The following is a 69336-nucleotide window of genomic DNA, read 5'->3' on the forward strand; positions in this document are numbered from 1 at the left end:
GAGAAAGGAACCAGTGACTGTAACTGACAATGCCTGCCGATGCTCTCGTTTTCTGTCTCTTTGTCCTTACAAGCTCTGTCCTAGAGAGACTTCAGAGACTGCGTTTTCCAGATGACCCGCTCCCTTTCCAGGCGCGTCTGTTCGTCTAGACGCTGCTTCACGGGACTTTCCTGCTCATTGTCTCTGACTTCCAGGACCTCTCTGACGTTCTTTGCTCCTTTCCCACAGCAGCCTGTTCTTCTCTGGGGCCTGTGATCTTTTTGAACTTCCCCATTTCCTGCGTTATCTCTGTTTCCTCTTTACAATCTTGGTGTTTCATGTTGTTGCTTTTCCTTGATTATCCGGAGGTTCTCAGTCGTGTGTTTATATTTATAAATAAAGGACCAGATTGATCAGAATTGTCACCAACAGTGCAACCCACGCATGACGAGTGTGGCTTCCACGTGGGGTCTTTTCTGTCCCCCCAGGGTCGTGAGCTGGCCCCCGGCTGCCCACAGGGCCCGGACCGTGGCCGACACTCACTGTGTGCTGTTGTCCTGTCACCATGTGTACAGCAGGGGCCTGTGGACATGCACTGTGACCTTGCTCCTCTGTGCTCGGCTCCAGCCTGGAGCACGGCTGCCGCACGGTGGGCCACAGCCCCCTTCTTCTAGCCCTGCAGCCCGATGTCCAAATCTCACCAGACTCGGCTAACGAACACGTGGAGGACAAAGGGCTCTCACCCGGGACCTCAGGGAAGCCCTGCTGGAGGAAGTGACTCAGCCCTAAAGTTTCAACAAGTGAAACCTAGGTAAAGGGAGGGGGAAGACTGTTCCAGGTGGGGAACAGCAAGTCAGGATGCTCTGAGGCCAGAGAAGAGCTTGACTTGAGGAGCTGCCAGGGAGGTGGAGGGGTCAGCGGGCACCAGGCTGGGCAGGGCAGGGTGGCCCTTGGTCTCTCTCCAGACAACGGGGAGGCACAGAGGGGTCTTAAGCAGGGTGGTGTCGGGGTAGAGTTGGCATTAAGAAGACCCCTCTGGCTGTCTGTGCAGCAGGAGGGCAGGTGTGGATGGGGGCATCCTGGGGAGAGAAAAATGGGGATGGACCAGGGAGGTGGCAGTGGGAGCCGGGCCAGGTGGCATGAGCGCAGAGTGGTGCAGAGAGCCCAGGACGCGGTCCTGACCCTATGGGGAGAGCTGACCAGCCTGTGAGAGGAGGGCTGCGGGGGGTCTGTTGGCCCCCAGCTGGCAAACCTGGGGGGGTGGGGGTTTGCTTCCCGTGCCTCCCCTCCTCCCAGGCATTGGGGGTGATGGCCAGGGGAAGAGGGGTGGATGGCGGGATGGGGCGGGCACACGAGCGCAGGGACCCTGCCGGCCCGGGTGTGGTGAGGCTGCATCAGTGGGCGTGGGGGGCTGAGGTTCGGGCCCCCCAATCCAGTAATCCAGGATCGCGTGCTCGCTGGAGGTCGTGCCGGCACTGGCCACGCGAGGGCGCCCGAGCTCCACTCACGGTTCTGAGCCTCCGGGACCCCCTCCCCGGGGGGCTTCTAGTTGGAAAACCGGGTCCTCTGTGTGTGTGGAGTGTGTGTGTGTGTGTGTGTGTGTGTGTGTGTGTGTCCAACCTACTGGGGCCGGACGCCCCTCGGTCCCGGGAGCAGCCAGCCCACGCCGGGCAGAGCCAGGCCACGGTCGGGGTCTCCGGGGTCGGCGGGGTCGGGGGGTAGGAGGTCGGAGGTCAGGGGGCCCGGCTCCCCCAGCCCGTGGATGATGAGAGGGGACGAGCGCAGCCGGCCGGAGAGAGAGGAGGGGCGCTGCTCTCTCTTGCGCAGGCCGGGAGGGCTTCCCGGGGGAGGCGGCATCCCCTGCAGGAGCCGCGTGGGGCTGGGGCGGGGCTGGGATGTGGGTTTCTGCGGGCCGCGGGTGGTCGGTGCTTATGAGGGACGGGCCGTGGGGGCCTTGCGGTCAGAGCACACCCCACGGCGGAGAGGTGGTCCATCTTGCGGACTGCTCAGCCCACTCCCCCTCCCGCAGGAGCCTCAGGAGTTGGGGGGGCCGGTCCACCCGCTTCCCCGGGCCGGAGTTGAGGGCCGCCGTGAGTAATGGATGCTGCGCAAACAGAGGTATTACCGAGGGGCTTGCGGTGGGGGAGACTGGTTCCTTGTAAATATTTATTAACCCCGAGCCCGGCGCTCAAGGGCCTCATAAATATTAATTCCCAATTAAACATTTATGCGAAGGAGATTGCTTCTCCTCCCCCTCAAAGAACCCGTTTGTGGGGGAAGTGGGCTCCAGGGGGGCCTGAGGGGCTGGAAGCAGTCGCCTGGGTTGGCAGTGGAGGGACTCCCCTCTGGGGCCTGGGCCCCAGCGCGCACCTGGCCCTCGTCGCCTGTCCACGACCCAGTCCACAGCGCGGCCCCTGCTGACTGGTCACGGCACCCACAAAATCCCGGCGGTAAGGGCTCTCCTGTCCGGCTGCGAAGTCAATGTCTTAACTGAATTACGCCTGAGACCTGTCAGTTGTGCACAGGTCAGAAGATTTAGTTGGCAGAGGGGGTGGGTGGGGGTCGGGCTGGCGGTGCCCTGGAGCTGGCCTGCCGAGGACTCTAGGGGACAGCCCCAGGGGTCCCCAGGCTGCCCTCCAGTCATCCTCCACCCTGGGCCGGGGCATCTTTCTTGTTGGTTTGGGGCGTTGATGGGAGGGGTGGTCACTGGAGGCCCTGATGCTGCGCTCGGTGGGCCGGTCTGCCCAGTGTTCCCCCTTCCCTCCATCTCTTCCAGGCCCCCGCGCGGAGCTCCCACCTGCGGGTCCTGGAGGAGGTTTGGACCCTGGTACAGAGATGTGGGGGGGCGTGTGTGAGTTCACTTAGATGCCATCTGTAGGGCTCTCTGTGTGGGCTCCACGGGCAGACCCCAGACTCCACTCACTGCAGTGGGTCCCGCGCTGGCCGCCTTTTATAAATCTCGGGGCAAGGACCCTGGTGTCTGCCCGTCTGCGGGGCTGAGGATTTCTGGGATTTCGGAGCCTTGGGCACATGTGCACGTTCTCTACACGTGACCCCCCAGTGAGGCACAACGGTCCCCTTCTGCCTGCCCTTGGCATCGTCCTGCTTTCTCAGTTTGCCTGTCTGGTGGGTGGGGTTGCGGCTCCCTGTGGTTCCAGGCACATTTCTCAGTGATGGTGACCTCGAGTCTCCCTGCTGGGTCGCCTGTCAGAACCATTCCCTGCCGCTGCTGGCGGCCCCCGGGCTCCTCACATTTTCTCTGACACTGACCCCTTCAATCCGCCTGGGGCCAGCTGCCCACGGTGTGGTGGGGTCGTCCCTCCTCTGTAATGACCATTTCCCCAGCACCGCGACCCCCTCCATCTGTGGGTCCCCCTGTACCTTTGTGAGTCCCACATGTCCCCGATTTGTTCTGGTCAGCTGCCCCTTCAGTGGCACTGCGCTGGCTTGTCATTCCTTTATTTGTAGTTGTCACACTTCCCGGTTTGTCCTCATTCTGGGGGTGGGTCTTTCTCCTTGCTCGTGGTTCAGTTAGCGGCCCGGCTCCTCATCCTTTCTTCTTCGGCAGCAAGTTTACAACTCGGTTGATGAGTTTCCTGAAAAAGCCTGCTGGGACTTTGATCTGCGTGACCTGTGACTTCAGGAACAATTTGGGGACAATTGTCGCTTGTGTGTCTGGAGTCCCCGTATCTGCCTGGCCCTTTTCTCCTTCAGCGGCTCCGCGTCCTGTCACGAGTTCCCAGAAGCTCCCCACCAAGTGCATTCGCTCTTTGCTAATTTACCTCCCGGCTCCTCGACGGCTCCGCTGCTGTTGTGAGCGATGTCTCATTTTCTGGCTGATTATTGCTGGCACAGTGTCATCTTATTGATTTCCATAGGTTGACCTTGTAACTCTTGTTAGTTCCAGTGGTTGGTAGACGTGGGTACATTTTCCCCAAGGATGGTCTCGGTGCCCAGCCGTGGTGAAGGCGTTCTCTCTTCCTCCAGCCCTGATACCTCTTACTTCACTTTATTTGTCTCGCATGTTTCCTGGGACTTTCGGGATTATGTTGGACAGTGGAGACGAGGGACACTCTTGACTTACTTCTGGTCTTAAAGAAATCATGTCTTAGATTTCTCTCTTAAGTCTGATAGTTCCTGAGCATTTTTGGAAAATAGGTTTTTATCAAGGTAAGGGTGTTTTCTTGTATTCAAAGCCTGAGGGTTTCTAGGAATTATGAATAGGTGTTGGACTTTATGCAGTCCTTTCCTGTGCCCGTTGAGATAATTCGTATATTATTTTGTGTGTGTTTAGTCCCTTTAGGGGACACGGTGAGTCACACCAATGGGCTGGTCTGATGAGCAGCTGTTCTTGCCCCGTGGGTGGACTCTGCTGGACCACGTGTGATTATTGTTTTCAACCACCTCTTGTCAAATGCCGTTGATCGTAAGGTGCGCTGTTGCTTCATGCTCCTCTACGGAAGAGAAAATGCTGCTATGGAAGGAAGCCCGGTGCTTGTCCTGTGTAGCCCACCGCGTGCTCACCCAGGGCCTCTCTGGACTTCCGTGACCCTGGGGCTGATCTCGCTCCCTCCACGCTCACATAACAAGGACTGCGAGAGCCAGACAGCGAGTCCAGGGGGTCCTGGGACGCCCGCACGCTCAGACTTGACTCCTCAATCCCTCTGACTCCGAGCCATCCACGTCCTTGTTTTCCGCATGGAATCGTCCGCCGTGCCACCAGGAGGGTGTGTGACGCCGTGCTGCTGAGAAGATGCGCCACCGTCACGCTGGGGTTTCCTTCTCAGCTGCTGACGGCCGTCTGGAAGTCTGGCTCTGGTGCTGCCTTGATCTTTCCAGAACACATCTGGGGAAGGTGTTCAGACAGTGGCTGGGCTCTGCTCCTTCCTCAAACAGCCCTCTGTGTTGGCAGATCACCCAGGCTGTCTCAGCCAGCAGGGAACATGCAGGCTGTGCATGCAGGTGACATGGCCACACCACACTGCTGCCGACCACCCGGAACGGGGAGCTGCCCCGTTGGGGGGTGCAGACTGTCCTGTGTCCTGTCCCCCCAGCTGGGGCACTGAGCTCGGTTCTGCACGGACCACCTGCAGGTGCACAGACCCGCTGGGTGAAGGGGTGCGGTCCCCAACAACATTGCCCCCAACTCAGACGCCTACCTCAAGGGAGGGGGCCCCCAAGCCACCACACGTCTGACCAACTAGCTGAAACCTGGGGCTTCTGTGGCCCCCTGGTCAGTAATTCACTAGATGGACGCGCAGAGCCCGGAAGGTGCTGTGCTCATGGTGGCAGGCTTATGATAAAGGATACAGACCAGGATCAGCTAGATGAGGAGACCTGTGGGCGAGGCCTGAGCGTCCACGCCGTGTCCCTGTGGACTCAGGGACATCACCCGCCCAGCACGTCCTTGTGTTTACCCATCGGGAGGCTCCCCTGAGCCCCAGTGTCCAGCTCCCCTTGGGGTTTATTTCGTGCGCATGACAGATTGGATTGTTGGCCATGAGATGAAACTCAGCCTCCAGCCCCTCCCATCCGTGATGCCCGTCAGAGCCCCAGCCTTTGACCCTGCGGTGGTCTCTCTGGTGACCCGCCCCGTCCTCAGCCTCCTCGTTAGCATAAACTCAGGTGTGGTCCCCAGGGGACTCCAGGGGTTAGAAGCTCTGTGCAGGGGACAGAGAGCAGATGACTTCTTCATGATTCCACACAGCCCACCCTTGGGGATGTCAGAGTGTGAAGCACGCACAGCCTAGAAGGGAAGGACAAGTGGCCATACAGCTGGGTTCACGTGACTTCCCCTTTGCTCAGGATCCCCGTCTCTGTTCAAAGTTAAGTGAGCTGAGCATTGTCTTTCGCTGTTCTTTCATTGTGGACAAGTTTATACCGGCCTCATAAAGCTGTGGTTCTGTGCCGGCCTGTTACCAGGGGCGTGACCCCGGGGGCAGCAGTGAGGGATGGAGGTGCCTAGGGAGGGCAGTGTGTGAGCTGGGAGGCCTCCAGGGTCTAGGGTGTGCGGCCCTGCAGGTCGCTGCGCAAGGCGCAGCCCAGAGTCATATCTGCAGGGAAAGAGGGAACCGTACGCGGTGCTTCCTGCCCCAGGCCCTGTGCATGGTGAGAAGTAGGGTGGGAGGTGGAGATGCGGGGTCCCCCAGCTAGGCTCTCGGGCTGTGCCCCCAAAGCTGGTCACCCGGCTGGAGGCAGCAAGAAGGGTGTGCCAAGCGGTCCAAGGAGGCTGACCAGAGCCTGCTGCACCCCTTGTCTTCTCTGGAGGGAGTTTCTAAGGGGAGGTTGGCCCCCGTCTCTGCGTGGAGAGCTGGCGCCTGTGGCCAGACTGTCGGGGTGATTCCTCAGCCTGGTGTTCAAGGCCTGTTATAGGCTGAATGTTTGTGCCCCCAAATTCAGATGTTGAGGCCCTAACCCCCAATGTGATGGTGTCAGGAGGTGAGGTCTTTGGGGGTGATTAGGGTTAGATGAGGTCACGAGGGTGAGGCTCTCGTGATGGGCCCGTAGTGCCCTTATGAGAAGAGGAAGACGGAGATCTGCCTGCACCCTGATCTCGGACGTCCAGCCCCCAGACCTGTGAGACAGAAATATCTGTGTTTAAGCCCCGGCTGTGGTGTTTGTGACGGCCACCCGAGCGGAGATCAGACCCTTCTGGTCCCTGACACCCTCTCCATCCTCCTCTCCCAAGATCCCCCAACGCCTTGGATCGGCCTCCAGGTCACTCTCCGCCATGCATGGGACAGGCCACGCAATCCCGTGCCTCTGCTGTCCCTCTGTCCGGGAGCCCTGGTCCCGGGACCCAGGCCACAGCCCGCACCCCGGCCTCCCTCCTTGGCAGGTGCCCGTGCAGAGCAGGCTCCCGCAGGGCAGGTCGCTCAATGGCAGGTCTCTGCTAGCTCTCTACTTGTGAGTCTCACCTGCAAAGCAGGAAAATGCTAGAACCTCGTCTAGGCTGGGAGAGGGGGGAACGTGAAAAGTCCTGGAAGGGCTCGAAGGTGCCTGACACTGGGAATGTTCTCCTGCTCCTGTGAGCTGAGCGGAGCCGGGGCCTGTGGGAGCAGGGCAATGGGAGCCCCTCTGCATCCCAGTCACCCTGAAACCCTCATGCGGGATGGCAGGAAGTGCCCGGTGGAGGCAAATGGGTGCGGGGCAGCCGGCCTCCCTCAGCTGGACCACTTGTCTGGGGCTGCCTGCATGTCTCTCCTGCTCTGCAAAGGCCCCAGCACCTGGTGGGCATCAGGGATGGCTGGATGAGTGACGGATGGAGGGATGAGGGATGGAGGATGGAGGGATAGAGCAATGCAGAGGGGGAGGGGTGAAGGGACGCAGGGATGGATGGAGGGATGGAGAGTGGAGTGATGGAAGGATAGAAGCATAGAGGGGTGGGGGGAGGGGGATGGAGGGAAGGGGATGGAGGGATGCAGAGTGGAGTGATGGAAGGATAGAAGCATAGAGGGGAGGAGTGGGGGGATGGAGGGAAGGGGGATGGAGGGATGGAGAGTGGAATGATGGAAGGATAGAAGCATAGAGGGTGGGGGAGGGGGATGGAGGGAAGGGGGATGGAGGGATGCAGAGTGGAGTGATGGAAGGATAGAAGCATAGAGGGGTGGAGGGGAGGGGGGATGGAGGGAAGGGGGATGGAGGGATGGAGAGTGGAGTTAGGTGGGGTGGTGGAGTGGTGGGGTGGAGGGATGGCACTCCAATGGGCCTGTGGGGTTCCCGCCTCCCCAGGCAGGCCCTCTGCCCCCACCTCCTCCTTTGCCAGGGGCCTGTGTCCTGTGGACCCCCTCCTGTGCTGTTCTCTCTGAGACCGAGGTGAGGGCATTCTGGGGTCGGCGGCAGGGGTCATAGTGAGGCTGACTCAGGTCGTTATTTAGACCACATCCCAGAGGAGGGTGGTCCCAGGTTGCTGGGCGAGGAGGCAGAATCCCCTGGATCACTGGATGGTCAGTTCCCCAGGCCTCCTGCGCCCAGCAGAGCCACTGCCCCATCCCGGGCAGGGCCCAGGCCATAGGGCCAGCCAGTCCTGGACGATGCTGCCATACCGTGAGCCTGGGGCTCCGATTTCGTGGCCGGTGCTGACCCCTAGTCCCTGCCCCTCACCTCCAGGGGTTTGCTGAGAATTGGGGGTGGGGCCCAGCCTGGTTAATTATTCAATGATTTAAATGAAATAGCAAAAGGCTTTTTATTGATTTGAATATAAAAGTTATGAAGCCCAATCCCTCCTGGACACGGGCAAATTAGTGGGCCATAAAAGCTCGAGCGGCCGGCGCTGCTCCGAGAGCGTCAGGCCGCGCCAGGCTGCGGATAAAGGTCAGCGGGAGACAGATGGCCGCGCTGCCTGTGACGGCTGGAGACGTGTGCGCGTAAACATTTCCGCTTTCCCACACGGCCATCACTCTCGCTCCTCCGGTGGGTGTCTTAAATGTGCTCTTGTGTATATAATATTAATTTGGCCATAAAATAAAAGGCAGTAGGTTAGAGAGGAGCTCATGTGAACCATTAAAATCAAAGTGCCGAGTGAAGCATCGGTGGGCCTGGGTGTCAGGTGGGAAGGAAGCACTGGGGGGGCCCCCCAACAAGGCCGTGAACATTCCCCACGGCCTCAATTCTTCCACCCAGTGCGTTTGGACCACGGGCTCTGGTCCTGGGGGGCTGACCTGGGCCTGGCTGGGGGAGGCTGTGCACGCCCAGAAGGTGGCAGCCGTGCGTTGGGTGGATAGGGACCCCCCAAGGAGGGCTCCCGCTGGAGTGGGGCGGCCTCAGGAGAGAGGCTGGAGGCTCCATGTGGCCGACGTGGGGGCCCAGCTGGATGTCCCTAGTGGGGGTCTCTGGGTAACCCACAGACATGCCCCATGAGAGAAATGCCAGGGGTTTCCATCTGTCCCATGGGGCCCCAACCTCAGCCCTCTCCTGACCTTCCCCTGCCACCGAGCGGTGTTGATTGAACAGGGGAGGTGAGTGAGAAAGACAAGTGGCTGACCGGACCTCCTGTCCTGGTCAGGGAGGGCAGAGTTATGCTGCAGTAACAAACATCTCCCTGTCCTGGTGGCTTAGCCCCATGCAGGCCTGTTTCTCACTGCGGGGCTGGGTGTCCTCCATGCAGGGACCCAATGGCTCACACCAGGAGCCGCCAGGGTCGGGGAGCCACCTGGAACCTGCTGCCTCCTCCATCAATGCCCCAGGGGGAGAAGCCCCAGCCCAGAAGCATCTGGCTGCCCCCCACCCCCCAGCCCCGTGCTGCCCCTACCCTGCTGATCTCGTGCAAAAATCCCGGGGTGCTGTGGACCTGTGTGTGTCGAGTTCCCTCTTGTCACGGGCTCCCGGGCTGTGAGCTGCCCACAGTGGGTCTGGTCACGGGGTAGGATGTGCCCGCTGCTTCCCTGCCATGGGGTGCTGGGCGGCAGAGCGCCACCACTGGGGCCAGGTGGCTGGGATGGTGCTATGGACTGAATCGTGTCCCCCTCAATTCATATCTTGAAGCCCAACTCCCCGTGTGGCTGTGTTTGGAGATAGGAAGTAATTACGGGTAAATGAGGTCATCAGGGCGCTGGCCTCAGTCCTCTCACAGCAGGGCCCTGGTCAGCGCTCAGAGAACCGGGCAGGCCCCAGTCCTGGCCCAGGTCTTTGGGATTGCATGGGGCGGGAGAAGAGGGAGGAGATGAAGGGAGGGTCCCTGCCCATCCACAAGGACGGGCCACGCACCTCAGCGTGGCCCTGCGTGGACACAGCCCCCGGTCCTCCCTGGCCCGGCTCAGAGCTGGCGCTGCTCATTCGTCTCCACCTCCGGCTTGTCGTGGAGACCTCAGGCCAGGGGTGGCCTGGGGCTTGGGGTCTCGGCCAGTCAGGTGGACAGCCAGGTCTGCTGCCCCCCTGCCACCTTCAGAGCCCGGTGGGGACAACCCACGGCAGTGATGTTTCGGCTGGCAAACAGATGGATGTTCTCTGTTAGAGGCATTTAATCAGCGCCGGTTTCCCCAGCGCCTCTGACCAGGGAGGGGGGATGGGTGGGGCTGAATTTGTCAAGAACCGGGCGGAAGACTTCAGTGCCCGGCGAGTGACTGTAGGGGCACGGCCAGCCACGCTGATGGTGACGGCCGGGGCCGGGGCTCTGGCGAGGGCTGTGTCCCCCACCCAAGCAGGAGGCCACATCTAGGAATAAGAGGTGACGGATGCTCGGCAGCCCCCTTGACTATATCCTTGGCTCACTTTTTCAACGGGGTTGTGTGTCTTGCTTCTTTCTACATCGCTTTTTATGGGAGCTATTGATATATTCTGGATTCTAGTTCTTTATCAGTCTCATGCGTGGCAAAGATTTTCTCCCGTCTGTTTGCTTTTCACTCTGTGATTTGCGTTGGACATTCAGAGATTTCACATTTGAGCTGAACAGACTTATCAATATGCTCCTTTATTGATTGTTAATTTTGGGCTTGTTTAAGAAATCGTTTGCTTCTCCAATATCATAAGCACATTCTCTTCTTCCTTCTAAAAATTTTATGGTTTTGCTTTTCGAATTTCAGTCTTTAATCCATGTGGAATTTAACATGGATGTGGGATAAGATAAACCCTGAGTTTCGTCCTCTCCCTGTGTAAGCCGGTGTTCCCAGGGCCACGAGCAAACCAACCTTTGTACTCACACTGTACAGCACGCAGGAGCTGTTTAAATTTAAATTAATTTAAACATTAAATAAAATTTGACATTCAATTTCTCAGACCAGTTGGCCTGGTCATGTTTCAGATGCTCCATGGTCACATGTAACTGATAAACCATTATAGAAATGAATAAGGATGGCAAAGACGTAAAAACATAATTAAGCAGTTTAACTGTGTGGACGCCTGTGGGCGACTGCACTCAGAGGTCACGCATCCTTTTTAAGTGCCCAGGGGATTTTTCAGCCATGTCTCGAAAATACCAAAAAGTAGGTGCTGCTGGCCGCATTGTCTGATGAGAAGCTGCTGAGATCTGAACAATAACTACTTACTGAAGTGCGTGGGTGCGGAGAAATGGCGCTTACAGAGACGACCGCCTGTTTTACGTGTCTGCAAAAATCCAGCTGTTGGTCTGTTGCTTTCTCTTCCGTTCTTTGTTCTCTGGCCCGAGATGTCTCTCACGCCTTTGTGGTTTCCTTTCTTCTACTTTCTCTGGTTTGTTCTATGATTTTTTTTCTGCCTCTCTCGTTGGATTCTTAACTTGTGAATTTGGATTATTCTATTCTAAGATTCGCGGTTTGAGTTCATACATTTTCGGTTAAGTGCTGCTTTAGCTTCACCTTGATAGATTATGCTGCTCAACTGTGCTTTCCACTTCTTCCCTAATCTTACTAGTTTTTATGATTTTCAGTTACTGAGTTATGTTAAAATCTCCCACTCTGATTGTCACTTTTTCATTGAACTGTACATTTTTTACTTATATATTTGAGGCTATGCTCGCCATTCTATAGTAATTTTATTAATCCTTACTAATGCTCTTTTCCTTGAAATCTATTTTGTCTGATGTTAATATAGCTTTATAAACTTTGAGAAAATAAAAGAGTATTTGCTCAATTTATTTTTTTCTTCCTCTGTGAAATGAAAACATCCTGTGTTCTTATATTTTATGAGTATCTCTTATGAAAGTATATGGCTGGATTTGATTTTGTCAAATCTCCCTTTTAACTTGCAAATTCAGTTCATTTATATTTATCAACATATTTGGATTTATTTCTATAATTTTATTTTGTGATTTCTATTCCTGTGATTTTTTTTTTGCTTCTTTCTCCCTCTTTTTCTGTTTTCGTTAGGTTAATTTTTCTTTATTGTTTATTCTTCCCTGACATGGTGTGGATGTTTTATATCCTATTTCTATTCTTTTGGTGGTTACTCTTAAGATTTTTAAAACATCTACATTTGGTTTAACACAGTCTAAATTCAATCAAAATCTCTATAATCTCTGGAACATTACAAGGACCTTAGAATGTATTAACCCTATGGCACTATTCTGTTTTATATGTTATTCTGAACTCTTTTTGTTTCATCTTATTTTTATATCACAAAATTCATCATTATTATTCTTCAATAATAATTAATCTTATTTGGGTTTATTTACATAATTTTTCCCCACTATTGTTTCTTGAATCTCACTCTTGCCCTGATTTCAATTTTTTTTTCTCTCTGAAGAATATCCTTTACTAGTTCTTTTGGTGAGGGAACGTGAATGTTAAATTTTCAGTTTTTGTTTGTTGAAAGGTTTTTCTATATAGTTCCCAGTCCCACCTGGTAATTTAGCTGGGTGTAAAATTTTAAGTCAACATATTTTCTCCCAGCACAGGGAAGACTTTTCCCCCTCTCTTCTGGTTCCAGTGGGTGCTGTTGAAGAACCTTCCTGTGAGTTGGGTCGTAGTTCCATTGTAGGTTACCTGCTGTAACAGGCTGAATCATGTGCCCTCAGAATTCATGTGTTGCAGTCCCAGTCCCTAGGGTCTCAGAATGTAATTGTATTTGGAGATGGGGCTTCTAAAGAGGTGATTAGGTTAAAATGAGCCCATTAGGGTGGGGCTAGCCCAGTAGGACTGGTGTCCTTATGAGAAGAGGAGGAGACAGAGATGTGTGCACACAGAGGAAGGCTGTGTGAGGACCCGGAGAGGAGCAGCCACCTGCAAGCCAAGGAGAGAGGCCTCAGGGGAAACCAACCCTGCCAGCTCCTTGATCTCGACTTCCAGCCTCCAGAACTGTGAGAGATAAGTTCTTGTTGTTTAAGCTGCCCGGCTGTGGTATTTTGTTATGGCCGCCCGAGCAGACGAAGACATCTGCTTTTCTCTCTGTTTTCTCTTAATTTATTTTCTTTGTCATGATGTTCTGCAGTTATACTGTGATATAGTTAGGTGTGTAATTAATTTTTTTATTCTTCCTACAACTTATTATGAGTCATGAATCTGAGAATCCATCTCTTTCATCAATTCTGGAAACTTCTCAGCCACTGTCTCTGTGCAGAGAAGAGCTCCCACGGCAGGCCAGAGACTGCTGTCCTTAAAGGGCCTGCTGGCAAGGATAAGCTTCGGCTGACTGCTGGGAACCTGGGTTTTGGGAGGGTTCCCACCACTTCTAGAACTGCCAGGAGTGGCTCACTGTGTCTAAACTGTGCAGATAATATGGTTTATACTGAGCTCTGCTCTCCTCCTGGGAGTCTGGGGTTTGGGTACCTGCTGGATAGAGGCTGCCTGCGTGACCGGCTCCCAGTGAAAACCCTGGGCACTGCGGCTCTCAGAAGCTGCCATGCTTCTAGACAGCGTTTCACACGTGTTGTCACAGTTTGTTGCTGGGGGAAGTAAGTGTGTCCTGTGGCCCCGCTGGGAGAGGACTGTTGGGATCCTGTGCCTGGCTTCCTCAGACTTCGCCCCACATTCCTTTTCCCTTTGCCGACCTGCTCTGTGTCCTCTCAGCATAGGAAGTCATGACAGTGAGTCCCAGCATATCTCTGCACCTGGGGGTGGTCTTGGGGCCCGACACAGGCTCTCAGACGTTGCCTCTGCTCCCTTCTTGCCTCCTGGAGCCCAGTTAGAGTATGTTAGACCTTCTCACGCTCGCCTTCTTAACTCTCTTTCATAGTTTCCGTCTTTTCATCTCTGTCTTCTGTACTACCCAGAAACTTCTTCAGATCTGCATCAGATGGTAATTTTCTCTTCAGCTAAACTTCTGGTGAATCTATCCATTAAAGAATTTTAATGACTATAGTTTTCTTTGTAATATTTTTATAATTTATACATTTATTTATTCATCCAATTATTTATTTATATCAGTATAGAATTCATATTTTATAAATATCTTATATTTATAACAGTATAAATATCATAGTGGTGATGAAAACCCTGTGAATAGCAGTGGAGCATTGTGCGATAGAGCACTGGGAGGTGAGAGGATGGCACAGAAAGACTGGGCAGGGTTCTGCTCTGCTGTGCACAGGGTTGCCAGGAGTCAGAATCGACCTGACAGCACTAACAACAGTAAATATCATATATTTATATGAGCATAAACTCATGAATTCTTATTTTATCCATTTTAACCCAATACTATCAGCTGTTTTTTTTTTTTTTCGGTGAGGAAGATTGGCCCCGAGCTAACATCTGTTGCCAATCTTCCTCTTTTTGCTGAGGAAGATTGGCCCTGGGCTAACATCCGTGCCCATCCTCCTCCACTTTGTACGTGGGACGCCTGCCACAGCATGGCTTGATAAGCGGTGTGTAGGTCCACGACCAGGATCTGAACCTGCGAACCCTAGGCTGCCAAAGTGGAGTGCGAGGACTTAACCACTATGCCACTGGCCCGGCCCCTATCATCATTAATTTTTTTCTCGAACTTTCCAGCTTATGCCGTTGGCAGCTCCTGTGGGTTTTTCTTGTGTCCTTTTGACATGTCTCTGTTGTTTTTTTAACCATTTCTGTATTTCACTATTATTTTTTCTTTCCCTGCCCCAGCCATTTCTCCAAGAAGCCCTGGTTCCTTTTACTGATTTTAATTTATTTATGTATATTTGAGTGTGTAAAACGTTCACATCATTCTGAAAGTCAGGACTCCACAGGCCGATGTTCCCTTAGGGACCGCCTCAGCCGGACCCTGTTCCCACTCCCGCTCCACCCCGTGCCCACCCAGCCTCGTGGGCGAGCCACCTCTCGAGCTCCTGCTGTGCCTTTCGTGTGTATGTGAGCACGTCCACGTGTAATTTCTTATTGCCCTGTCCTTCTGCACGAAAGGTAGCCTCCCGTACGCTCCTGTGCTCTTCACTTTTACAACTCACAATGTTCCCCCGGAAATCACGCCACAGCCCGAGTTCACGGGGCTCTCTGTTGCTCTTTTCCAAAGCTGCTTGGAGCTCCACTGTGTAAGTCATAGTTCCTTCAATGACTGTCCTCTGGCCTGTGTGTGCGTCCTTAGGTAGCTTCTGATATTTTACAATAACAAACAATGCTGAAGGTATTTTGTGTGGGTCCCTGGAGGTGGGATGGCTGAGTGGAAAAGTAAGTGTGTGTGTAGTTTTGTGAAATCCTGCCAAATTCCTCTCCAAAGGGTTTGTTCCAGAGCGCACTCCCACCAGCAATGTACAAACGGGCCTCTTTCCCCACAGCCTTGCCAAGAGAGTGCGTTATCATGCTTTCTGACCTCATCGGTAGGAAACGGCATCTCAGTGTAGTTTTTTTTTCTATTGTGATAAAATATACGTAACATACATTTACCATCCTAGCCATTTTTAAGTGTCCAATTCGGTGGCATTAGGTACATTCACATTGCTGTGCAACCATCACCACCAACCATCTCCAGAACTTTTCCATCTTCCCAAATTGAAACTCTGTCCCCATTAAACACTAGCTCCCCACCCCCCTCCCCCAGCTCCTGGCACCACCATTCTGCTTTCTGTCTCTGAATTTGACTCCTCTTGGTACCTCAAATAAGTGCAATCACACAGCATTTGTCCTTTTGTGACTGCCTATTTCACTGAGCACAACGTCCTCGAAGTTCATCCAGGTTGTAGTATGTGACAGAATTTCCTTCCTTTTTGAGGCTGAATATCTCAGTGTAGTTTTAATTTGCATTCTTTAATTGTGAGGTTGAACATCATTTCATATGTTTAAGGGCCATTTTTACATCTTTTTTGGGAGTTATCTGTTAATGTCTTTTCTCCATTTTTCTAGTGGGTTCTTGTTTTTCCTCCTTTAATATTTAAGAACTTCTTATATATTAGGAATATCAGCCCTTTATCTGTGATATGTGTTGTAAATATTTTTTTTCCAGTTTGTCAGCCATCTTTTGAGTTTGTTTATGGTGTTTTTTGCCATGCAAAGTTTTAATTTTTATTTAGTCAAATTTATCAATCTTTTCTCTTACTGCCTCTGGATATCCAGTCATAGTTAGAAATCCTTTCCCTGTGTCAAGGTTAGAGGGACTCTCTCTTATTTTCTTTGGTACTGATACAGTTTGACTTTTACGTTTAGATCTCCGAGCCATTTGGACTTTTAATCTTGTGTGTGGTGTGCGGTACGGATCTAGTTGATCTTTCTCCAAATGGCTACTCTGTTGTCCCAGCACCATTTGTAGAAAAGTATACCTTTTAAAAGAAATTGCCAAACTTCTAGGCTGGCTGTACCAGTTCACATTCCCACCAGTAATGTACGTACGAATGGCCCAATTTCTCTGCAACATTGTCAGCATTTGGTGTCATCAAATTTTTTATTTTAGCCATTTTGATAGGTGTGCAGTGATATCTCATTGTGTTTTTAGTTTGCATTTTCCTAATTACTAATTATATTGAACATCTTGTCGTGTCCTTATTTGCCACCTGTATATCTTCTTTGGTGAAATGTCTGTCTTTTGCCCATTTTCTAATTGATTATTATTATTATTATTTTACTGTTTAGTTTTGAGTGTTTGTATATTCTAGACACAAGCCCTTAGTCAAATATGTGGTATGCCAATGTTTTCTTTTGATCTGTAATTTGTCTTATCATCCGGTTAACAGGGTCTTTTGTAGAGAATAAGTTTTAAATTTTGATGAGGTCCAATTTATTAGTTTTCTTTGGCAGTTTCTTTTAAAACTAAGAATGCACTCACTCTATGACCCAAGAATTCCACTCTGGCATTTGTTTCAGAGAAATGAAAACTTAAGGTCATGCAAAAACCTGCACACGTGTGCTCATAGCAGCGCAGTGTGTAATATCCCCAAACTAGGAGCAACCCAGATGTCCTTCAAACCCACTGTGGTTCATCCAAACCGTGGAGCAAGCTATGATGGATAAGTGGGAATTACACTGAGTGACAGAAGCCAGTCTCGAAGGTGGCCTACTGTGTGAGTCCATTTATGCAGCATTGTTGGAATAATGCAATTGGAAATGGTGCCCAGATTGGTGGTTGTCAGGGGCTAGGGCTCAGGGCAGGGGGGGTTTGGGGGGCTGTGCGGGGGTAACACGAGGAAGCCCCGGGGATGATGTATGCAATGTGATTGTGGTGGTGGATGGGCAGGTGCATGCAGCGTGCTAGGAAGTGCATAGAACTGTCACACAGACACACGCACAAGTCATGCATCGTAACTGGGGCCGTCTGAATGCCAGTTTCATGGTGTTGACATTGTAGTGTGCTGTTATGTAGGCTGCCAACGTTGGGAGGGGTGGGTGAAGGCTGCGTGGGACCTCCCTGTACGTTTCTTTGCAAGTGCTTGTGAATCTATAATTATTTCAAAGTAGAGTGTTAAAAAACCAGATACAAACACACACACACAGTCTGCCTCTGCCCCCGTGATTTGAGCGTGTGATGTATGCGTGTTTTCGGACTTTCTCTTCCCTCCACAAGTCTGTTCCTCTATCCATGGTCCAGTACCCACTCTTTTAATTATAAAGGCTTTATGGTATGTTTTAAGATCCGGTAGAGATAGTCCTGCCTCATATTGTTCTTTTCTTTTCCAGTGTTTTCCTTGCTCTTTTTGTATATATATTTTTCCATATGAACTTCAGTATTGTCTAGTTCCATAAACAACCTTGTTGGCATTTTATTGAGATTCCATTAAATCTATAAATTCACTGACAGGGAACTGACATCTTTATGGTGAGTCATTTTATCCAAGAACAGAGGATGTCTTTCCATTGGCTTGTCTTTCAGGAGCGTTTTAGAGTTTTCTTCATTAGGTTTTGCACATTTTTTGTTAGGTTTAGTCCTCTTCGCTGCTATTGTGATTGGGGTTCTCTGTCCTCCACCTGGTTAGTGCTTTGTGTATATGAAAGCTATTGGTTTCTCTATGTTAATTTTATATCCTGCTACCTTACTGAATTATTTTATTTTCTGAGTTAGTTTTATCGTTGGTTCCTTAGGAGTGTTCTGGAAATACTGACATATCATTTGCAAATAGAGGTAGTTTTATATCTTTTCTAATTCTTGTGCTTCAGTCTGATTTCTCTTGTCCAGTTGCATTGGCTAATACCTCCAGCACAGCACTGAGGAGCAGCAGAGATACCAGACGTCCTTGCCTTGCTCCTGGTCTTAGAGGAAATTCCTCACTGTTTCCCCGTTGAGTGAGACACAGGCTTTAGGACAAGTACATATACGCGTCTTCACGTGGCGTCTTCTCTCTATGTGTGTTGTGAGACACATATATTTCTTACTGTTGAACCGACTTTGCATTCCTGGAATAAACTCCATTGGTTATGGAATGTTATTTTCCTCATGTGGTGCTGAATTCTATTTGCTAATACTTTCCTTACACTGTTGCATCAATATTTATAAGTGATACTGGCCTGTGGTTTTCTTTTTTTGTGCTGTCTCTTAAGATTGAGGTTTCAGTGTTAGATTTGTATCATTAAAAGAACGTGCGTGTTCTCCTCCATTTTCAGTGATCTGGAACGGTTTAGGAAATGTTGGAACTATTTGGCCTTTGAAAATTTGGTAGAACTTCCCTGTGAAACCATCTGGGCCTGGTGCTTTTCTTGTGGGGAAGTTCCCTGACAACCTTCTCAGTTTCTGCTCCGGAAATTATTCTACTTGTCTTTTACCACTGGTTAGGTCAAGTTTGGTAATAGGCATTTCTCTAGGGATTTAACTCTTTTATCAAGTGTATCGGTTTCCTAGGACTTCTGTAACAAAGGACCACAAACTGGGTGGCTTAAAACAACAGGAACTTATTGTCACATTTCTGGAGGCTGGAAGTTTCCGGAAGTCAGCAGGGCAGGCCCGTCTGAAACTTTTAGGGGGATCTTCCCTTGCCTCTTCCAGCTCCTGGTGGTTTCCTGGCAATCCTTGGCTTCTGGCGGCACCACTCCTATCCCTGCCTCCATCGTTACATGGTCTTCCTTCTAGGTGTGAGTCTGTGTCCAAAGTTCCCTCTTCTTATAAGGACACCAGTCATATTGGATTAGGGGCTCACCCTACTCCAATGACTTAGAGTTAGTTAGGGTGACCTCAGCGTAACTAATTACATCAGCAACAACTCTCTTTCAAAGTAAGGTCACATTCCTAGCTAGGCACTGGGGGTTAGGACTGCAACATGTCTTTTGTTTTTAACAGGGGACACGATTTAACGTGTAACCTCGAGCTTTTCAAATTTATTTGCATAGATGCCTTTGAACTGGTCCCATGGTGTTAAACATTTCTTGTGCTCCAATGGCTGTTTTCTTCTTGTCACTTCTTATTTTGTGTATTTGAAGTTTCTTTCTTTTTTTTTTTTTTTATGATCAGGTTAGTTAGCAGTTTGCCTATTTTGTTAACTTAAAAAATTAGAATTTTGATTTATTAATCAGATCAAATGCTTTTCTCCTCTCTACCTCATCAATTTCTACTTTTATCTTTATTATTTCATTCCTTGAGCTTTCTTTTGGTTTATTCTGTGGTTCTTTTTCTAGTATTTGAGCTGGGAATTTTATTTCTTTTTTCATTCTTTCATGTTTATGGATAAAAGTGTTCAGAGTTATGAATTTTCCTTTGATTATGGCTTTAAATCTATCCCACAGGGCCTGATATGTAGTATTTTCACTATCATTATTTTTAAAATGAAGTAATTTCAGTTTGTATTTCCATTTCACCCAAGAATCGTTTCATGGATTAAAAAAAATATTTCCTGGTGGAAGGGCCTTTTTGTTTTTTATTTTGTTAGCACTTTCTAGTTTTATTGTATTGTGATCAGCGACTGTTGATGGCAGTATTTCTCCTTTATGGAACGTACTGATTCTCTGTGAGCTGATCCACAATCCATGTTTGTGAATGTGCCATGAGTGCTTGAGAAGGAGCATTTGGTGTTGTCCAGGCTCGGAGGTGTGTGTGTGTGTGTGTGTGTGTGTATGTGTAAGTATTAGCTGTCTCCACAAGCTCTGCCTGTTGGTCGTGTGTGTAGGTCTTCCCTATCCTGACGTGGCAGCGTGGAGGTGTGTCCCTCAGACCGCCCTTCCGGAAGGAACCTGTGGCTCGCCTGTGAGCCTTCTCACAGAGCCCACTGCTCTCAGTGGGCTGAAGGCCTCCAGCTGCAGCCCCTTGGGACCTGCTGAGTGTTTGAGCCCAGGCCACACTCCCCCTGGGCATCCCTGACAAAGGCATGCCAGGTGGGGTACTGGGGCCTGGCCGGTTTTGCCCCATGGGGGGCCCGTCTGGTGTGCAGGCTTGGCTTCAAAACTCCCCACAGCTTGCTGGAGAACGTATCCGTGTGCGTCTCTCCGTCTGAGGCTCTTCCTGTCCCATCCTGCGTCCTCACCTTTATCTTTAACAGGCGCCACCCCTAATAACCCTTCTGACCTCGTCTCCTGTCTGCTCCGTGGGGGACCTGAGCGGACCCACCCTCCTTCCGTTCCGTTCATGCCATCTGTCTCGTTCTGAGTCTCCTGTTAACGTGGGCTACTCTGACTCCTTGTGCTCCCTGAGTTTCTGCTTCATGAAGGTAGCTGCTGTGTTATTTGTTGCATATCTGTTTTATTTTTGTTGTGAATTGTGTCCTTTTGCCTTAAAAAGTCCTTCTTTGTCATTTTAGTGCATTTTGTCTTGAATTCTACTTGTCTTGTGTCAGGATCTCCACCTTTACGGCTTCTATGTGCTTGGTGAACCTCTAACTGAATCAATCCCTTTGAGTTTAGATTTTGAAGCACTTGATTTCTGGTGTGTGTCTGTATAGCGTATAGTTGGATGATGCTTGTGAGCCAGATTGAGATTTTTTCTTTTCATGGGTGAGTCAAGCCCACGGACGTTTGTTAACCTGACGCCCACGTTTGATGTCAGCTGTTACAGTGTCTCATGATCACGTGCGTGTCGTGATATTTGCTGTGTGATGTTGTTCTTTGCTCTTTTCTTCTTGTGGTTTTTGTAAGGGTTTGTGTTTTTATTCTCCTGGTTACCTCTGCACTTGTACTTTTTAAACGCTCTTACTTTCCTGTTTTCTTATTTAAAACAGAAAGGAAAGTTTGTGAGTTTTCCATGGTAACACCCCCCACCTAAGGCCCCGGGCAGCAACTGACAGGCTTGTTCTGTTTTTCTCTTTCCCTCTTTCTCCTTCTCCTGTTTTTCAGAGTAGCATCATTCCTGTTCTGTCATGACATGTACGTTAGTAAATTAGTTTCCTGCCCTCCTCCTCGACATTAGCCCTTTTGCTGAAGTTGTCCCAGTCATCTTTTGTGTTGGATGAAGTTAATCTTCTAGAAGATTCCTCAGGAAGGGCTTGTGGTTCAGAATTTCCCAAGTTCTTGGATGTCTGAGACTGTTTTCTGTAGCCTTGACACTTGAAGGACCCCTGGGCTGGATATTGATGCATTTTTGTATCTATACTTGTTTATTTGTTCTGAAAGTAAGCACAAGATTTCGGGATTAGAGGAAGACCGGGTTATTTGTTTACAGACGATCTCAGCATCCATTCCCTGTGACCCGTTCTCCACTCGGGCAACGTGATAAGAGCAAGACGGAACCTGCGGTTGCGAAAGGGAGTTTTGTACCGCAGGAGAGGGACCTAAATCATGAATCTTGGAGCTTATAGAGGAACTGCTCTACAGACATCCCCACCATGCCGCGTAAACACGTTCTCTCTGAGAAGAGAGGGGAGGCCCCTGGTTTACAGCCCTTTGGGATATAATGGAATGGCTCTGGCTTTTAAACCATTTTGAAATCTAGAACAGACGGAAGGAGATTACCCTGGGATCCTCTCTCCTGGGTGATTCGCCACCTTAACCTTCAGGCTCATCTCCTTCCCAGTATCCTCCAACCCAGGGTTACCCACGGGGATGGGCTCTCAGCATGTAGACTCAGTCTTTGACTTCTGGAACATGATCTTGGACTGTGGTTTTGAATGTCACTCCCGTCTGTTGTTCTGTCTTCATCTGCAGGGGCTCCGGCAACGCCCACCTGATTCCTTCTTGGCGGGTTCCCCACGCCTGCCATTCCTCGGCCCTTTTTACCCGCTTCGTGACTCCTCTTTCTCTGGGTTGCCTTCCTGCCTTTCTTTACTCAAGTCTGCTCGCTCCTGGGCATCTTGAATTCAGTCTTCACTCCTGAGATGATTTTGTCTGTTCCTTCCATTTCTTTTCTCATTTTTACCAATTCTTTTCATTTCTTCTGCTTTTGTCCATTTGTGTTCTTAGATTTCATATTTCTGATTAAAGATGGGTTTGCATATCCCCAAATGCTTTTGTGAGTATATTTAATTCAGTTTGGAGTATTGTCTCACTGTTTTTTAACGCTTATTTTTTTTTTTTCCCCAGGAAGGAGCTTTTTATCATCAAGATGTGTTGATTTTCACGTTCTGATTTTTGTAGGAACTTTGAATAGACGTAATCTTTTTCTGTTCATTCTGTGGATGTGGGTGGTTCTCTTCTCTCAGTGTGGCAAAGTCTTGTTTCTTTAGTGGACTTATTTTTGGCAGTGGGCCAGGGAGGGGTGTGTGTCCTCTAAATTTTTGGTTTCTGTTTTTCTAACAGGACCTGCAATTTCCATCTTTTACTCCTTTTTGCCTTTGACACCTAATTTCTAAAGGGCATGCCTCCCTGTTTTTTGCTTTCGGCTTCTCCTGAAGCTTTGCCTCTCAAAGATTCCACTGTAGGTCCCCGTGTCTCCGAGGTCAGTGCTCGGATCTGTCTGGACGCTGGCTCAGCGTGTTTGCACTTCGGGCGGGTGGCCCGTTTCTGTCGGCTGTGCGGCGATTGCCCCCCTCGCCCTTCCCCGGCCCGCCCCCCCCGGGATTATTCGTGGGCAGCGCTGACTCACCGTGGAGTGTGAGAAGTTGCCTGCCGGGATTTCTCTTTTCTTTCCTCACTTACAGCTGTGTTGAAGTGGGGGCGTTCCCTGTCTGGTTGTGGGGAGGGACCGGTTTTCTTGGTTCTTCTTTGCTGTTCTGCACGATTCTGGCGGCTGGACCGGGCAGCATCCATTCTCCTTGGTTGACCAGAAGTCCTCTTAGCGGAGTTTTGCTGTACATTTATTTGTTGTGAGTGATTTTAAGATCCTTTTCATGTGCTGAAGAATCAGTTGATTTTATTTTCCGTAATTATTCATCTTGCTTGAAAATTTTCTTCTCCTGACTTGTGGGCCCCTCCCTTATTGATTTTCAGAAGGTCTTTACATATTAGAAACATTGGGATATGCCTTGCAGAAAGTTTTCCCAAGTTCCTAGACTGTGTGTGGACTTGGCGGATGGAGCTGACGGCGTTAGCTCTGACTGCAGGGCCTGTTGTCAGGCCTTGACTTTCACCTGGGGACAGAGGAGATGGGAGAACAGGACCTTCACGTGTGGAGGGCAGGACTCAGGGACACTCGGCTCTCTTCCTGGGGAGTCGAGGGGCAGAGCAATGGGAGGGAGAGGGGAGGAGCAGAGAGCCCCCCCCCACTGCAGGAACACAGAGGGGAGAAAGTATGAATGTGGGGGTGGAGTGGGGGCGGGCGGGGGGGCTCCCGCTAGCTCTGCCGTCCTTCAGCTCCCAAAGATGAAAGGAGGGATGGTGACAAATATAACATGGATGTGTAATCTGCACAGCTCTGCAGAGTGTGGGGCCGTTTGCATAAATATTGTTTGCAAAAAGCAATTAGCGGTTCATTTACATGCAGGGAAGTAGTAATTTGCACTTTTTTCAAGAACCATTTCTTTGCTTCTGTGCACAAATTCCATGCCTTGCAACTGGGCAACTGGTCTTCTCATAGGAGGCAGGACGGTTTTTTTATTTTCGGTTCTTCTCTTGGTTTCCTGAGATCTAACCTTTTTCTTTTAATAAAAGAAGTGCCGAATCAAGGGCAGAAGTTCACCAAACTTGCGTTCCCTGTCACTCACCTCTTTACCTCCACCCTAGAGCTGGGTGCTCTCCAGTTGGAGACTTTCCACATTCCTTCTGTGCCGCAGAGGTCTAAGGATAGCGAGTGAGTCATCTGGCCCCTGGGTGGGAGAGAGGGCATCCCCGGGGGCTAGGACCCCGCTAAATCCAATGAGACATGCTCAGGGCGCAGATCCCCCACAGTGCAGGGCATGTTGGGCTGCTTTCCCACCTCTCAGCCTGTGTACACCCTGCTCCCTGCCTCTCCTTCCCGGAGAACACCTGCTCCTTGCACCCCTCCCTGAAGGCTTCCCTCCATACTGTACAGACTCTTGTCTTGGCCTCTTAATGATCAGCGCGTAGATGCAGATGAAGCCTTCTCACCTGGGCCGCGATTGGCCACACTCGCACCCCCACCCACTTGGGTCAGGGGGCGGTGGAGAAGGGTCTGCCTAGACCAGGACCAATGGCTGCGGGGTCTTGGTTTAAGGAGACATGGCATGTCCTGGTGTCTGGTGACCCTGGGGGGTGTGGAGCACCCCTGCCCAGCCCAGACCAAAGTACCCCAACCAGGCGTGGCCTGCCCTCCCTGCTCTTCCTGAATACTGAGTGAGGTTAAGTCTCAGCCAAAGCTTTAGCTTTCCCTGTGTAAGAGAAAAAAATTTTCACTGAACGCTGTTAAAAATGGTAAGGAAGACTTTATTCAAGATATTGCGATGGGGGAGAGAGACTGGGCTCAACTCTGAATTCACGGGACGAGTGGCATTTATGGCAAGCCGGCAGGGTGAGGGAATGCATGGAAGTCCCCAGGAGGAACTTGCTGAGGGTCAGGGGTGGAGGAAGAGGAGCTTGTCTGGATGTAAAGGGTGGGGGTTCTTGAGAAACCGGCCCAGCAGGATTCTTTCCTGACACTGGACTCGGCAGGCCTAGGATGAGGCTTTTTCAAAAGGAGGGCTGCTGGAAGCCTGACTGAAGTTTGCTCAAGGAGGGGTCCTTGTCACCCCCAAGGATTGTGGCAAACAAATGCAGTAGGTGCCCTCATGGGGAGGCGCCACCTCAAAGGTAAGCTCACAGTAAGGCGTCACCCAGTTTCCGAGGGAAGTCCCCAGCGTGAGAGATGAGAAACTCCACGAAGGCAAAGGAGCAGTGGAGAGAACCCGAAGCAGGTGCAATTGGTGTCCCCAGAGAGAATGGGGACAGCTAGGTGACTCAGAGAAACAATGAGAGGCCTAGAAATGTAAAACAAATCATCAAGAACAAACCAAAAATGTCTCCAGAGGTGGTCTGAGTGGTAACGGCCGTGCCGTGGGACAGGCGGCGAGCCTGGAGACGGTGCCAAGGGACTGTCCTGGGATGTGGCACAAAGGGGCAGAGTCGGGAAGCCCGAGGAGAAGCGGAGTTGTGGACGACAGATCTAGAAGTCCCTGTGTCTGTCTACTAGGATTCCAGGAGGCGATGGTAAGGGGAAAGCAGAGGCGGCAACAGTAAAGGCAGTTTTTATGGACTTTTCTGGAGCTAAATGCAGGCGTCGGCCTCACTGAAAGAGCCTGCTGGGTGCCAAGCAGGATAAATACAAATAAAACCCCCAAACTCGCTCCTTGACACGTCCAAGTGCAATGTGGGTCATCGACAATGCAGGGAAAATCCCACAGGCTTCCAGAGGTGGAGGTTGGGAGAGGACACTCAGATTATTGAAAAGGAACACGGATCTGACTGACACCTGTTTTCTCAATGAGAGAAGCGACAAGAAAGCAAAGTGTTCCCAGTTCTGAGGTGAAATCCTCAGACAACTGTTATTTAAGTGTGAATAGAAAGTAAAGACATTTAGCTCCCACCATCCACTGACTCTCTGAAAGAATTACTAGAAGACATGCTCTAGGAGGAAGAAAAGGGGACCCAGGGGCTGCTGGTGGGGGTTATTGTTATTATTATTGTTCAGGCACTCTGCTAAGTGCTGGACGGGGGTTATCTAGTTTAACCTTCCTGACAATGCTGTGGGTCAGGCCCTGCTACTCACACTTCACGGGTGAGGATGGAGGAACAAAAATGTGAAGGTCAGAGATGTGTCGACTGTAAAATCATGTAACAACCTGGAACTAAAATTCCGTGTGGGAGCAACGTGGGAGGCTTGAGGGAGATGTGAGGAGTGGAGAAAAGGAAAATTACATGATGAGCCTTGCTGTGTTCAGAGGGGGTCTAGACCCTGACTAATTCCTGACACTGTCAGAAAAATATAAGCTTAAGTCTGTGTTTTCTAAATCTATAGGCAATCAAGAGAAGATTGGAAACAGAATGTAAATATTTCAAAGCCGGTTGAGGAAAAAATGGAATAAGACAAACCTTTTCTCTAAAATATGATGGGAAAGGGGAAAAACAAACTAGTAAAATAGAAAATATAAAGTAAGATTTTATTTTATCAGAAATCACAATAAATGTCAATGGGCTAAACAAATGTGTTAAAAGATAGACCCTCTCAGACTGAATAGAAACAAGTAGCAAATTCTAACTAAAATATTACTCACAAAAAGCATACTTAAAGTAACTGGGAAGTTAAAAACTAAAAGGCTGAAAAATATCTATCAAAATGGCAACAAAATGTCAGCAGTCCTAGCAATATGTACATCATACAAAATAAAATTCAAGGTAAAATATTTAAAAGAGACAAGGGGGAGTATTTCAAATTGGCAAAAAAGAACAACTTATAAAGAACACATGAGAGTCATAAATTGAAATATAATGAAAAAAATATAAAGAGAAATTTATAAATCCATAATCGTGGTAGGAAATCTCCCCCAGAAATCAGAGAATCAAATAGACTATAAATAAGTCTATATAAGATTTGAGTAATACAATTAAAGTTTGATCTAATAGACATATAGGAATACATACTCAGCAAATAGAACATATGTTTTCTAACACAGTGAGAACACTAAAAAAACTGATTGTGTACTAAGTGACAAAGGGAATTTCAACAAGTTAAAAATTAATATTGTGCAAGCCAAGTTCAGTAATCAGAAATCAACAGCAATAAAATCAGAAATAAACAGCGAAAAGAAAGTCCTTCAAAATATATGCAGCTAGAAACACACTGCTAATTATTTTAGCAGCTGTTAAAGAGAACGTAAAAGTGGAAACTGTAAACTATTTGTAACTGAATGACTATGAGAACATTTCATGTCAAAACCTACAGGGTGCGGCCAAAGTGTTACCAAGAGGAAAATGCATAGACTTAAATTCATTTATGAACATTGAAAATTGATAGATTAAGATTCTTAATTGAAGAAGCTAGAAAAAGAACAAAATAAGCTCTGAGAAATAATGTGTTAATCATAAGGGCAGCCATGGAGTCAAAGAAAAAGGAGAGAGACCCAGAGGCTGGTGTTGGTTATACACTTCCCAGCAAAGTTGAGGGAGAGGGAGCCCCTCCTCTCCCACTTTGGGCCTCAGATGCTTCTAGTCACCTGGGAAGATGGATGCTATTGGGGTCTGCAAGCACCAGCTCCTTTTAGCATGAACTCATTATGCAAATGATCTCACTCGCCATCTGATTCCATGCTCTCCAAGATGCTTTCTTTCTTTTTTTTTTAAATAATTTTATTTATTTATTTTTTTCCCCCAAAGCCCCAGTAGATAATTGTATGTCATAGCTGCACATCCTTCTAGTTGCTGTATGTGGGACGCGGCCTCAGCATGGCCGGAGAAGCCGTGCGTTGGTGCACGCCCGGGATCCGAACCCGGGCCGCCAGCAGCGGAGCACGCGCACTTAACCGCTAAGCCACGGGGCCGGCCCTCCAAGATGCTTTCTGATGATGCCTTCCCAGGTAGGACAGGTGACGGAGCAAATGCACTTCTCATATGGGTGCCTGGTGTTCTAGCCTGCTGAGAGTCACCTCTCAGGGCAAATCAGTACACTGACATTCTGATTTACTATGGAATCATCTGAATCTAGTCAGAGTGTGGTTACTTGGTCCACCCATGGGGGACCCATAAATGTATTTCTGAGCCTGCAGTGCTGAAGGCCACATCCCCAAATAGCAAGCTCACAAGACCATGAATATCTTCATGTGAGAGCTCACCAGAGCCAAAGTGTGGTTGCAAGGATCTGTTAATCATTCTTTACCCCAACCTCTCCACCCAGCTATCCATCCACCTGCCTGTTCACACGTCCATCAAACCATTCACCCCTACTGCTCTATGGATGCATTTATTCATCCTTCATCCTCCATGCCACTCTCCCATCCACCTGCCCATTCATCCATTCAACCATCCACCCACCCATCCAACCATCCAACCAATCATCCACCCACCCACCCACCTACCCATCCATCCATCCAACCATCTACGCGTCCACTCATTCATCCAACAACCCATCCAACCATTTGTCCATCCATCCATCATCCACCAACACACCCCCTCACTCTCTGATCCATTTGTCAAACCATCCTACTTATGCATCAATTCATTTTTTTTCCATTTATCCCCCATCCACCCAGTCACCTTCCATCCATCCACCCTCTCAGCAGCCCGTCCTTCATTTGGCAGTCCTTCCGGAGTGACACACTCATTTCCCTCCCCACACTTGAGAGGAATTTGCTGTGTAGTCCTCAGGTGGAATACAGTGAATGAGATGATGGATGAACAGCGTGTCCTCAGCAATCTTTTAAAGGAAAGCAGTCTTCTTTTTTTTTTTTTTAATTGATGTTTTAATAGTTTTTAACATTGTGAAATTTTGGGTTGTACATTTTTGTTTGTCCATCACCATATATATGACTCCCTTCACCCCTCGTGCCCACCCCCCACCCCCATTGCCCCTGGTAACCACAATACTGTTTTCTCTCTCCATCTGTTGGTTTATATTCCACATACGAGTGAGATCATACAGTGTTTGTCTTTCTCCTTCTGGCTTACTTCACTTAACATAATACGCTCCAGGCCCATCCATGTTGTTGCAAATGGGACGATTTTGTCTTGTTTTATGGCTGAGTTGTATTCCATTGTATATATATATACCACATTTTCTTAATCCAATCATCAGTTGAGGGACACTTAGGTTGCTTCCACTTCTTGGCTATGGTGAATAATGCTGCAATGAACATAGGGGTGCATAAGCCTCTTTGGATTGTTGATTTCAGGTTCGTTGGATAGATTTCCAGTAGTGGGATGGCTGGGTCATAGTGCATCTCTATTTTTAATTCTTTGGGGAATCTCCATACCGTTTTCCATAGAGGCTGCACCAGTTTGCATTCCCACCAGCTGTGTATGAGGGTTCCTGTTTCTCCACATCCTCTCCAACACTTGTTGTTTTTTGTCTTGGTGATTATAGCCATTCTAACGGGTGTGAGGTGATATCTTAGTGTTGTTTTGATTTGCATTTCCCTGGTGATTAGTGATGTTGAACATCTTTTCATGTGCCTATTGGCCATCTGTATATCTTCTTTGGAGAAGTGTCTGTTCATTTCCTCTGCCCACTTTTTGATCAGGTTGTTTGTTTTTTTGTTGTTCAGTTGTGTGAATTCTTTATATATTATGGAGATCAACCCCTTGTCAGATGTATGTTTTGCAAATATTCTCTCCCAGCTGGTGGGTTGTCTGTTCATCTTGATTCTGGTTTCGTTTGTCTTGTAGAAGCTCTTTAATCTGATAAAGTCCCACTTGTTTATTTTTTCTTTAGTTTCCCTAGTCTGGGTAGGCATGTCATCCGAAAATATTCCTTTATGACCAATGTCAAATAGTGTGTTGCCTATATTTTCTTCTATGGGTTTTATAGTTTCAGGTCTCACCTTCAGGTCTTTGATCCATTTTGAGTTAATTTTTGTGAATGGCGATAGCAGATGGTCCACTTTCACTCTTTGGCATGTGGCTGTCCAGTTTTCCCAACACCATTTATTGAAGAGACTTTCCTTTCTCCATTGTATGTTAGCACCTTTGTCGAAAATTAGCTGTCCGTATATGTGTGGTTTTATTTCTGGGCTTTCAATTCTGTTCCATTGATCTGTGTGTCTGTTTTTGTACCAGTACCATGCTGTTTTGATTACTATTGCTTTGTAGTATGTTTTGAAGTCAGGGATTGTGATGCCTCCTGCTTCGTTCTTTTTTCTTAGGATTGCTTTAGCTATTCGGCGTCTTTTGTTGCCCCATATAAATTTTAGTATTCTTTTTTCTATTTCTGTGAAGAATGTCATTGGGATTCTGATTGGGATTGCATTGAATCTGTAGATTGCTTTAGGTAATATAGACATTTTAACTATGTTTATTCTTCCAATCCACGTCCATGGGATATCTTTCCATTTCTTTATGTCATCATCAATTTCTTTCAATAATGTCTTGTAGTTCTCGTTGTATAGGTCATTCACCTCCTTGGTAAGATTTATTCCTAGGTATTTTATTCTTTTTGATGCAATTGTAAATGGTATTATCTTTTTGAGCTCTCTTTCTGTTAGTTCATTATTAGCATACAGAAATGCAACTGATTTTTGTAGATTGATTTTGTACCCTGCAACTTTGCTGTAGTTGTTGCAGTCTTCTTTTTTATATGACTCTTTCTTATGTCTGTCTTCAAGTGCTGAGAAAATGGCATGAAACTTAAAGACATTTGATCTCTGGGTTTGTTTTCAGAGTCTCCACTGACCTCTTCTGTCAGCGCTGGCCTCTCTCAGCCTCATTCTTCCTCCAGCAGTGTCTCTCCTTCCCTTCAGCTGGAGGTCTCACAGGCGCCCTCCACAGGCGTGTTCTCATGTCCTGCTGCACTACCCCGCCCCGCTGGCTGTGCTGCGCATCCCCCACGCCAGAGGTGGTGCTGGTGGTGGGGTGTCTGATGGGGGTGATCTTTCCAGAGCCTTCTATTTATATCCCTCCTACTTTGAAAAGCCCTCAGGTGCAACTTGACCCTTTATGTATTTCTTGACTCTCTCCCGTCCCAGCCCCATCCAGCTCTCCTGGATCCTTTCCGACCCCAGTCGAATCAACCTGTCCTCTGTCCCAGCACACCCTATCACACGCCGTCTATTGCAGCCCCAGGCCCGGGGTCCCTGGAGGGCAGGACAGTGCTGGGCTGTAATGGAGCAGGTGCCAGGAACAGTCCACAGAGAGGGCAGGAGGGACCCTCTGTCCCGTGCCCTCAGAGCAGCTCCGAGTCGTAGTCCTGTGCCCGCACACCCCTGGCCTGGAGTACGTAGTTATTATCCCGATGTGCGGATGGAGCAGCACAGGCTCAGTGAGGGGAGGGTTTCCAGCCGAGGCTCGGCTCTCCGACTTTGCCCCCACCATATTCCTGCCTGTCCAGACGCAGCTCTGGCTCTGTTCTGAGGATGCTGGTGGGAGCTGCTGCCGGCCTTCCGGCCCTGAAAGCAGCCTTTGTGGTGACCGCCAGGGTGACTGCCTTTAACTCCCAGAATTTCTTTTCAAATCCGACAGCACTGGATGGCTGTGGGGCAAAGCAAACCTGGACACAGAGGCGGCTGCCGTCTGTCCCCAAGGTGACAGCAGGTGGCCTGCAGCCTCTCTCTGGGCTCCCACACATGTACAAAACATAGCCAGACTTTTTATGTATAAAAACAGGGTAACACTGTACACATTACTTTGCAATTTGCTTTTTAAATTTAACTCTGTGACAGATACTCCTTCAAGCCAGTCCCCACAGACCCGACTCCTTCTGTCTAATACTGTATACTTTCCCCTCACGAGGAGGGACTAGAATTTATTCAACTTCTCCCTGGTTTATAAACATTCTGGTTGTTTCCGTCTTGGCCTGGTACGAACTGTTGTAATAAACATTCACGTACATATGTCCTTACAGAATGGAGCTTGTCTGTTGAACCACAGCTTCTGAGCAGCGGCAGAGGCGGGTCAAAGGTCAGGCGCAGACCTCGGCTTTTCTTGGCACCACCAGCCTCTTCCCAGGGACGCAGTAGTTCCACCTCCCTGCGAGGCATGCCAGAAGTGGACGTGGGCGCCCTTTTAAAGCTTTGGTATTTAACTTTTGTTTTGATCTGCGTCTTCTCACTATTAGAGAGAGTGGGCATCTTTTTACGTTCTTGCTTACATTTCCACTTTTGTGAATTATCTCCTTGTGCTTTATCTTTTCCATTTGCTGAAGTTATTTCTACATTTGGGGAAGTAAACCTTGCCTGTTTGCACAGTTGCCAATGTTTTATCTCAATCTGTTGTTTGCCTTTTGACTTCGATAGTAATATATTTTATTTTGCCATCGAGGATTTTAAATTTTTATATGGTTGACTCTTTCTGTCTTTTCTTCTATTGTTTCTGGACCCCCTGTCTGGCTTAGAAGGGTCACCCTCTCCTAAAATTATGCAAGTAGAGTCTTCAATTTTTTTCCTATTAAAAATTTTTGTGGGGGCTGGCCCCGTGGCGTAGAGGTTAAGCACAGCACGCTCAGCTTCAGCAGCCTGGGTTCAGGGGTTCAGATCCCAGGCATGGATCTACATCACTCGTCAGCTGTGCTGTGGTGGCGACTCACATATCAAGTGGAGGAAGATTGGCACAGATGTTAGCTCAGGGCTGATCTTCCTCAGCAAAAAAAAAAAAAAAAAGAAAAGAAATTTTTTATGCATTCTGGCCTTTTAAAACATAACGAGTTTGTTTTTGTATTGGTTTGAGGTACGGGGTTAAAGACAGGTTTCTTCGTGATAGCCAGTCACTTCGTTGTGAAGTGAGCCCTCCCTCCTTCTAGAATGGAAAGGCTGTGTTTGCCTACAGTAGGTCCCCATACAGGCTTGAGTTGGTTTCTGGTCCGTCTCGCTGTTTATATCCTATATGCCACCTGTTTGTCTACTAGGTTAGCACAGCTTCATGGGGAAGCTTAACATTTAGCAAAAAGTTCCAGCAATCATTGTTTATTAATTCTTTATAACTAAACTTCAAAATACTGTATCTAGTTATTAAAAATAGGAGTTCGGTGGGGAAGACAGCACCTCCGCAGATTTCTCTGGGAACGATTGGCGTTTCAATGGTGCTTAGACGTCTCTTCCAGGAACTCGCTCTTTCTCACGGAACATCGGTCTTGTTTTGCGTCCTTCAGTGAAGTTGATTTTCTTTGGCCCAGACCACGTGTCTTTGCTGTTGAATCGAGTCTCCTCTAGTTCATGGATTTTGCAGGGCAAGTGGGGTTCCATTTCTGGCTGGTTGTCGGGGTGCTGTGATGAGCCACATGGAGCCCCCGAGATGCCCGCTCCCCACCTGCTGGTGGCCGTTATCTGTGTCCCCCTTGGTGAATTCACGGGCAACTGAGGAAGAGAGCTCCCTTCTCTGAGGTTTTGACCCCTCTCGGGGGAGGCAGCCCACATCAAGACACTGGCCAATTTGGGGGTACAAAGGTGAAGCCCCTGGCCCCAATTTGGGATAATTCTGAAGGGTCATCGCTGTGGGATTGGCTGGTTCTTTGTTGCCTCTGTGTCGCTGAGCAATTTCTCCCTTGGCCCAATCCTGCTACTCTTGGTTGCTCACAGATGTGATTCCAACAGGACCTTCCCCCTGCCCACAAATCCCCCTGCCCACAAATCTCAAAGCCCAGTGTCTGTTTCCCAGGAGGCTTGACCCAGGGGTGGTCCTAGGAAGCAGACGCTAACATGGGATTTGGGGCTGGACCAACCTCCAGTGGGCCAGTTGGCACTGGCCCCCATTGCTGGTGGCTGGTAGAGAGGTGGCAGACTCCATCACATCAGGGACACTTCCACCGTGGTGCCTGGGGTATACCATCAGGGGAAGGAAATGCACCGGTTGGTGCTCCCTCTCAGTAGCTCGACAGGTGGAGGGAACGTAATTGCAGAGCTGTGGGATCAGGTGGCTGGTGCTGGTGCAATTGAGGCCCCAAGAAAGACTTGGAAGCTGAGCGCGACTGATCTCCAGTTGAAGGCCCGTTATGCACGCCAGAGGGCCTCCTGGCAGCCTGTGATTGGAGGATGGAAACGGCTGGGGACCTGGCCTGGACTTAGTTTTGAGGAGACGGGTTCTGGACCTTGGCAAGTCTGCCCTGTAAGCATCCAATTCCACAGTGATGCCCGTTTCAGAAGGGAGGGACGCGTTCCCCCAACTGCCATGAGTGCCCCCTCTTCCCTTGCTCTGATGAGGTCACACCCAGTCCCTCCCAGGGCAGCCACTTCCCCTGACTGGTCAACACGTGGCCATGAAGGCTGTCGGCCCATGATGCCAGCTGTAGGTGCCACTGAGACCTCGTCTTGGCCCCTCTGCCCCATCCTGCTTTTGTCTTTCTTTCCCGGCTGCTGGTCACAAGGCCTTCCCAATAACCCTCCTGTGTTGGTCTCTATCCCAGAGTCTGCTTCCCAGGGGGCCAAACCTGGGACGATGTCCTCAGACATCGCGGCTCCCCAGGTTCTCTTGAACCCTCCGGGCCTTCGGAAGCGGTCCACTCCCCCATTAAAAGCAGGTGCCTCCCCTGGGGATGAGTGTTGTCCTGGGGATGCTGAAACCACAGCCTGGGCAGCTTCAGCAACAGACATTTATTCTCTCATGGTTCTGGAGGCCTCTCTCTCTGGAAGTGACCCCCCATCCACTGAGACAGTAAACCCAAACCCATGTCAAATCCTGGTAGGAAAGGCAGAGATGAGAACCACCCTTAACTTAAAGGATGTGGGAGGGGTGTTGTCCCCATTGTCCACATCTAATTCACCAGTCTGGCCCCTGGTAAACTGGATGGGTTCTGGAGGATGACAGGGGACTTCCACACACAGCCAAGTAGAAATTGAAACTGCAGCCCCCTTTAGATGTGGCCGCTTGGACAGAGCAGAATAACATGTCCCCCAGTACCTGACATTCAGCCATTGATCTGGTGAGTATGTTCTTTTCCATCCCCACTAGAACAGTTTACATCCACGTGGGAGGAACCACAGTGTTCACTTACGGTCTTGTGCTGGGGCCATATTATCTCTCATGTCTCCCCCGTCAATGTAGCTGAAGGGACTGGACCATCTGGACATACTTCTTACTATCACAGAAGTCCACTGTCTCAGTGACATCATGTTAATGTGACTTGAAGGAACAAGAAGTGGCAAGTATACTGGAGGCCTTGTTGGGATACATGTGCTCTACAGGACACAGGAGCCCATCACATCAGTGTCTTTTCAGGGGCCCAGTGGTCTACAGCACGCTGGGACATCCTCCACGCTGTAAAGAACAAATTACTGCACCCTGCACCTGCCACACTCAGAAGGAAGAGGTTCAGCACCTGGAGGGCTCCTTGGGTTCTGTAGCTCATATGTTCCACGTCGGGGGTCCTACTCTCTCATTTACTGGTGACGTGGAAGGCTGCCAGCTTGGATTAGGTCCCAGAGCAGGAAAAGACCCTGCAGAAATCCTAAGCTGTGGTACAGGCAGCCCTTGTGGTTGGGCCATACAAATGGGAAGATCTTATGTCAATGGTATTAGAGGTATGTATGGTGGAAAAAGATGCTATGTGGAGTTTATGATAAGCCCCAATGGGATCATCACAATGTGGACCCTAAGGTTCTGGAGCAAGGCCCTGCCATCTACAGAGGAGAACTGAATACCATTCATGCAACAGCTCCTGGCTTGCTACTGGGCCCTGGCAGAGAGAGAGGGCCTAACACCGGACATCAGCTGACCACACAGCCAGAATTGACCCATAAGAACTGGATTCTATCTGACCCGCTAGGCCACAAGGTCACGCCCACCCAGCGGCAATCAGCCAGAACATGAAAATGGTGTCTCTAGATCAGGAGCAGTCACTGTAAAAGGTCACAGGTGAGCTGCATGCGCAGGATTCTGTTGGTTTCTACCAGGGAAAACTCACAAGAGGAAGGTTTGTGAGACAGACGGAGCCCCACCTCTGATCCTGGCCCCAAAGGCAGAGGTGAGAGGAGATCTTGCCAACAAGTAGAGCTTCAGAGAAACTGTTCCCAGAGAGGGTGGACTTCCTCTGTGCAGCATGTGGAGCTGGGCTGCCCAAGCCGGGGACTCTAATGTGCTACTCACACCCCTGCAGGACAGACGTACATGCTCCTCCAGCTGCCAGAAGTGTTGGCTGCTAACAGATAACAACCAGGACTCTCTAGAAATTGCTGTCTGCCCAAGGAAGCTGCCCACCCAAGATAATCCATCCTTCCCAGGGCCAATCCCTTGACCGGAAAATGTGAGGGTATAAAGACATGGCCCCCTTGCCTCAGCTCGGGACATCTCCAGGGGACCATCCTACTCTCAGAGTTTCCCAGGGGATTGGCTGAGGCCTCTGTTACGTTGCATCGCTATCCAGTGTCCCCCTCTGTCCAGTCCTACTGCCTCACTTTGTCATGTGTGTGGCTGCATGTAAATTTCAGAGTCTCAGAGTCTGTTTCCCAGGGAACCTGACTTAAGATACTAGTATAGAGAAAGGCTATGGAGTTTTGTATGTTTGTCTTATATCCAGTCATCTTACAAAATTGTCTTGCAAATTCTAATATTTTTATAGAATATCTTGAGTATTCTAGGTTTATAATAATTTTATCCTCCAATAAACATAATTTTGTCTCTTTGTTTTGATAGATATATTGTCTGTTTTCTTGACTTATTTCATTAGGTAGAATCGCCAAACAAATGGTCAATAATAGATGTGATAATGAGAATTCCTATCTCGATTTGAACAGGTGCAGATTTTTGATGTTGTTTTAAGGTAATCTTTATCATATTTAGGTAGTTTTCTTCTTATTTTACATAGATTTAAAAAAAAAAAGGAATGGATATTCAATTGTATGAAATACCTTTTAGGTATCCCTTGACAAAAATTTTGGGTTTTTCTCCTTTATTTGTTGATGTCATAAATTGCTGACAGATTTCCTAAAGCAGAGATGTTCTCGCATTTGTAATAAATTCTATTTCTTCATATTTTCTTAATACATTGGGTTGTAGTCAATATGCCAATATCTTCCTTGAAACTTTTTACATCAATATTTGTAAATGAAATTTCTTGTTACTTTCTTTCCCTCACTATTCTAAATAAGGTTTTAGCATTAATTTAATGCTGACTTTAAAAAAATGAATTTTGGAATTTTCCATATTTTCTATAGATTGGAATTATCTCAATAGCAAGGGAATTCCCTGACTTTTGAAGGTTAAATAGAGCTCATCTCTAAAAATGCTGGAGTCTTGTGCCTTTTAAAATGGTAGATATTTGGGCTTGCCCCGTGGCTTAGCGGTTAAGTGCGTGCGCTCCGCTACTGGCAGCCCAGGTTTGGATCCCGGGCGCGCACCAACACACTGCTTCTCCGGCCACGCTGAGGCTGCGTCCCACATACAACACCTAGAAGGATGTGCAACTATGACATACAACTATCTACTGGGGCTTTGGGGGAAAAAAAAGGAGGAGGATTGGCAATAGATGTTAGCTCAGAGCTGGTCTTCCTCAGCAAAAAGAGTAGGATTAGCATGGATGTTAGCTCAGGGCTCATCTTCCTCACACACACACAAAAAGGTAGATATTTAATAATCTTTCCAATTTATTAGTTTTCCCATTGGGTCACTTGCCTCTCAATTGTCATGGTCTCTTTCGTTTTGGCCAAGCCCTCAAAGTGTAACACCCCCAGATGTGTTCAAATTAGTCAACGCACCTGATAGTGGATGGATGGGATTTCCACTCTTGTCCAAGTGGGGTGGGGGCTAAATTTCCTGAGTGGGTTCCCTTTGGTTGAGTTGGGGTACCCAACAGTAGCAGAAACCCTGAGCAGATTCTCCAAGGGAAGGGTTGCTGTCACAGACCCCTGCTGGTCCTCCACATACACTTTAAAGCAACTGCAGATGGGGTGTGCGATTCATGAAGACGAATTACAAATGGTAACAAGCAGAGGAAGAGATGGTTAACCTCCTGATGACGAGGGGAACCCAAGTTTACACATAAATGGAGTATTTTTTCCATGTAAGACTGACAGAATTTTAAAACAACTGATATTCTCAGTTTTGGAGAGGGTGTCTGTGACATAGAGAGGAGGGTAAATTTGTACAACATTTTTGAGATCAGTATGGCAATTTCTGTCAACAGTTAAGATGTGCATACTCCATGATCCAGCAATTTCTCTTCTAAGAATTTCTCTTATAAGAAATACCTGCACAAGCATATATATACAAGGATGTCCACTCAACAGTATTTGAAATAGCAAAAACTGAAGACATTAACTATCCACCCAAAGAGTAATAGTTGTGCAAACTGTGGAATCATCATTATTATGGAGTGTTATGCAGTTATTAAGAAGAATAAAATAGATCTGTATGTGCAGGAAGGGAATAATGCTCATGACATATTGTTGAATAAAAGAATCAACCTGCAGAACAGTGTGTACAGTATGAAGATTTGTGTAAATTGTGTTTATGGTCTTAGCAAAATGTCTAGTCCAGGAAAGTAGATGCCAGACTGTTAAAAGTGGTCACCCTGGTAATGTAGCAGGGTGGGGGTGGGGGAATGAGAAGGAGACTGTATCTTTTTATTTTATACATTTCTATAATGCTTGACTTTAAAAATGAGCATATATTACTTTGGCAATAAAACAGAAAAATTTTTTAGTGCCTGAAACAAAAACGCTGACGTAATTTAAACCATTCAGCTGTTTCTTTTAGAAGGAGCAATACTAGGGCTTCCTCACTCTGGGAATTGGACTAAACGTGACTTAGTCTTAAAGGGAACTAGAAAAGGCATTAATTCTATTAATTAATGTGTCAGCAGATTCCATCTTAGCAAAGGATGTCTTAATGAGGTGCTTGGGGCATCCATTATTTATCTTACAAATATCACCTCGGGGCCCTACTTGTGTCAGGCAACATAACAGATGTGCCCGCTGAGGGTGCGGGGCTGGAGAAGCACAAATAGCTCACAGACCCACTCTCCCCTCCCCATCTCTCGTGGACGGCCTCTGCATAGTTCCACTGACCACAACTTCTCCACTCTCTGTCCCCTTCCCCCATATAACCCCCCAAATGAATAATTCCAGCCTGGACTGCAAATCTCACTCCTTCCCTCACTCTGGGCATCTTGGACACGTCCCTCCAGAACCTCATTCTCCTAGCCTTCTTTCCTTAACGCTAATGGGGAACTGGGGACATAACCAGCCTGTGTGAGGCCCACACAGGTAGCTCCTGGTACCTTAATGGCACAGAGTTAATGGTCTCGATAAGCCGACCTAGCAACATCCCCGTTCCCTCTCCCGGTTTCCATTCCGCATCTCCATCGGTGTACCCTTCCTCCAGCGTGGCCCGCACCCACCCAGTCTCCCGCTTTGTCCCCCGTGCCCGCCAGGAGCTGTCCTTGGTGCTGACCGGAGGCGCGGCCCGCGCTCGGCCCATGCGCACGCGTCCCGGGCGGGGCGCGCAGGACCCGCTGGCGCCGCCACTGCGCAGCCTCCCGCGCGGCCCCGGCCCGGCCTGCGTGCGGCGCCCGGAGTCTCCGGCGGCCTCCGCTCCCGGCCCGCGCCCTTCGCCCCGCGCCGCCCGCCTGGCCCCGCGGCCTCCTCTGGCAGCTTCCTCGGCCCGCCCGGCCCCGCTATGGCGCTGAACAATTTCCTCTTCGCCCAGTGCGTCTGCTACTTCCTGGCCTTCCTGTTCAGCTTCGTGGTGGTCGTGCCGCTGTCCGAGAACGGCCACGACTTCCGCGGCCGCTGCCTGCTCTTCACCGAGGGCATGTGGCTGAGCGCCAACCTGACGGTGCAGGAGCGCGAGCGCTTCACCGTGCAGGAGTGGGGCCCGCCGGCCGCCTGCCGCTTCAGCCTGCTCGCCAGCCTCCTCTCGCTGCTGCTCGCCGCCGCGCACGCCTGGCGCACGCTCTTCTTTCTCTGCAAGGGCCACGAGGGGTAAGTGAGGGTCTCGCGGCCGCCCTGCCCTGACAGACGCAGCCTTCACCCCGGGCACCGTGCCCCGTCTGTGCCCACAGCGCCCCCAAGCTCTCCTGCCCCAGGGAATGAGTCCCTCTATCTACCCGGCAGTTCTGAGGCCTGAAAATATCAACCCTGGGCCCTCACACGTCCACGCAAACTGCCCTTTGTCTACACGCAGAACCCAGGGACCATGACGATCACCCGTCCTCAGTACACGGCCAGTGCTTCCCTCCCCGAGTGCGCTTCCGGGCGTTCCACCCCCGCCCCTGGGGTGCAAATGTTGCACCGTCATCTCCGAGCAGACCTGGGCCTCCCTCACGGGCTCAGCTGGGCCCACACCCGTCAGCACCGCGGACAGCTCCCAACTCGGGCTCGGGCCTTCGCCCTGCTCTGAGCAGACTGGGAACGGACCAGGCCGGCCCGTGCCGACAAGGCGTACTGGGGATCCTGCCCTCATCCACATCGTCCTGGGAAGGGTGACGGAGGAGGAAAGCAGGAGGGAAGCCCCTGGAGGCCCAGGGCTTGCGCTCAGACCTTGCTGGGGGATGCGAGAGAGGGAGCAGCAGATGTGGGAGGGCCCTGCTTTGTCCTTACCAGCCTCCCTTCCTCCTGGCCTCCATTTTCCAGTTCCCCTTTCCTGCCCTGGCACTGTTCTGGGAGCGAGTGGGATGTGGTTCACAGGGTGGGGTCCTCAGCCGGTAGCCCCCCATGAGCCTCCACACTGTGGGGCTCTCCGTGGAACCCCCACGCTCCAGGCGATGGACTGCTCTGCCCCTAGCAGCCCAGGGCTCCGGCGGAGGTCCCGGGAGGCCACTCCCGCCCATCGCCTGCCCTCGCATCCAACCGGGAAATCCAGGCCCTCTCCCAAACTCTACCCCAACCCTCACCCCGTCCATCATTTGTTGGCAGTTTTTAATGGCTCTTCACTTCTTTTGGGGAGCTGGGAGCTAAGCCAGGGCTCTGAGGTGTGAGTGGGCAGAAGGAGGGCAGGCAGGGACTCCTGAGAGCCCTCGGCTTGGCTTTGGCACAGAAAGAGGGGCCAGAGAGAGGAAGAGGGGTGGCTGCAGGGTGACGAGGATAGGGCCGGCCAGGGCTGTGCAGGGGTGAGGACAGCTGGAGGAGGGGTCAAACCTCACCAACCATGTGTATGGGTCTCCCAGGGCTGCTGTGACGAGGGACCACAAGCTTGGGGCTTAAAACAATTTATTCTCCACAGTTCTGGAGGCCAGAGTCCAAAATCAAGGTGTCTGTCGGCAGGGTTAGTTCCCTCTGGAGGAAGAATCCTTTCTGGGCCTCTTCCTAGCTCCTGGTGGCCTCCTACAGCCCTCCACGTTCCTGGGCTAGGGGCTTTCCCACTCCGGTCTGTCTCCACCTCCACACGGGCTCTCCTCTCTGTCTCTTCCCCTCTTCTCATAACGACACTGGTCACTGGATTTAGGCCATCCCTAGAGCCAGGGTGACCTCATCCTGAGGTCTTTAGTTTAATGACACCTGCAAAGACCCTGTTTCCAAATAAGGTCACATTCATGGGTCTGGGAGTTAAGACTTGGACATATGTTTATAGGGGACACGATTCAACCCATGAAATGAACGTTCTGGATTTTGAGTCTGCAGGAAGCTGTGCATCAGCCTGGGGACCTCCAGGTGCTGTGGGGTGGAGCTCTGCCCACTGTGAGCCCAGGGCAGTCCCAGGCTGGTGTTCTGCATGTCCCCTCCTCCTTCCCTCATCCCACTCGTTGGCTGGTGTCCTGTCATCTGCACCCATGTGGCCAAGCCAGGTGTTACCCTGGTGTCCCCAGGGCCAGTAGGGGCAGGAGAAGTGTCTCTGAATACGAGATGGGTTCTGAGGAGGAGGAGGGGATGGTCAGCACGGTGGGGTAGGTGGAGGTCCCTTCAGTCTGGGAAGCTGAGGGCAGTGGGCACAGGCCATGTGGGGTCCACGGTTCAGCCGTCAGCTCATGCCCGTCATTCCAGCTTCTTGGGTGTCCCTACAAGACAATTGGCCTTGAGGTGTTCAGAGTCCAGCCGAGGAGGACACGAAAGCAGCTCTCTAGGTGGGGCCCAGCCTCTGTGGCTCTGAGTGATGTGAGATTTCAGAACTGGGAGAGACCGCCAGAGGCTGGGAGCAGGGGGAGCTAAGAGCCCCAGAACCTGCAAGAAAAGAATCCAGGTTGTGCAGGGTTTCACCCATTTCACACAAATTGGGCAGCAAACCTGGGGATTGCCGTAACAGCAGGTTCTGTCCCTTGTCATCTCGTACAAGGCGTCCGCCAGCTCTGTGAAACTGCCGTTGCCGTCCCCATTTTAAAGCCCGGAAGCTGAGGCCTGGCGAGTTTCCGTGCTCCTTCATTGTGCTCATCCTCTGAGGCCAGAGGGAGCTCGTGCTCCCATCCACGTGTCCTGGTTGGAGGAACATTTCGGGTCTCCTGCCCCTTTGCGTCAGTTCTAGGGACTCACCTGTCCTACCACCAGTGACCTCTGTCCAGGCTTCGGTCATGGGCAGGCAAGTCTGGGGCCAGCCTTCTCTTTTCTAGGGACATCTGTTGCATAATGTCCTTCTTGGCCATCAGGAATTATTGGCCAAGGCCACATGGTTGGGCAGCCTCCTGCCCCTACCTTGCCCACCACAATCCAGTTGGCAGCCAGTCAGCGGTGATGGTATCTGTCGAAGGGTCAACCCTTCATCTTAGTTCTGGTTGTAGGACAAGGTCACAGCTCGCATGGACATCCGGGCCACGGCTCTCCCTCAGAAGGGACCCTGGGCTGGATGGACACAAGGCAGGCGTGTGCCCTGTTCATCTCTGTCTGCTCAGGGCAGAGCACAGGGCATGGTGCACAGGAGTCTCCGCATTAGTGTTTGTTGAATGCAGGACAGACAGATGCTTGCATCCTGAGATCTGCTGCTTCACACCACTCACCCGGCCCTGATATCTTTGCAGGTTCAGATCTGGCCAAGGGGTCAGTCCTCCAGGCTAGCTGGATCAGCGAGTCCTGGATCCCCAGGAAGGTTGGGTCTGCCTCGTCCAGCTACAGGCAAGCTGGTCAACCTGGAGAAGCCAACTCCAACTCAGTTGTTGGTCAAGCTGTGTACATCAGGCGAGGAGGTGCTGGGTCAGCAGTGGGATTGAGGACAGCCAGGAGGCCGGGAGGGGCAGTTAGAGGGAGCTCGTGTGATTGATGCGGGCCCTCAGGGCCATCCACGGCTCCTGGACATCCAGCTCAGTGAGGACACCACTGCCCCCCTCAGACTCGGGTTTTCAGACGGCCCTGCCTGCTAAGGGTTAGTGTACACACTGATTTTCTTAAGACTAGAGTCCAACTTCAGAGACCACCCAGGACCCCGCCGAGACACCCTCCCGCCAGCACCGCCAGCACCGAGGGCAGAGCCCTGCCCTCTGGTCTGTGCGAGGTGAGCTCGTGGTCAGACACCGTCCATGGTGCCAGCTCCCTCCTCATGCAGGGGTGTCTCTGTGCAAAGTGGGGGCCCTGACAGCTTGTGCCCAGGAGTGTGAAGGGCTGAGGGGCCGTGGGGGCAGCTTTTTGGACAGGGGTCATTCTGGTTGCTGACTGGATGAATGAGCAGGTGAGTCAGAGGCACCTGTGGCTTCCTGGGGTCTTGCCATTTCAGGGCAGATGGACCAGCTGAGGCTGCGTCTCGGCCCTGGCGCCTGGGCGGCTTTGCCCGAGCGGGAGCCCTTTGAGCGTCCATGTGGCAGTAGTTGGTGATTGACGGCTGGGGAGTGCTGGGTTAAAACAACCCATCTGCCTGCTCACACGTGTCCCTCAGCCTGCAAATCGCTCCCAGGGCTTCCTGGGATAGCTGTCGCCATGGAGACGGCACATCCACACAGGCACCCTGAGAGGCCCTAGAAGGATGGAGTTAACCCTATGTATGCCGGGCTCCCGTCCCTGACTGCTGCCCTGGCCAGTCCTTGGGGATGGAGTGGGACGGGGTGGCATTGTGAACTCTGGGGGCCCGGGGCCGGTGAGGCTCTGGACACACCTAAATTCTTCGAAAATCTGTAGAGCTTGGGCAGGTTCCAAGGAAACTGACCAGAAATGGACAAGAGGAGTAGGAGGAGGCTTGGCCAGAAGTGACCCCAGTGTGGCGCCCTTCTCTATCTCGTGGAATGGGGACTCCATGCTTCGCTTGTGGGAGGAGACCCCAAAATCCTGCTCATTTAATAAGGATGCGGCTGGAGTGTCTGGGGTCTCCAGACAGTGGGAGGCTGTGTTGTAAACTGCCCTCAGAGGCGGGAGGGGCAGCTTTCTGGCAGGGTCGGCTGCATCAGGCTGTGCCGGGGTTCCCTGAGGGCGCTTCCGGCCACGCAGGGAACGAGAAGCCTGTGCCTCTCTAGAGCTCGGTACAGATGTGGGGCAAGATTTGACGCTGGGTGGTCAGCCTGGCTGTCTGCCCTCTGGCCATCTCTCCCCCTGGGAGGTCCGCTGGGGGCAGCAGCTGGCATGTCCGGGAACACCGGGCGCCTGCTGGACCTAGGAGGACGTTAGCAGGTGGAGGGCCCCTAGGGAACCGGCTGTCCCAGTGAGCTGGCATTTTGTGCCAAGGGTGAACTGCTGCTTTGCTCTGCCTGAAGAAGTTCGTCCCTGACCCCCTGGGACCACCATGTTCTCCTTGGCTGGAGCGGAGTGGCCATCCAACACAGAGACACGGGGGTGTAGGCTCTGGGTAACCTCCTGGTTCCCTCGGAACACCAGCTCCTGGGGAGGGGGCTCCCATGGGCTGGGCTTTCCCTGACCCCCGAGCCCTGCCCAGCCCCATGCTGCCCCACAGGGGCACAGCGGGCCCCCGAGCCACAGTGTCCAGGCACTGGAGCTGTGGCAGCTTCCCCAGCCCTGTGTCCTGCACCCCCACCTCCTGTGGCGACACATCCTCGGCACAGAGCTCCAGGCGCCCCCAGCGTGGGGCTCGGAGAGCAACGAGCCTGTTCCTGCCTGGGCGATGGGCTGAGGTCCATCCTGGGGAGGGAATCCGTGCCCATGAGCAACCCTGGCGGCTACTGCTCTCCATCCTTCACCTGCATAAGCTCCCTCAGTTTCCACAATAACCCAGTGAGGGGGGCCCTTACTACCCAATTTATGGAGGGAGAAATCGAGGCCCACAGAGTGACGTGCTGAAGGTCACACAACTGACAGAGGGGTGGGCCAGGTTCGACACCCAGCTCTGCCTGGTGACGACCTCGGTGGTGGGGTGGGCTGTAGTGTACCCCTCTTCATGGCTATAGCCTCCACCCCTTATTCGGAGCGCCCAGGGCCAGATGCATTTGGCAGTTCAGAGCTGTGTCCGTCAGGGTCGCAGCCGGAAACAGATAGCTCACCCAACTGAGGGTACCGAGGAGGGCGGGTGGCAGAGACTACTTGTGGGCCAGGTGTGGGGCCCTGCAATGGCCCTGTCACCACGCTCACTGGAGGGACCACCTGGAGAGGAGCGTGACCTTTGGTGGAGGGACATGGCCAGCCTGGGGCAGCCCCAGGAGGGACCTGGGGATGAGCACCCACCTCCTCTCCCACTCCCAACCATCCCCTGACAGGAAGCTATTGGCTGAATCCAGCCAGTAGCTTGGGGGGGTGGTGGGCGGTGGTCATTGCCGTTGTCCACGGGGGCCAGCCCCCTGGGCAGAGGACGGAGCGGGGACATGACCTGAAGAGCAGGAGGAAGACAGCAGCCCATGAATGACCTGCTGGACAGGGGTGCAGAGCACCCCACACACGATGAAACACCCACGGGGCACTGGCAGTGCTGAGAGGCGAGCACAGGGAGTTTCTGCAGTGACGTGACCTTGACCCTGGGTGGGGAGAGCACCATGGGACCCAGTCAGCTCAGGGGAGGTCGTGCTGCCAGGATGGGTCTCCAGAGGATCTGGGGAGACTCTGGGACTGTGCAGTGGGCGTGGGATGTGCTGGCCTGACGGTTCTCACCTCCGTCACCGTGGCCTCGACACCGGGTGCAGAGCCCCCCATGTGTACGTATGAGCGTACGTGTGCAAACATGCTGGCCAGCCGCCTTCCTGCCTTTTTGGTGTGATCGTTGGGGTCACAGCCCAATTTTGAGACCGTTTCTGTTGCCTCGCCCTCCTCTGAGGCTCTGGGGGTTCCAGCCCTGTGGGGTTGTCCTGCCATCCGCGCAGTGATGTGGCTGGGGAACGGGCCATTGACGACAGCCCTGTGGATCTTTCCCAGAGATGCAGATAGTTCAGCTGTTGTAAAGCAGCCGGGTGATGCGGGCTTTGAGTCGGGCACGGTGACCTCGGTGAATCGTCTGCCTGTCGGCTGAGGTGACTCCTGGGGCCAGGACCGCCCCCTTCTTATTCCGTGTCCTCAGGGCCCAGCACAGGGTGGGCGGCTGCTCAGAAGGTGCTTGCTGAGTGAATGAATAAATGAAGGAATGAATGAATGAGCGTGCATCCATCTCCACTCCGTAGTTACCGAGTCTGATGGCAGCAACTTTGATGTTCTCTTGGCTGATTCCGGCTGAGCCCTTGTTATTGAACGTTCGCCGGGAAGCCCGTTTGGTTGATCATTTTCCTCAGATCCGTGCTGACAGCACGGACGTTCACATCAAACCTGCTGCGGGTTAGAGGTGGGTGGGGCTGCTGTCCCGGTCTCCTCCGCCCCCTGAAGCCTCAGTGTCACCCAGGCTCAGCCAACCCGAGGCTTCCATGCAGGACCTTGAATCTCATGGGGCAATGCAGAGAAGGCGGGATGGTGGATGCTTGCAGGCAGGGTGGGAGAGTCAGCCAACCCCGTACCCCCATGTTGTTAGAGAGCAAACACTGACTCCCTCTGAAGGCACCCCGGTGAGGGCCATGCCCGTGTGGACGCTAGGGAGGCCCTACCCCAGTGGGGCCATGTGCCCCGGCCCTGAGCGAGCTCCATCCTCACAGCCCTGCCTCCTGCTTCCCATGACCCACCCTGCTCACAGCTTGGCTTTTAGGCTTCAACGGAGCAATCAGAGCAGGGTCACTCGGCAAGCCCCTAACAGAGGTCTGGGCCCGCTGCGTTGATGACCATGTGGGTAAATGGCCTTGGGTGGATCACTGTGTGGTGAATGACCTTGGAAGGGTGTCTTGCCTTTTGGCATGTGTGCTGGTTCCGATGCTTTGGAACCAAGCGGCCTTGGGTGCAAATCTTAGCCCCACCTCCTCTATAAGACGCGGTGACCATGGTTCCCACTCCTGGGTCTTTGGGAGGATGGGATGGGCAGCCCGGGGCTGGCATGTGGGACTGTGGGGTGAGGGACAGCTACGGGAGGGAAAAGCAGCCCCTGGTGGCCCCACTCAGCCCCATCCCCCAATCTGGGGCCCAGACCCCAGCTGGAAACCCGAGGGTCCGGGCCTGCCCCTCCTGGTTCTGCAGGAGGTGTAGAGGGACCCGGGGGTGCTGGCCTCCAGTGATCTCTCCGTCCTTCATGCAGCTCCTTCCTCTACGCCTTCCTGAACCTCCTGGTCAGCGCCTTCGTGGTCTTCCTCGTCTTCATCGCCAGCACCATCGTGAGCGTGGGCTTCACCATGTGGTGCGATGCCGTCACGGAGAAGGGCACCGTGCCCCACAGGTGCACCTGGACCCCGCCCGCCCCCGCTGCTCCCTGGTTGATGTCTCTGTGCATGAATCCTGTCCTGAGCCCACGGCTTTGCTCATCCCACCAGTGCCCCCCCTCCACCTGTGCACAGCCAGCCAGCTCCTTCCCTCACACCCGCCCCCTCCACGTCAATACCCCCTTCCCAGTTCAAGGAGCCCACAGCTTCACACAGGAGCGAGGCCCCCACGCCCTAGGGATGGATCCGGGGTGGGGGGTGGAGGCCCGTTAGGTCAGAGATCCCAGCTGCCCGGTCGTTGTCACATGGTTGGGTGAAAGGGCATCGCAGGGTGGGCTGCAGGTCCCGGAAGGCTAGATGTGGCCCCTCAGCCGAAGGTCCTGGAGATCCCACCCTGCGGAGGCAGAGGCCCAGGCCGGACATGGTAATCAGGGACTTTAGTCCAGGAGGGTTTGGGAGGTGGTGATGGTGAGGAACAGGAGCAGAAGCTTCGGGTAGGCAGGGGTCGGGGATGGAGGCCTTCCGGGCCCTGAGCAGGGGGCAGTGTCTGGCTTGGGGGTGGAGCATGGTGACCGCGTGACCCCTGGAGTGGGGCTGCCGGCTGCCTAGCCCTAAGGGACATCATCCAGTGCCCCAGGCAGGACCCTAGAAAGGCAGGGACCTAGGGTCACCTCTCCCAGAAGCTCCAGATTCTTTCTTTAAGCAACATTAGACCTGGAACCCCAATGTATAAAATGGATGAAAGGGCTGAAGTGGGGGGCACTTGCCTGCTTATCCTGCACCTTCCCCCTGGGGTCCCCGGGTGCCTCTGCAGCAGCCTGGGCACACCCCAGGGGGAAGTGTGAGCACCCTGGGTGGGTGGCTCCTTCTGGGTCCTCATCAGGGCAGCCCCCAGTGGTGGGTGGCGTCTCGCCCAAGCTGAGCTGAGCTCTGCTGCCCCCAGGCCACCTGCTTCCTCACCTCCGAGACCGTGGGCAGGCCCTTGGGTGTGGGCACCCACAGTTTCTTCCTCACAAACATGATTTCCTGTCCCCCAACCCCATCCTCCAGACCCCCAGGGCGTACCTGGGCTGCTGGGCTCCCTCTCCAGGCATCTGAGGCCAGGGCGGCCCCGCCTGCCCACTGACAGTTTGTGGACCTCATCTAGGGCTTTGCTAGTCAGTGGTGGCCTGTGCTGCCCCGCAGTGCCCCCGTGGCACATGAGCAGGGCCGCTGTGCAGCTCAGTCTGGGAACTGAGGAGCTGGAAGCAGCAGCCCGCACCCCTGCTCTAGAGCCCGTGACCTGCAGTGGGGGCCAGGGATAGAGTCTCCAGGAGAGCAGAGGCTGGCCCTGGTGTCCCCCGCCAGGTCCAGGATGGGGCTGAGTCTGCAGGTTCCCTGCTGCACAGTCGAATGTGGAGGTTCCCGTCTGCCACACCTGGGGACAGCCCCCTCACCATTTGGGTGATGCCCACTGCTTCCCATACTTAGTGGCCTGGCAGTCACCTTCCACCCCTGCGTCTTGCTGTTTTAGCTGCGAAGAGCTCCAGGACATCGATTTGGAGCTGAACGTGGACAACTCTGCCTTCTATGATCAGTTTGCGATTGCCCAGGTAGGCGGGGCTCCAGACGGGGAGGGAGGGAGGGAGGGAGATAGACACTGTTGGGGAGGGGGCCATTCACTGCTGAGCAGTCCCTGAGAGCACAGCCCATTCCAACCCCCCCATCGGGGAGGAAACCGTAGTTAAGGATGGAGCCAGGCAGAGGAGCAAGTGAGCACAGCTGAGTGAGTCTACGCTGGGGGAGCAGTTGGGAAGGCTTCTTGGAGGAGGGGATGGGAGGGCTGGAACTAGGAGACTGAGCAGGAATTTTGCAGGTGGATGTGGGGAGGGGCAGGGTGCAGGGTGTCCTAGGAGGAGGGAACAGCATGCACGATCTGCAGAAGCGAGGAGGCCCCGGGGAGTGAGTTTGTGGCTCCGAGCTGCGCCTTGCTGGACATGTACCTGGGCGTCATCCTGGTCTGCAGTGCCAGCCAAGGAGTCTGGACTCTGGTCCTGGCTCCGAGTGGGCGCCCTCAGATGAGTGCTGGAGGGCTCAGGGCTGTTCCCCAGCCAGGGGAAGCCAAGGTGTTGTCTGAGGAAGGGCGCGAGGGGATCTGGCCTGCGAATTTGGAGGAGTCCCCCAAAAGAGGGGACCCTCTTCCCCCCGCCCTGCCCTGTATAAGCTTTGTCCCCTGCCCTCCAGCAGACCATGGTGCAACTCTGGGGACCCCATTGCTGGAACACAGGCATGTCGGGATGTGTCGGTGGTCAGTAAGGGCCTGTCCCTCAGCATCTGCGTCGGTGCCTGGGGGGGCAACACTGATGAGGGGGCACCCCCTGAGAGGTGGCTGCTTCCAGCACCAGGCGGAGCTCGCCAGCACCCAGGTCCGCTCCTGGACCCCGGACTGGCCTCCCAAGGCCCCTGTTGGCCAGCGGCTGGTCTGAGGACTCTTAGTGTGGCGAGGAGCCCTTGGGGGGCGGGGGGTGCGCTGGACATCGGTGCGACTGAAGGTCCTCTGCTGAGATGGGCTAACACTGCCACAGACACCTTCACGCAAATTTGGTGGAAAACACTTCAGACCTAATTTGCGCCAATTAGATCAAGGAAGGTGGGAGCTGCGTCTGACGACAAATACCCTCAAATGGGCCCCCCTTACTGCGGCTCAGGCCTGGCTCGGATTAAATTGTTTCTCCTTCAACTGTTTAGAAACAGCAGAGAAAGGTCACTTTAGTCCAGAGGCTGGAGGAGGCCCCGTTACTGACGAGCTCTCCTTGGAGCTGAGTGGCCCCAGCTGCCCTGGCCACTGCCCTCCCGAGGGGACCCCAGCCTGCGGGGGTGTGGGCAGAGCTGCTGAAAGCGTTTGCTCAGCCTGGGGTTCGGAAGGGCCGCCGGATGCTGGGAAGTGATGACTGATGAGAAGGAAGCACCTCGTTCCTCTCCCAGCCGATCCCATCCTTTTCCTGGGTTGGGGATGCACCGGGCGGTGGACGCTGGGTCTGGCCAGCCCCGTGACTCTGCCCTCCTCCCTCTGCAGTTTGGCCTCTGGGCCTCGTGGCTGGCCTGGCTGGCCATCACCATCCTGGCCTTCCTGAAAGTGCACCACAACTACCGCCAGGAGGACCTGCTGGACAGCCTCGTCCACGAGAAGGAGCTGCTGCTGGCCGGGCCGGCCCGCCGCGCCTCCTTCCAAGAGGAGAAGAGTGCCGTCATCTAGGCCGGGGAGCCAGGCCCCCAGACGCCCCCCCGCCCCGGGCACACGGCCTGTCCTGGAGGAGCGGCCGGCGGCTCTGCCTGGGCCCCCACCCCGGCCCCACAGCCTTGCATGTCTCCCCTTGGTGCTGTGTGTAGTGAGTGACCGCTCACCCGAGCGCCCCTTCCCACCGTGAGTGTGCCACTGAGGGGGGTGAGGGGCCGGCGCCAAGAGACCTGGGGCTGCGAGGGCCTCCTCCAGGCTTCACGCAGCTGCGACATGCCTGTCCTGGTGGGACTGGCCTGGCGAGCCTTGTGGAAGGACTTCCACCCTCCCAGACCCCTCTGGTGGTCCACGCTCGGCCCCGGGGCCTTGGCCAGATGCCGTCTCCAGTCCAGCCAGCCCAGGTGTGATTCCATGCACGATTCCACGGTAGCAGCGCATGTCCCCGGAGTGACCCCACCAGCCACAATGACCATGCGCCACTCTCGTCACTCGCTCCTGAGTGGTGTGTGGGACAGGAGTCCCGAGACCTGGGAGCAGAGGGTCAAGTGCGGGAAGGAGCTCATGTGCGTCCCCCGCTTTCTGGCCAGGGGCCCCTCCAGGGCTGAGTCGCCCTCTTCTCCTGCTCCAGGGCCTCCAGGTGGCCAGACCCGGTCTCAGCATTGAAAGTGCAGGGACAATGGTGAGGCTTGGAGTCAGGTGGTGGCTGCGTGGGCATCCTGGGGAGCGGCCACGGTGCCTAGGGGGGAGCCTGCTCATTGGTCCCCTCTGTTCCCTGTCACAGGACTTGCCCGGGGGATCCCCGTGTGGCCTGGCTCGGAGCCCTTGGGGCCCCAGCATTTGTCTCACTGTGTGTGGGCTGGACCTGTGCTTGGCGCAGAGGCGGGGACATGGGCTTCTGGGGGCACCACCTTGCAGGGACGGGTGGATAGGGCCAGGGGCCACCGCAGGTGTCTGAGTGCACGTGGGGGTCTGAGTGTGTGTGTGATATTAGTGTGCATGTCATATAATGTGCATGCATGCATATGAGTGTGTGAATGTGTGTGTGGGTCTGCGTGGGAAGGTGTGTGAGCGTGTGTGAATGTGTGTAAATGTAAGTGTGTGAGTGCAAGTGAGAATGAGAATATGAGTGCACACATGCACAAGTGTGTGAGTGTGAGCGTGCGAGTGTGTGCACGGGAAGGTGCGGGCGGAGATCAGAGCTGCGAGGACATGTGCATTAAGGGCAGCTCCTCTGACCTCATCCACATGGCGGGGGCTCACCCAGAGGGGCTGCCTTCCAGTCTTATGGAGTCCGCTCACCAAGGCCCCCAGAGGGCACCACCCACCCCCAGGGGCAGGTGGAGGAGCTGCGGGGAACCGCGAGCTCAGTGACGAGGAACCAGGGTGGGGGCTGCCTGGCTGTGGACCCCCCTTGAGGGGCTCCCTTGCTTCCGCACCTACACACACTGCTCTGTTCCTGTCCAGGAGTGGGGCACCCAAGATGGAGCAGACCCCACCATCCCCAGAGGCTCATTAAGCATGTTAGTTTCCTAGGCTGGCCTGGTGCCTCAGTTTCCTCCCGCTGCTGCCCACCCCCTGCCTTGGGAAAGGAAAGCCCCTGCTTCCCACGTCTCCATGTGGCTCTCACCGCCAGCGGCTGGTTTGGTCTCCCAAATGGGGGTCCACGGGGCCTCCAGGGGCCATGGATCGGGGCCTGGGTTGAGGTGCTGGGTGGGGCGGGTAGCCTGGGCCCAGGAAATGAGGCCAGCAGGTCCCTTGTAAGAGTGCTGCTCAGCTGGCGCCTGTCTGGGAGAGAGGTCAGGGCCGGGGGGCTGAGGCTTCTGGCATCTCAGAGGTGCTCTGCCTGGCTGAGAGCACCAGGCAGAGCAGCTGGGGCTTCTGGGGAGGTATTCTGACAGAACCTAAGGTCCCTAAGTGGATGTGGTCTGGCCCCGGCCCCGCATGCCAACCGTAATCCTCCAGCCATGGGACCCTTCCAGCCCCTGAGAGCTCCTCGCCTGTTCCCAGTGGAAGGTGGAGCGGCTCTGCCTCGTCCCCCATTCGGGCAGCAGCCGTCTGGGCCCTGGAAGGAGGAGCAGGGGCAGTACGTGGCTTCTGGATCCTGAGGGTCCACCAAAGGTTTGGATCTGCCCTCGGCAGCTACCGCTTGTGGATTGCCCCGAGCTGGCGGGGGCAGCCCCTTGGTCAGACCAGCAGAGACCTGCGTCCACTTGCCTCTGGGGTCACCTGCAGAGCGGGCTGTCGCTGACCACAGACCTGCCTCAGGCCGGCTGCACGCAGCACCCCCAGACGTCATGTCCCGGGAGCTCCCTGGAAAGGGACAGTGGGGCCCCGGGAGGGGGTACCAGACAGGAGCTGCGTGCCCTTGCAGTGGGCAGGGGAGGGCCCCCCGTGGGGCGGGACAGGCAGGAAGGCAGACGTGGCCCTGGGGCCCCTGAGGTGGGTCCACTCCGGCTCGCTCCCACGATGCCTTGCTTCTCCAGCTGCTGTTTGATGACCCACATTCCTGTTCTAATTCTACTTCTGGCTAAACTGAAAGTAAAGATTCTTAAACTCAAATGTATCTATTTCTCAAAGTCAAGATAAAACCCAAAATGCCCGCACCTCTAATGTGGACGACGCGGACGCGGGCGCGATTCTCTCTGCCTGCCCTCCTCCGTCTTCAGCTCATCTCGCCTTCATTGTTTTATCCGCTGTTAATTTAAGATTTAAAAAGCTGCATTTGGTGTGTTCCTGGAGCCTCAGGAACTTACTGGGAATCCGGAGTTGGCCTTCCCGCGTGGCTGTGCCTTCACATCTGCGCATTTTCCGGTGGGTTCGATTCTCGCCGCCTCCCATCGAGGCATCCCCAGGGGTGAGGGTGGATTTCAAATTTCGGATCTCTCAGGGTTATGGTGGCATCTTGAGGAATATTTCCCCCAAAGCAACAGGGGTCTTAGTCTTGTGGACCCTCCAGCGCTGAGCCTGTCTCTGCAGTGAATAGCCCTGGGCTGAGAGTAGTGGGCCGTGACGGTGGGGTGGGAATGGGGGGCTGCCTCATGCCTCACTGCAGGCCCAGGGGGAGGCCACCCACTTCCTGGCATCCTCTAGATGGGACCAGGGCTGGAGGGGGCTGAGCCTGAGGCCTGTGCCTGCCCCGTGGGCTCGGGCAGGTGACTTGACCTCTCCAAGCCTCGGTTTCCCCGTCTGGAATATGGGGAATAACCTACCCTCTTCAGGGGGTGGGTGAGATGAGATGGCTCTGGGGGGGCTGGACAAGGGTGTGTGGGGGGGTGGTAATCGTGATGCTGGAGGGGCCCCGAGGCCTGGGGCCTGGAGCCCTCACATGGTCCCCACAGGCCCACTGCTCCTGGAAATGGTCCCTTCTCTGCTGGGCCCCCTGCTCTGGGCTTCCCAAATTCTGAAGCGAGAAGGGACTCTGAGGCCCAGAGTGGCGCTCCCCCAGTGCCCCACCTCTGCTTTAGCCACTAAAGTGAATTCCACAGCAGATTAGTCCCCATTTCCCTCCTTTGAGTAAAAGTCCCCGGACTGAAAGAGGTGGCAGTGTGTTTTAATAGAAAGTCCGTGTCTCCCCGCTTAAGTAGTGGGGACAGACCCTTAGAGAATATCCCCCTGCAGGGGCAGCACGGCGTTGGCCGCCCTGTGGACACTTGTCTAAAGGTTGTCCCGGGGGACGTGGCATCTCCCCGTCAGTCCCTCCTGGTGTCTGATTGTCAGCCTCCCTGCTTTGTTAGGCCTCCCCCTCCAGGCAGGGTCTAGAGGGGCCCCTGGAGTTTGTCACCACGTGGCTCCCCTCGGCCCTGTTGTGAGGGCACTGCGTCTACACACAGGCCCTGCAGCGGGTGTGTGTTGCAGGCTTGGATCCGGGCCCAGATGGCTGTGTTCTGAAGGTGGTGGGGGTCTGGGCAGAGCCACCCTGCCTCTCGGCCCTTTGCCATCTGCTCTCTGCTCCACACCCCGAGGCAGGTCGACTGGGGGAGCTGGGCAGGACACATCTCCCCAGGGCGTGAGAGGATCCCCAGGCCTTGGGGCCCAGTGTGGGGGTCAGACCTGGGCTTAGAAGATGGCACCCCAACACCACCAACAAAGTAGGGGTGCCGGAGTCCCACTCTGCACACAGCCTTAGAAGGGGCCTGCGGGAAGAAGTGCCCCCCAACCCAACAACCAAACCCATCTCTTCTGATGGGGTTTCGAGGTCCGGGCCCAGCAGGCCCTAAGCAGCAAAGGTCCTGTTTTACCTTCTCCGAGGTCCCACAGATACGGGGCAGAGTGTCCCCGTCTTCAAGGGGCTCCACATGGCCACGCCCAGGCCAGGCCAACGGCACTGAGAGTTCCAGTCGGGATGAGGGAGGGGTCTATAGTGCTAGCCTAGGGGCCGGAGCACATGGGTCTCGATTTTTAGTAGCGGAATCCTTTTTCTAATAAAACCTCACAGTGGACGGCAATGTGTGACACGGGGAGGGCCCCCTGAGTGGAGTGGGCTGCGGCACCCCGTGTCTGATTTCCAGCCCTGGGCCCCCTTTCCCAGTCGGCCCCGCCTGCAGCCCCTCTGTCTCCGGGTTCGCCCTGTGCTGCTCCAGAGCCGTCTCCCTGCACAGCCCTGCCTGCCAGGGGCCGCCGGGGGGTGGAGGTGAGGGTCAGCCTTCCAGCTGCTGGCCGCCCGCCCGTCAGAGCCTCAGGAGGCAGCGCCAGCAGGTGACGGCCGCGTGTCGCAGGCGCAGGACGAGGACGAGGAGCCGGGCGTGGAGGTCCTGGAGGGCCAGCGCGACGGGCTTGGCGCGGCCGCAGTAGAGGCCGAGCACCAGCACCAGCAGGGCGCACACGGACAGCCGCAGGAGCAGGGAGCCGCCGCGGCCCCGGCGCCGGCCGGGCGCTGGGGGTCAGAGGGGCCCGGGTGAGTCCCGGCCCGCAGGCCTAACCCCCTCAGTGAGGACCCCATGGGGATCCCTCCCCCCTGCGCGGCTGGCGGGGAGGCTGCGAGGAGAGCAGGGCTCAGCGGATGGCGGCACCGCGGCTCTGCCCGTGGGGCGGGGTCCCTGGGCCGACTCCCACGCTCCCCGCCCCTGCCTGGGGCCTCTGCCAGCGCTGCATGGCCTCCTTGTGACGGGCCCTGCCCCTGGTACCCTCCCTCAGGGAAGGTGTATGGAGAGGCGATCGCACCCCAGAGGGGGACTGCTGCCCACCTGCAAGCATCAGGGACCCCCGACTGAGGGAGTGGCCCTGCTGGGTGGGGGGCCCTGTTGGAGCTGATGGGGGGGTACGAGGGTGGCCTGGGGCTGGGGCCCACCCAGGCACTGCGTGTGGGTTGGGGGTGAGGGCCCCTGGGGGAGGTGGGGGAGCTCAGAACTTACCCTTGGTGGTGGCGGTGGGCTCCCTTCTGGCGATGTCTGGAAGGAGAGCTGAGAGTGGGCTGGAGCCATGAGGGCTCCCCGCTCAGGGAGCACATGGCTTCAGCCTGCCAGGCACCCCCAGAGCCTCTCATCTCACCCCCGCCCACTCAACGGACCCTGAGACGGGGCGTGTCAGATACAGCTCCCACAGGGTCCTGACCAGGGCCAGGCCGTCCACACCTGCCCTGGCTGGTCAGTTGGCCTGGCGCCAACCAGTGGTCTGCGCCAGCTCGCTGCTTCAAGTTCAGACCGCCAGAATGCGGGGGCCAGGACACTGGGCGCTGCTGCAGGAGCCTGGGGTGAGCCTGTGGGAGGCGGCCTGTGGGAGGGGACTGCGGGGTGCTGGGCCCAGGCAGCGGGGGCTGGCACTTGGGGAGGGCCTGGGAGGACCCACGACTCCCGTCCCACCTGCCTAGCTCACTGGGGGACCCCAGAGCTCCCCTGGGCCGTCTGGGCCCTGATTCTCCATCTGCAGATGTCTTCTTCCAGGGCTGTTCGGAAGCTCCTGGCTGGGGGAGGGAGGAGCAGTTGAGGGGCCTGCGGGAGGCACTGGCCATCAAGAGAGGAGTTGGGTGAGGCCTGGACCCCATGGTTACCATGGGCCATCAAGGGAGATGCTACCACGGTTTAGGGCAGAGAGTTTTATCCACAACTCGGCAGGACTCGGGAAGCACCTCTCGGGGTGCTGTGGCAGGCAGAATCTAAGATACCCCCACAATTCTGCCCCTACTGTGTCCTCGCCTTTGTGCAGTCTCCTCCCCCTAGTATGGGGGGCCTGTGACTTGAGTCTACCCCACAGAATATGGCAAAGGGGAAGGACTCTGCAGCTGTAACGAAAATCGCTAAGCAGTCTACTTTGAGTCCATCAAAAGGGAGATCATGTCAGGTGGGCCTGACCCAATCAGGCGAACTCATTAAAAAAGAGGGTCTGGGGGCCGGCCCGGTGGTGCAAGTGGTTAAGTGTGCGTGCTCTGCTGCGGCGGCCAGGGGTTCGCTGGTTCGGATCCTGCGAAAGCAGTGATGCACTGCTTGTCAAGCCATGCTGTGGTGGTGTCCCGTATAAAGTAGAGGAAGATGGGCATGGATGTTAGCCCAGGGCCGGTCTTCCTCAGCAAAAAAAGAAAAAAAAAAGAGGAGGATTGGCAGATGTTAGCTCAGGGCTGGTCTTCCTCACAAAAAAAATAAAAAAAGAGGGTCTGGAGGTCAGAGAGAGTCTGCCACTCGCCTCGAAGGTGCAGCTGTGTGAGTTCTACAGCTGCAAGGAAATGAACTCTGCAAATAACCTTGTGAGCTTGGAATGGGGCCCCGAGCCTCAGATGAGGCCCAGCCCTGGCTGACACCTTGGTGGCAGCCTTGTGAGACTCTGAGCAGAGGACCAGTGATGCCATGCCCAGACCCTTGACCCCTGGGATTGCTGAGATAATAATGTGGGTCACTGGAACCTTAGTTTGTGGTGATTTGTTACATGGCATAGCTAGCTGATAGCCATGGGCAGGGCGGGGACAGGGATGAGGTGGACCAGGGAGGGGAGGGCAGGTGGTGGTGAGCGGGCTGGGGATAGAGCAACACCAGGCCCCAGGGGCTGGGAGAACTTGGGAGGGGGCAGTGCAGGAGGAGAGTATGGGAGGGGCGGAGGGGCAGTGAGAGCTTTAAGAGTGCTCAACAGGAGAACGGGTGGGCATTAGGAAGGATTGGGACCACTCTGGTTATATTTTTCCTGCCAGTTGCTGTCGGTTGACTGTCACTATCTAGACTGACCCCACAGGCCCAGGTTTTGTTAGGGTTACGCCTGTGACAAGAGGACAGGTGACCGTGGTCCTTCCAGACCCTCCGTGAGGTCCTAGGACACGATGTCCCCCCTCCCCGGCTCCAGACTGGCTTGCCACGCCCCTCTTACAGTGGATGGTCACCTCCAGGGGCTCGTGGAACCGCACGTGCCTCGAGGTCCTCTGTGGCTCGGCCCCGCCACTGCAGCGTCCCGGCGGGCTTCGTCTCAGGATGGAGGGAGGGCACTTCCTGTCGCCCTCCTGAGGCGGAGCGGGGAGCAGAGGGAAGCAGGCAGAGATGAGCTCTCCCGCTTGGCCCTCAGGAGGCTGGTGACAGGCTGCTCCGGCCAGGATCCCCACCGCCTCCTCTGGGTTTGTGCAGAGGGACGCGCTGTGGGGGACCACACAGGGGTGTGGAGACCCCCTGTGGACCTGCCCTCGGCCCCCAGCCCCAGCCTGGTTAACTGACCCCCGGGGCCGCCCCCAAGTGGCGAGGGCTGGAACAAAGCCACCAGGACTTGTCATGATCAGATGGCGGTGTTAGCGGTGCCATGGACGTGGTCAGTGACCTCGCAGGCCCGTGTCTCCTGCCCAGGCTCTGTCCCCCACTGATCCCGACGGGGTCCGTAATAATTTTCACATCAATAATAATGACGATGACGATGGTAATTGCTGACGTCTGCTGAGGGCTGTCTTCATGCCGACCCGCACGTACGAAACCTCAGCGAGTCTTGGCACGCTCTGCCCAGGCTTCTCCTCTGAGCCGGGGCGGAGGCTGGGCCCCGAGCAGGCCCTGTCCGAGGCCAGCGCCCAGCAGCACCACTCTGGAGCCCGCCTTGTGTGCCCAGCTGGTGTCACACACCAGGCCTCTGTCACTCACCGGGGATGAGGTGAGGGATCTGAGTGTGAGGCCACCAGGCTGGGAGGGACAGAGCCTGGACACACGTGCCCACCCAGGGGCCGCCCTCCCACCCACTCTGTGTTTGGAAGGTGGAGCCGGGAATAACCAGACCGCTCTGAGCCTCGGTGTCCCCGTCTGTAAAGTGGTGACAACAGGCTGCTCTGAGTGAGAACACCCTGTGAGCCGGGCTTTTCCTGAGACGGCTCTTGGCTGGCGGCAGCTGGCTGCACAGAGCCCGCCCCTGGCCCTCTGGGTGTGGCCATCCCACTGCTCCTGGGCTTTGGCTGAGCTCATGGCTGTCCCCTCCCCTCAGCTGGCACATCTGTGCCTGTGGCCTGCCCCGGCCTGGCAGCAAGCTCAGAGGCTAGGTCAGGATTTGGGGTCTGAAGTTGGGTCCCCACCTGCTCCTTGGAGAAGCCCCCGTTGTCTCCTTTGCCGTCCTGCCCCCTCCTCCCTCCCCCCTCCCCCCCATCCTGGTTCTGGACCTGTCCTAGCTGCATCCTGACGGCCTCCGGGTCCTCCTGTCTCCACCCCTCCCCACTCCAACACCCTCCTCCCTGGGCTGCCAGCGTGACCTTGCCGCAGAGACACCCGGACTTGCTGCTGCTCTGCTCCAGAGCCCTTCATGGCTCCCACTTCCTCCGCCTCCTCCCGCCGCCTCTCCCAGCCCCTTGGACTTCCTGGTCTGGCCCATCCCCCCACTTGCATGCTGGACCCCTACCCTCAGCCTTGGTCCAACGCCAAGCACCTCTGATCAAGCTGTGCCCCACCTGGGGACCTCTGACCCTGTCTGCCAGACCAAACCTTTAAAGTTCCACTCTGATTTCCCCTCCAGGTTTCCTAGGGCCAAGGACAGCTCAGGGCATGGGCAGGGATCCAGCCTCCCTGTTCTCTCTCCCTGCCCCGCCCCCAGCAGAAGCCCAGCTCGTGGAGCCGGGTGCACCAGGCCCTGGCACCCCGGGACCGGGGCCTGCCTTACCCTCCCCGCCCTGGGCAGCCATGTGCCCTGAGCGGCTGCCTCATCCTTGCTGGTCTGATGCTGCGTCTCCGGCCGGGAGTCGGGGCTCAGGGCTTGCGCTGCCGTCCTCATTTACGGGAACATGGTCCTGAGATGAGCACAGACATCGTTAATGCACAAGCAACACTCGCAGGAATAAAATAAAGGGAGAAAGTCTTCCCAGGAAGCCGAGCTGGCCTCCCGGCCTCCCGTCGGCCTCGCCCACAAGAGGATACGGCTTTCCCTGTGGTGCTCCCAGCACAAAGAAACCCTGCGTCCGCTGCTCAAAACCGCTCTTGTCAGCCACAAAACTGCCCTGCTGCCACAGTCTCTCTGATTATCAGCTGTAATGGCTGTGTAATATTCCACAGGGCTGACGTCCTAATTGACAACCACCCTCTATTATTGGTGGTCAGGATGTTTGCATTTTATTATTCTCACTTGTAATTTTTTGAGGTCATGAATTAGGCTGCAATAAATATCGCTGCTTCCTCCTTCCATGAGGGAGGCTCCAGGACGTGAATGATGGGTTGGGGGGCTAGGCATTGTCAGGGCTCAGTGGGGACTGGGATAGGCTTCCCCAGAGGGTCACACCTACCCTGTGGGGCTGGAGTGGGTGGCACCTGCCCCTCGGGCCTCCCCAGACTCTGTCTCTCTCTCTCCCTCTGTCTCTGTCTCTCAGCCTCCCTCCCTCTCTCCCTCCCTCTCCCTGGTTTAAGTTGCTTTCTTCCTAGGTGTGAGGTGGCACCTCCTTCATTCATCTCTGAGCCTTTGCTGAGAGGCTGTGCATCTCCCATCACCGCTCACTAACTGCAGCCCCTCTGGTGGGGATTTCCTTTCATCCTTTGAAGGGGCCTTGTCTCTTGAGACCTCCTCCAGTCCCGCTCTGGGTGACCCCCCTGGGGACCTGTGTAGGGGAAGCCAGGCATTGAGCATCGGTCCTCCGAGGGCCCTCGGTGGTGACGGCCCATCCCCCTCATTGTACATGCGGGGAAATCGAGGCCAGAGATGGTTGGGGCTTCCCTGGCCACATGGCAAGGCTGATGCCGGGCGGCGTGGCCAGGGCCTCTGTGCCCACTCCCCCTGGATAACCAGAGGGTGGCAAGGGAGCCTCCTCATCCCCAGCCCCAGGCTGTTCCAGGGGTCCCTGGTCTGGGGTCCTTGGTGGACATTCCCGCCCCCTCTGTACGGGGCAAATGTTTGCAGATTATGAGGAGCCCCCCTGGCTTCCGTTCATCCTTCAAGGACCCTGCTCCCCGAGAGCTGGGAACGGAGCTGAGAGTGAGGGGCCTGCAGCGTCCCCATCGCAACTCTCAGGGCCACCCCACATGGAGCAAGCCTGCCTTGCGGAAGGGCAGGGGGCGGGCTGCAGGGGCCCTGCTTTCGCGAGGGTGGCGGTGACCCTGGGGCCGCCATGTGCACTCTTCCGCGTGGAGATAAGAGGCTGGCTGCGCCCCGATCCCTCTGCAGGCGTAAATGTCTCAGAGAGGCAGAGCGCCCTGTTAATGACGGCGTGGATGCCGCCTGCACCGGTTCAATTATTTCAGAAGGGAGCAATTTTCTCCTATTGCAGCATTGGGGTTTTTACTGCAAATAGGGCTGTGGAAGGAGCCAGGGAGGAGGAGGAGAGGGGGCCGGCTCGTCTGAAGCACTCACTCTCAGGGAGAGTGGCCGAGGACAGCAGGCCGTGGTAGAGGTTGTGGCCGCAGGACTGCCCGGCCCGGAAACGCCGGAGAGGCTGGGCCCTGGGGAGCCACACGGGGACCCGCAGGGCCAGCTCCTCGGCGACACTGTCAGCAGCACCCAGCTGTTGAGCCCCTGCTGGGCACCCGGGCCTGGATCTGCCCCAGGGACTGTGCGACAACGTGCGAGTGTGTGCATACGTGTGAGTGTGCACACAAGTGTGAGCACATGTTTGTGTGAGCGAGTCTGCATCTAAGTGTGTGTCTGTGTGTACATGTGTGACTACATGTGCATGGTAGTGTGTGTGCTTATGTGCACATATGTGTGAGGTGTGAGTATGTATGGAGTGTGCACATGCATCTGTATGTGTGCGACAGTGAGTGTACATCTGTGTGTGGTCGTGTGCATGTGTGTGTGTGTGTGCATGTGGAGCCTGTGTGAGTGTGTATGTGTGGGGAGTGTGTGACTGCACTTGTGTATGTATGCATGTGCATGTGCATATGCATACTAGTGTGCGTGCCCTGTGCTTGTGTGCACACACATGCAACTGTGTGTGTCTACATGTGCCTGTATGCACATGTGTGTGCATGTCAGTGTGATTGTGTGTGTGTGTGTGTGTCATGTGTGAGTGTGTGAATGTGCAGTGTGTTTCTGTGTTACCCTGGCAGTGACCGGGCAGCATAGCTCAGTGGTTCCAGTGCCGGCAGCCCCCGGGGTACAGCCAGCTCTATCACGCTCCTCGAGTACCCTGTGTGGTCTTGGGCAATCTCTCGACCTCTCTGGGCCTCGGTGTACTCAGTGGTGAGATGGGAATCCTAACAGCAGCTTCCTGCACAGGCTCTCATGAGGGGGAGTGGGGGGAGTGTCAAGGGCTCAGAGGCGAGCCTGGGACAGCACCTGTCCTCGGGGACCTCGGCCACTGCTATTATTACTCAGGGAAAGGGTGTGACTTTGCACGGAGCCTGGGACGGTCTGTCCCGTGTGGACAGTGAGGGCTCCTATGGGATGTCCCCTTTCCCCGGCGTCTCTGGGGAGCACCGGGCCTCCTCAGGCCGTGTCCTTCACCTGGCTTTTCTCTGCTCCCAGGTGGCCTCCTCCATCCCCGCCCCCCGTCCCCACCCTGCCGTCCCCGCCCCGCTGTCCCCAGGGTAGTCTTGCTCAGGCTCCACTTCCCCTTAAGTGTCATCTCCTCCCCGTAGAAGCAGGGCCTTTGCTGACCCCCAGGACTGGCTTGAGTCCTGGGCTCTGTCCTTGGGCTCAGTGACCTCGGTCAAGCAGAGTGACTGCCCTGGGCCTCAGTTTCCCCATCAGGAGGGTGTGGATCTGGCACACTCAGCAGGTGAAGTCGACTCTCGGTGGTACTGCCTCTGGCTCCCCCCGAGGCCTCCCCCACCTCCTGGGGCTGGACGGCTGAGGGCCAAGGGCAGGGCCCTGCGTGGGGGTGGGAGGCCTCGGGCCTCTGGCAGGGACAGCGTGTAACAAGAGTGCCCTTCGCTCTGAGGCAGGCGGCTGTGACAGATGGGTGATAAAGGGTGGAAAATAGCTCCAGGCCTGGGGCCTGCGGAGTGTCAGCACGTCCCCCCCACGCCGGGGAGGGCACGCCCTCCGAGGGCAGGGCTTCTCGGACCACTGCCTCTAACCTCTGTTAGAGAGGGGCACAGCGCTTCCCTGGGGAGTGGGGGTTGGGGGATGGACCCGAGCCCGCCAGGGCTCAGCGCCCGGGGTTGGGACCAGGTCTGCCGGACGCCGGAGCCCGAGCTCGGAGCACGGGGCTGCCCAGCGTTGTCTGAGCGTGGGCCTGCCCGGCTGGGCCTGCTGGTCAGGAGTGCGCCAAGAGGGCCCGAGGCCCAGGCCCTGCCCCCCTCCTTCCCCAGAGCTCGGGCTCCAGTCCAGGCGGGGCCCTAGGGACACTGAGTGGGGGCCCCCGGCTCCTGCCCCCCTTTCCAGGACAGAGGTCTGGCTAAGGGCTCCGCATCCACAAGACCCACCCTCCACTCTCGCCCTATGGTCTGTGGGGTTTGGCGGAGTGCCCTCCCTCCCTCCCTCCCCATCTTGGCTTGAAGCCTTTGGGCGATGGTGACGTCACTGACAGGGCCCAGCGAGCGGCCCCACCGAGGCTGAGTCTCTCCAGGCCAGCTCTCCACCCCATCCTGGTGGCTCCCACCGGCCTCCAAGGGTGTGCGAGGCAGGCTGGGCCTGTTCTTGCCTGGTTCAACACCTCGGACAATGCCAAACCCTGGGGTTCGGCCACCTGTTCTGCCAACCACTGCAGTCCCATCGCTCCGTGATGCCACCCACTGGGCTTCCCACCTCCTCCTGGGCCAGGCTGTCCTCTCCTTTGTGCCCTGCCCACCCCCACGTGCCCTACCTGCCCAGTGCCTACCCAGCACCCACTGTCTGCTGATGTGTCTCTGTCCTCACCAGGGGTCCCTCTGAGATCCCCAGCGCAGCGCCCACCCTGCACGGGGAGGAGCCCTTCCTCAGCTCTGAGGTCAGTGCCCACGCCTGCTCCCTGTCACCCCTTGCACCCTGTGCTGTGCCCGTTTACCCACAGAGACTCTTGTGCTCAGGGGACGGAGGAGGTTGCTGAGCCTCCCAGCCCTTGGGAGGCGGAGAGTCTCATCCCCGCCCGGCAGTTCCCGGAGCCTGAGTGAGCAGAGCCACGGCCGGTTCCTCCTGCTGTCCTGCTGCCTGAGACGCCTCCTCCAGGGGCACCCAGGCTGGAGAAGGCGGGAGGACCACGCCAGGACCTCTCCCGGGAGAGGCTGGAGCTCACGAGCCCCCCCGCCAATACACACACACCCACACGTACACACACACACCATACCCATGCCACTTGTACACACACATCACACACACACACACACACACACACACATATGCACACACACACTGCCCCGGCCCACCTGGGCTCTTGCAGGTGACGCACCTCGGGTGAGTTCACCCACCTGACCGGCCCGCAATCCGCTGGCGATCGGAGCCTCAAGCAGAGTGGGAACCGGAGCTGTCAAGACTAACAGGCCAGCTGAGAAGTTTCCATTACAGCCACGGGGCAGCGGCCTCTGCAGCCCTGAGGGCCCGGCCGCCTTGTTGCCCTCTGGACAGTCTGGCCTCAGAGGAGGCTGTCCCCACAGGGCTTGGTGGCCCCGGGTGGTGTTTGACCACCCCTCTCCCCCAAGCAGCTTGGCTGAATTAAGGGGGCCTGAGGCCGAGAGCTGCAGGCTGCGCCTTCTCCCAGCTGGAAAAGGAGACGGGAGGCCGTGGACAACCCCACGCTGGCTTCCCCTCGGGAGGGCGGGAGCAGAGTGACGGCCAGCAGGCGGCGGGGCTCCTGAGAAGGGCTGGCTGCTCCCAGCCCAGCGCACAGCCGGGAACAGGCTGGCAGCTCCCCAGATAACACGCATTTCTGAAGTAAGCAAGAGGAGAACTCCTGGGGAGGCCCTACCGGGCTGACCACTCGCTCACTGGGCTCGCCCAGGCGCCTGCGGGCCCTGCTGGGAGGGGGTGCGGGCAGCAGGAGCTGGCTTGGTGGCCCCCATGGATCCGCAGCCCACGCGTCTCTGGGGTGCATTTAGGATTGAGGCGACAACAGGACCAGGTGATAGTCATGTGTCTGCTGGGTGCAGGGGGACACCCCAGAATGGAGGACAGCTGACTTCAGCCTCGAGAACTCCTCGCAGATGGGGCAGGCTGACCCTGCCAGACCCTGGCCAGACTCACTCCTCCTGGGTGGGTCACTCACTCTGAGTTCCAGTCCCCTGTGTAGAATGGGGGTCGTTTGCCAACCGTCGAGAGCACTGTGTGGATGGAGACGACGCACTAACCCTTCTGGAGTGCCTGCATACATTTGCAGGCACCAAGTAAGTGGCGCGTCCTGAGCCAGAGGAGTGCCCCGATGCGCACGGTGGGCCAGGATGGGGATTCCCTCTGATTGTCAGCTCAGAAAAAGGCCAGTTCTCTGGGAATTCCTAAATGCCATGGCCCGGTCTCCAGGGACCCCAGTACCGAATCCATTCCCTGCTCAGCTTGGCTGGGGCTGCATAGACTTGCTCTCCGCAGGGCCCCCGAGGGCCTTTGGGGAAGTCTTGTTGGTATTCATGCCCGACCCTGCTGCCCTGGCCACAGCCTCTGCAAAATACCAAGAACCCTGGCTCCTGGGACTTCCAAAGGCCGGCACGTGGCTCATCTCTGGGCAGTTTGGAGAGACCCGTCCTCCAGCTTCTTGGCTGAATTGGTTGGGTTCCCCACCTAGCCCACAACCGGCCAGACCTCAGGCAGGAGCGTGGAGGAAGGGCCGGCGGGGGCCCTCGGGTCAGACCTAGCTGATGGGGAAGGGCTCAGAGCGTCAGGGTACTGCGATGTCGCTGAGTGTACCCACCACACCTACTATACAGACGAGACTTGAGGTTCAGGGGGGCTGGGTCTTCTGGGGTCACCGATGGCTCTGGTTTGCCTGGGACTCCGCCCATTTTAGCACTGAAAGACTACATCTCAGGTGAATGGGATGGATGACCCTCTACCTCCCGCCCAGGGCCCCAGTGTGCTCTGCCCGGCCTCTGGCCATGCCTGCCTGCCTGTCGGCACGGGGGAGGTTCTCCGCCTTCATCATCATTGGGAATCTCCTCGCTCTGACAGATTCGTTCCCAAATGGGAAGTGAGCATCCACCTGTTCCCCTGAGCTGGGATCTCAGCTGGCTCCTCCTGGGTCCGTGAGGGGTAGTGACAGCCAGGCTCTGTGGAATCTCCCGGTGGGCACAGTCCAGAACGGTCCTGGCCTATGCTGGGCCAGCAGCGCCCCTCCTGTCCCCCGGAGAGGTGGGCCCTGGGACACACAGGTGGACGGGGCTGAGTCTGCCCAGCCTCCCAGCACTCTGGTCTGGAGGTGCTGCCCCCCCGCCTGTGGGCCAACCTGTGGCGGGCCTGCCTCCCCATCCCAGGCCCCTCTGCCGGGTTGCAGAGCTTGGCCAGCTGGCAAGGACTGAGCTAAAATTACCTCTCCCCTTTGGCAGAAATAGCAGCAACCCTGTGGCCAGGCCGCTGGCCCCAGGTGGGAGAGGAGGTGGCTGTTTCCCAGGCCACAGCAAACACCAGGCCTGCAGATAAGATGAGGGGTTGATACCCCATCCCTGCCCCTCCCTGCCTACATGTGTCCTCCCAGGCTGGTTCCAGAGCTAAGCAGTCCTTGGAAAACCTGTGGATTGGAGTCAGAGGCAGAGTGGGTGGGGGGGAGGCAGAAGGATGGGCAACGCAGGGGCTGGCCAGCCCCTGACTGACCCAGCCCCAGAGCAGAGCCCCCAGTCCTGCCTGCCGCCCCTGCACCCCCATACATCCTGCCCTGGGTTCCCAGGAGGAAAAGGCAAAGCCCGGATCCCACCCTGCTGATTCGGGGCACACTGGCTGAGCCCCCATATTGCCCCAGTGGGGAGGCAGCATCCAAGTCCCCAAGTCCCCCATTGCCCCAAGGGGGGCAGCAGGGGTGAAGGGCTCAGCATTTCCCAAGTCTATCCTGTGCTGGGGGCTGGGACCACTCAGCTCCCCATGGTGTCTGAGCAGCAGCCACCCTGCCTGGCAGGTGAGGAGCAGTCCCACATTTGTAGATGAGGAAAGTACAGCTCAGAGAGAGGAGACAACTTGCCCAAAGTCACACAGCCAGAAGGTGGTGGGCCTGGCCCAGTCTCGGTGCCCCACCCCAGCCAGCCCCCAGCCAGCCCCCAGCTAGCAGTCGATCTGATCTGCTGGTGCGTGTGGCAGCCTAGTGGAACCAGGTCTGAGAGACTGGTCCGGGCAGCTGAGGGCACAGGGGCCAAGCATGGGCAGATCCCTGGCGGGTTTGTATGGTTTCAACCAGTTGAGGGGGCTCCCCGAGGAGGCATGGAGACCCCTGCCCTGTGTCTCTCTGTTAGGAGTGACTCACTCAGGTAAAGCTGCAGGACCCCCATGGTGCCCAGGGTGTGCCGGGGCTGGGAGGGGCAGTGTGCGCAGGGGTAGGGGGACTGCCTCTCAGGGCCCCAGGGTCCCCCGAGGGCCGTGCATGGCCACAGCGGCCTGGAACCCACCAGCGGTACACATCCGGGCTGAAGCTGCCGAGGGCTCAGGGCTGGCGCTCCTCTCGCTGCGTCTCCACGCTCAGGAAGGGCGCAAACTGCCCTTGGAAACACCTCCAGACGGCGGATGCTTCAGGCTCCGTGGGTCCACTCTGCCCTCACAGGGGGAAAGTGGCGGGGACCAGGCAGAGACGAACGGGCACGGCTGTGTTCCGGTAAAGCTCTGCTCACCTTTATTTACAAAAGCTGGGGTGGGCGGGCTGGCTGAGGGACTGTTCTAGGGACACCGAGGATGGCTGGACAGGGGGTCCTGTCAGCAGCTTGGCCTCGTGGGGTCCTGGAACCAGACAAGACCCCCTCCCAGCTGTGCCCTGGCCGGGTGGCCGCCTCCGCCCAGCTACCTGTCCACCACGGGGCTGGGGCCTGTTCCCACCAGCAGGAGACTGGGCTGCACCCCCAGGCCAGGGCTCCAGAGCAGCTGCTCTGACCCCTCTTGTGACCAGAGGGGAGGACACGGCCCGCCCGCCAGCGTGATGTTTGCCCCGGGGAATTTATCAGTGCACCCTGAGGCCCAGCAGCCCTAGATGAGCTGGGGAGCTCTGGGCCCAGCTCGGTGGTACTTCCCAGCCTCATCTGATCAAACATGCTGCGCCCTTGGCACGTGCCTCCAGGGATTGAGTCTCGGTCCTGCCCGGTCTCTGCAGGACCACTCAGGGGAGCCCCGGAGCGTCCTGATCCCTGTGCCCCCAGGGAGGCGGGCGGGTTCCTGCGTGTCCGGACAGCATGCTGTGGAAATGGGAGCCTCTGTCGCTGTCCAGCCAGGACAGCGTGTGGTCCCACAGAGTGGTTGAGGCCCCGCACTGGGGAGGGCGTCTGTTTACTCAGTCCACCGTGTGAGACGCGATTCTCACCCAGAAATGCCCTCACAGTCACACCAGATAGTGTCCCACCAAGTCTCTGGGCGCCTGTGGCCTAGCCAAACTGACACATAAATGGATCATCACATGGCTGATTTCCATCCGGGTCAGGGAGGCCCGTGGGGGCTCAGTGATGTGGCTACTACAGCATACAGCTCCCTCGGTAGCATCACAGTGACCTCCACATTGTCAACCCGCAGATGCATTTCTAGTGTTCCCCCCACTGGCTCCGTAGTGCTGGCCCCAGCTACTGGGCCCTCCTTGGCCAGGGTCTTGCCAGAACACAGAAAGCCCCACGGGGGCAAGCGGGAAGTGCTGCGGGGCATCAGAGTGTGGCTGGCACAGCATGGGTGTTGGGGGAAGGCTGGCGAATGTGAAGGTCGAGACCCCAGGAGAGGGGCCTGGGCCTAACGTCCTCTCCCCTGCTGCCTGGAGGGCGGGCAGGGCCCAGAGCCCGAGGCCGCAGCCTGGGGCAGCAGAAGGCCCTCCAGGGGTGAGAGTCAGCCCAGTGGTGAGTGGGTCCTGTGGCCTGATGTGGCCCCTCGCCCACCTGGGACACAACTTCGGGGAAGGACTCAAGCGTGTACGGGCTGGTGGGACAGGGCTGGTGGTGGAAACCGGTCCAAAGGTGCACTCCTGGCCACCTCGTATGTGGCCCAGACCCGTCCTCGCCACAGGGCTGCATCGCCTGCTGGCCGAGGCCGACCGAAACCCCTGGACCCCTCTGGTTGCAGCAGGAGCGTGACTTCCGTATGGTCCTCTCTGCAATAAGCGATCAGCTGCTTCATGCCTGCTGGACGCTTCTAGAGGGGGTGGTCGAGGGTCCCTAGCTAGGCGGGAAGTGGGCAGGGAGGCTCCTGCAGGGCCCCCTAGACCGCTGCATGGACCTTGGCGTCAGTGAGATAAGGCAGAGGAGGGTTTTGAGCAGAGGAGGGACGTGACCTGCCCGGGTTTAATAGGGCCCTTAGCTGCCTCGTGGAAGGACCGAGAGGGTGGGAGAGGTGGGGGCAGAGGGACGAGTTAGGGGCTATCGCCAGGATGCAGGGGGTAGGCAGGGCAGGGGACATGGAGGCTGGTTCCCTCAAGGCAGAGTGACGGGAGTACTCAGGGGTCGGGTGTGGTCGTGTGAGGGTCAAGGCTGTGGTGCTGAGAAGGTCACTGGTCTGGGGAAGAAGGTGCAGGGGTCTCCTGGGGCCGCTGTCACAGATTCCTATGCACTTAGTGGCTTCACAACGCAGATTTGCTCTCTGACAGAGCTGGAGGTCAGAGTGTGAACGGTCTCGCGGGCTAAGGCCAGGGTGAGGGTAGGGCTGGTTCCCTCTGGCGGCTCCAGGGGAGAATGTTT

The 69336-nt window shown here is 55.0% G+C and overlaps 2 protein-coding genes across 3 annotated transcripts; one reads left to right on the forward strand and one right to left on the reverse strand.

The window, feature by feature from the left end:
• The first annotated feature begins 39095 nt into the window (after positions 1–39095).
• Positions 39096–52852, forward strand: TMEM179 (transmembrane protein 179). Of its 2 annotated transcripts, XM_004434308.3 has the most exons (4): positions 39096–39499; positions 46956–47093; positions 48590–48668; positions 50132–52852. In XM_004434308.3, the coding sequence occupies exons 1-4, from the start codon at positions 39195–39197 to the stop codon at positions 50309–50311; spliced, it is 702 nt and encodes a 233-aa protein (XP_004434365.1). In that variant the 5' UTR covers positions 39096–39194; the 3' UTR covers positions 50312–52852. The 2 variants fall into 2 exon arrangements, 1 of the variants encoding a protein (XP_004434365.1); XR_015556033.1 differs by lacking the exon at positions 50132–52852 and having other exon boundaries at positions 46956–47500.
• A 2108-nt stretch (positions 52853–54960) lies between these two features.
• C24H14orf180 (chromosome 24 C14orf180 homolog) lies at positions 54961–59440 on the reverse strand. Its single transcript, XM_087447739.1, has 4 exons — positions 59330–59440; positions 57581–57710; positions 55645–55680; positions 54961–55166 (listed from the first exon to the last, which is right to left on the reverse strand). Exons 1-4 carry the CDS (start codon positions 59438–59440, stop codon positions 54961–54963), a joined length of 483 nt encoding a protein of 160 aa, XP_087303865.1.
• Positions 59441–69336: the final 9896 nt, after the last annotated feature.

Source organism: Ceratotherium simum, chromosome 24, assembly GCF_057802395.1.
Source record: "Ceratotherium simum simum isolate JZ-2026a chromosome 24, ASM5780239v1, whole genome shotgun sequence".
Classification (NCBI taxonomy): domain Eukaryota; kingdom Metazoa; phylum Chordata; class Mammalia; order Perissodactyla; family Rhinocerotidae; genus Ceratotherium; species Ceratotherium simum.

Coding starts and splice junctions, on each gene's coding strand:
- TMEM179 (XM_004434308.3), top strand. CDS start 39,195: ATGGCGCTGAACAATTTCCTCTTCGCCCAGTGCGTCTGCTACTTCCTG. Junction 39,500..46,955: donor CTCTGCAAGGGCCACGAGGG/GTAAGTGAGGGT, acceptor TCCTTCATGCAG/CTCCTTCCTCTACGCCTTCC. Junction 47,094..48,589: donor AAGGGCACCGTGCCCCACAG/GTGCACCTGGAC, acceptor TTGCTGTTTTAG/CTGCGAAGAGCTCCAGGACA.
- C24H14orf180 (XM_087447739.1), bottom strand. CDS start 59,440: ATGAGGACGGCAGCGCAAGCCCTGAGCCCCGACTCCCGGCCGGAGACG. Junction 57,711..59,329: donor GGCTGCCCAGGGCGGGGAGG/GTAAGGCAGGCC, acceptor GCTCCGCCTCAG/GAGGGCGACAGGAAGTGCCC. Junction 55,681..57,580: donor CCTGGAGGTGACCATCCACT/GTAAGAGGGGCG, acceptor CTCTCCTTCCAG/ACATCGCCAGAAGGGAGCCC.